The sequence below is a fragment of the Carya illinoinensis genome, chromosome 9 (genome assembly GCF_018687715.1).
Source record: "Carya illinoinensis cultivar Pawnee chromosome 9, C.illinoinensisPawnee_v1, whole genome shotgun sequence".
NCBI lineage: Eukaryota > Viridiplantae > Streptophyta > Magnoliopsida > Fagales > Juglandaceae > Carya > Carya illinoinensis.
In genome coordinates, this window is record NC_056760.1 from 22390895 (window position 1) to 22462983 (window position 72089).

The 72089-nt window shown below is 36.2% G+C and overlaps 2 protein-coding genes and 1 long non-coding RNA gene across 4 annotated transcripts; 1 reads left to right on the forward strand and 2 right to left on the reverse strand.

The window, feature by feature from the left end:
* Positions 1-854: 854 nt before the first annotated feature.
* LOC122275571 lies at positions 855-3470 on the reverse strand. 2 transcript variants are annotated; one of them, XR_006228598.1, is made up of 3 exons: positions 3336-3451; positions 3017-3230; positions 855-2831 (listed from the first exon to the last, which is right to left on the reverse strand). It is a non-coding gene; the product is annotated as an uncharacterized LOC122275571 (long non-coding RNA). The 2 variants fall into 2 exon arrangements; XR_006228597.1 differs by having other exon boundaries at positions 855-3230; positions 3336-3470.
* A 7820-nt stretch (positions 3471-11290) lies between these two features.
* LOC122276924 (probable aspartyl protease At4g16563) lies at positions 11291-12751 on the reverse strand. The gene has a single exon (XM_043086813.1). The coding sequence runs from the start codon at positions 12749-12751 to the stop codon at positions 11291-11293; it is 1461 nt and encodes a 486-aa protein (XP_042942747.1).
* Positions 12752-41437: 28686 nt separating this feature from the next.
* LOC122276925 (65-kDa microtubule-associated protein 6-like) lies at positions 41438-42162 on the forward strand. The gene is made up of 2 exons (XM_043086815.1): positions 41438-41710; positions 41776-42162. The coding sequence occupies exons 1-2, from the start codon at positions 41438-41440 to the stop codon at positions 42160-42162; spliced, it is 660 nt and encodes a 219-aa protein (XP_042942749.1).
* Positions 42163-72089: the final 29927 nt, after the last annotated feature.

Consider the following 72089-nt stretch of genomic DNA (forward strand, 5'->3'; position numbering starts at 1 on the left):
TTCTCGTGCACATTCGTTGCTTACACACACACTTGGTACACGTCGATAGGGTGGTGACCCGTGATGTCATCATCCGGACGTCTCGATTTCCCCGTGTCTGTGCGTGGGGATTTGGGGGCGTCACAAAAAACCTGAACCAAGTCCGTCTAGCCTCGGAGCACTGTTATTCAGAATGGAATAGATGGCATTAAAAAATTCCTCCATGGTTGGGATAGAGCATAAACGAGTAGACTCCTCCTTCGAAACCACAGGAGAAATTAATTGAGAGAGATCCTACAATTCTTTAATCTGGTCCCTTTGTAAAAGATTTGAAAAGAAATCTACAGCCTCTTGGTGAATTTGTTTCGGCAAATCAAGAGTGGACCCATTAACAAGTCTCATTTTCATCACTCTATTGCATCTTTTATTAGCAAGGCATGCATGAAAAAATTTAGAATTACAATCCACCTCAACCTTCCATTTAACTTTTGCCATTTGAGCCAATCTAATGTCTTCTCTACATCTCCAAGAATTCAACCCGTCAATGGACCTAGTAAGATCCCGATCTATTTGATCGTCCCAGGCCAATTGGAGTGTATTTTCAAGAGTCTCAACATCCTTTTATAGCCTATCAATCTTCTCAATAGTAATACCAAAAACCTATTTGTTCCAATCTCTCAACATCAATTCAATTTTTTTGAGCTTCGCAGCCATTTTGTAAAGCCCTTTCTCAAGAACCTGTTCAAACCACACTTTTCTAATGCCCTCCAAAACTTCCAAATAATCAGTCCATATTTGTTGAAAGCGAAATAGAGCCAGGCCATAAATAAAAGGGTCAGAGATAAATTCAATAAATAAAGGAGAGTGATCAAAAGTGGACCTTGAAAGATGTGAACAAATTGCATTAGGAATCCTGGCCATCAAAGTAGAATCCATCAAAGCACGATCAAGTTTTGCCCAAGAATGGGCCAAGCCTGATTGTCCATTACACCAAGTAAAAGCATTTCCTTTAGTACCCATATTAAAATCCCTAAAAAATAAACACGGATTCATACCCATAGAATAAGAATTGAGCTCTGACCACAAACTTTGCTGATCATACATATTACACTTTGCATACACAAAAGTGCAGAAGAACTGGGAACCTCCCTTATTTATTTGAAGCATTATGAATTGAATACATTGACGAACAATATGAATATTAATCGAATCATTCCAAAAAATCTAGATTTTACCACCAACATCCTCGTTAGAAATGGCTTGAGTCATATGCAAGGATCTCATCAACTCATGTGCTCTCGAAAACTCTTGAAATGGTTCAAACAAAGCCATAACCTTTGGTGTAAGTTTAGCACTCAAATTTTTTAATCTAACCCGGGACGTACCAAGACACCTGATATTCCATTCACAAATAGGTCCACTCATTGAGAAGAAGAAGGGACTCGGGCTACAACCCAAGCAGAGCTCCTGATCTTCACAAATTTCTTATTATATTTTTTTCTTTGTCACTGCATCCTCTGAATCCATATGATACTCTTTTTCCTGGGGGAGAGTCTCAGGTAATAAATCATGTTCCAGTTCCAAGGTACAATCCTCTAACAAAAATTCATCATCCTGTAAGCTTCAAGTATCCTCACTAATTCAGTTTTCTTGACCTGCAGTGGACATATTGTGGTGGTCAATTTCCTAGTCAGAAATATTAGAATAAATCTCCAGATTACCATCCGGCATGTCAGATTGTCCTGCAATCTCTAGAAGCAACTTAGATGATTTTTCTGTTGGCATCTCATTAAATTTATATGCAAGTTTCACGATACCAACACGAGTCTTGGTATTAGCCATAAGCAATTCTGTTTCTCAAAAAATATCACTGATTTCCACTTCAGGATTTAATTCATTGGCCACTTTTTCGACTTGCACTCGAGACAACGAGCAAGCAATATCCAAAACTATATTTCCATCGGAGGATACTATTTTTTTTCTCAGCATCATTTCTTTCAGAGTCGCCTTCTGCAACCTCAATATTGATACCACCATCAGATTGCACTTTATTTTCACCCATTGCTTCTGTTTCTTTAGGTCTTTTTGGCCTTGCAAGTTTTAGTATTATGACCTTGCATCCTGCATTTATAGCAATATGCAGGTAAAGTCTTATAAATATTTTCTTGCCTTTGGCTAGTGTCCAAACCTGGGGGACCAATCCAAAAATACGAAAGAGGTTCCTTAGCAGCATCCACTTCCATACATAATCTAGCATAGTCGGTCCGAGTAGCACATTGAGTTGGATTGTCTTGACGAATAAATCGTCCTATAGGGTCTATAAAAATTGTCAAAAAAGCTTCTTGATAATAGTTGAGAGGCAAACCTGGCAAGGAAATCCACACAGGAACATGGGAAGGCTTTGTATCCTCTAGAAAATCAGGTGTCCAATGGAAAGCATGGTAGGGGATGCCGTTATCATCACAATTTTCTCTTTGTAGAGCTTTAACAATATCAAGTTTGGAAGCAAAATGCAAGAACACATTAAGTGGATGCCTCATGGCCGAGACAACTAGAGTCAAGGACAGTCTTCAGCGGCTGTGAATGAAGGCGTGAATGGTGTCTAGGGAGGGGTGCTGCCGTAATAATTTAAGGACTATTGAAAATCAGAAATGGGCTGTTGATTGGTTGATTTTATCATTGGAGAACTGGAAGTATATCTCCCCGTCCAAAACCTTGGGAGCACGAGGCGCTAATTCAGCTTTCGGGATTGACTGAGGCACTACAGCGACAAGGTCTGCGAAGGACTACTGCCCATCTCCTCTTTTAGGGGCTACCATGCAGCCGCACATAGGGTGCAACAACTGGAAAACCTAGCATCACAAAAACCCTAGTAGAACAAAGAGAAAATCACAAAAACCGTATGCTGCATATGAATTGACATTGAATATATAGCAATAAATATTGGACAAACAATAATACCAATAACAATAATAATAATAATAATAAGAAACATAACAGATAAATATTTGGGACACCAACACATTGGAGAACTTACAAGCCTTGGAGAACATACAAGCCAAAATGATGAAGAGATTGAAGCCCCAATGCTAGAACTACATCAGTTCTTCCCAAATCTAGTACCGACACAAGACAATCCGAACCAAGAAATCCGGTCTCGCAGATCATTGCCACTATACAACTATAGTGTACCACCCTCTTTAATTGCTACACCAACCGACTTAAAGGGAAACACTGTGTTGCCTCTCACTCTGCAGAAAATCAGCTAAAATTAGAAGGAAGTAAATCTTTGAATCTAACTACTGAAAGCAAAGCCACAGAGAAAGCAAAGCCACAGAGAAAGCGTCGCCAATTACTTCTCAACATAGCTACACGTCAAGGAAATATGCGGCTACAAAGAAATTCACTCCATGGAAGATACAGTGGCGGAAGATGTATATGGCAATGAAAGAATTTGAAGCACAAAGGAAAAGAATGGGGCTCGCAGCAATTTCAAGTCTCCAATTAGCCCACAAAGGTGAGCCCCTTTCTTTCCCCAACCCAACAAACATGATGGAATCACCTGTTATAGAAGAAAATAAAAATTGGACCCAGTCATTCATAAACAAAGAAACCACTTCAATGGGCCCAGCTAGGCCCTTTGTTTTAAGCCAATAGGCCTCATCACAGATAGCTACAAGCCCGGCTCTCTTCACCAAGCATGCCCACACACTGGAAATTCAAGAATTAAAAGGCCCCCCCTCAAACCCAAAACTCTCCTCTCTGGGCACAATACACCTATTTGTTCTCAACCCACAAATCAATCTCAATAAAAAATCACAAGATTTAGACACAGACACACTCCCTCCAGAACCAAAAGTACCAGTCACTTTAACTGTCAATTTCACCCCACTGTCTTTCACACTTCCCCCTCCCATTTCAATGAAGCCATCACGCCATGAAGGAAGCTCCTCACACAGCACCCATGCATGCATACAAAACCTTGTGAACTCAATGAAATGCAAAATGATCACAAGTGAGCTGTCACCCTTATGCCAATCTGATCTCCAAGATACTATCATATTACTTGAAAGTGATGTAGTTAAAAAGAATCTAACTGAAGGGATGACTTATGATTGATCAGTGAAGATAAAAGGAAGCCAAACTTAGAGGCAACCAGCAGGAACAAGCTCTACCAAGAAAAGACCTCATGAACAAAGCACTGAAGAAAAAACCCAGCCAACAAAATAACGCCAAGAGTCATCAGTGAAGAGAGGAGCATATAAATAGACAAATGATGGATAGTGACCAAATCATGGAAGAAGCATCATTGGCCCACACTTCACTAGATATGCAGGCTGGTAAATACGGAAAGGAGAAAGCAAAGGGAAGGAATCGAAGGACCCCATACACAAGAGAGAACTCATCCAATCCCAGATCATCCAAACAAGCTCAGGAGGCCAGCTGCAAGGGGTCTCCCCTATAGAAATGAGGATCATGGCGTGGAATTGTAGGGGTCTTGTCCAACCCAAAGTAATTCAAAATTTAAGGGCAAATATTAGAAAATATAATCCGGATGTAGTCTTTTTGTCCAAAACCTTGGTGGTGGAAGACCACACCCTCCCTATTATACATAGCTTAGGTTTCCACCCTTTTGTGAAATTTTCAGTTTCTTGTAAAAGAGGGGACTACTACTTTTGTGGAGACCGGGTGTAGATATTGAACCTGTTAATGTGAATATAAATGCTATTTTAGCTTTGGTTTACTCAAATCCACCTGATCAACCTTGGTTAATAACTTTTGTTTATGCCCCTGCACATTGGAATCAAAAAGCAACATTCTGGAACCATTTGGACCAAGTGCACCAAACTTTTCAAGGACCATGGATATGTATAGGTGACTTTAATGATATAATAAATCAAAGTGAGAAGTATGGAGGACGTCCTTTTTCAATTAATTCAGGAAATGGATTGAAAAAATTAATGAATAGACATGGACTAATTGATATAGGCTTCATGGGGCCATAGTTCACTTGGTCCAACAACAGACAAGGGCCCGCTTTAATCAGAGAGAGATTGGATAGAGCGATAGCTAATCAAGAATGGAGACTCTTTTTCCCTGACACCATGCTACAACATCTGTCTTCTTCAGCATCGGACTATCACCCACTCTTGTTAAACACAGTTACTGACATTCATAAAGCTTCCTCTTTCAAATTTGAAGCTTTTTGGACTCGGGTACTGCTCAGTCAGAATATTGTTAGAGAAGCTTGGAGCAGTAGAATACAGGGAAATATGGCTTACATTCTATACAGGAAAATAAGAGCAACAAAGGATGCACTTAATCTTTGAAATCAAACTCACTATGGAAGAATTCAAAATAACATTCAAAGGCTAGAAACTGAATTGATGGAAATACAAAGCAATCCGGTTGATGAATATAATCAAGAGAAAGAGAAACAAGTGTAGCAAGATCTTCAAAAACAAAGAGAAAATGAAGAGATACTATGGAAGCAAAAATCAAGAGTAACTTGGCTCAATTCAACAGATCTCAACACAAGATATTTCCACCTCTCAACAAAAATACGAAGGTGTAAAAATTTCATAGATTCAATCAAGCTGAGTCCAGGTATTTGGTCTGCGGACCCCAACATTATCGAATCATTTTTCATATCTCATTTTAGATCTCTTTATTCCTCATCAAATCCCAATTTCCCTAGCACCCTGGACTACTTGTTTGAGAGGCAAATAATTGCTCAAGAGAATGAAACTTTGCAAGCAATACCAAAGAAGATGAAATATTTGGGGCATTGCGACAAATCCCAAGCCATAAAGAACCAGGGCTAGATGGAATGACAACACTTTTCTTCAAACCCTATTGGAGTATCATCAAAGACGATGTGATCAACGCAGTTCAAAACTTCTTCAGAAATGGAAAGTTGCTAAAACAGATCAACCACACCAATATTGCCCAAATCCCAAAAACCCAAAGCCCAAGCAACCTGAGCCAATATCGTCCCATTAGCCTTACAAATGTAGTATACAAAATCATCACGAAGATAATGGCAAATCGGTTCAAAACCACTTTGGGCAAAATCATCTCTCCTCTGCAAACAGCTTTTGTTCCTGGACGCAACATAAAAGAGAACACAATCATCGCATATGAGCTATTCCATCATCTCAAAAAACAAATGGGAAAGAAAGGTTCAATGGCAATAAAGCTAGACATGGAAAATGCATTTGACCAAGTGGAATGGGAATTTCTTTTTATGATAATGAAGCAGCTGGGATATAGTAAAATATGGATCAACCTGGTTATAGAATGTGTCACGACAGCAACTTTCTCAATTCTCATAAATGGCTCACCTAGAGGATTTTTCAATGCACAGAGAGAACTAAGGCAAAGTGACCCAATCTCACCTTTTTTATTTATCTTAGTGATGGAACCGCTATCAAGGATTCTATTAAAGGCTAAAGCGCAAGGAATAATGGAGGAAGCCAAAATCAGCAAGAACATCCCTATAGTCTCTCACCTACTGTATGCAGATGACACAATCATATTTGCAAAAGTAACAGAGAGGAATGCAAGAACTATAATAGAGAGTTTAAACAAATATCAGCAATGGTCAAGCAAAAAAGTTAACATGCAAAAATCCTCCATCTTTGTTACAAGAAATACCACTCAAGAGGTCAATACAACAATTAAAAAATGGATTCCATACAAATCATCCTCAGCAAAAATGAAATACCTGGGTCTACCCACTTCATTTAGCAGAAAAAAAAAAGGAAGACTACCAAGAACTGCTCACTAAGGTGGAAAAGAAACTAGAAGGATGGAAAACAAAACTCCTCTCTCAAGCAGGCAAACAATGTTGATAAGATCAGTTGCAAGTACCATTCCATCCTATTTCATGTCCTCTTTTAAGTTACAAAAATCTGTATGCAAGCCATTTGATACAAGCTTCAAGAATTTTTGGTGGGGATTCTCAAAAGACAAAAGTCACAATTTAACCCTTAAATCTTGGAAATCAATATGCATACCAAAAGCTTTGAGAGGACTTGGTCTCATGCAAATGGGAAACATGAATCAAGCGCTATTAGCAAAAAGGGGATGGGAAATGAGTAAAGAACAAAATAAGCTCTAGTATGAAACTCTATCAGCAAAATATCTCAAGAATGCAGGTTTTTGGTAAATAAACCCAAAACAGGCGGACTCGGGACTATGAAAAGGAATACTGTAAACAAGAGATACAATTAAAAAATGAAGGTGCTACCATATCCACAATGGAAGATCAATCAACATATGGTCAGAACCATGAATTCAAACTATGTGCAATTTTAAGCCAATACCAATATGTGGAATGGAAGAAGCCCACTCACAACTAAAGGTCTCTGACATCATCACAGAGGTCCCTAGATCATGGAACATTCAAAAAATGCAAAAGTTATTTGATGAAGAAAGCATAATAGAAGTACAAAAAATACCATTACCTTCTCACTCAAAAAGCCATGACAAAGCAATCTGGGCACCAAGTATATCAGGAGAATTTTCAGTCAAAACAGCCTATCATCTAATCATCAACAATCAGGAGAATGATCAGCAAATACCCAATCTGAATATTTTCAAGAATATATGGAAACTGAAAATCTATGACCGACATAAACTACAGATCTGGAAGATTATTTGGAACATCTCTTACCCACAAGATCAAGAATTAAAGAAATCATCTCAGCAATACCATCAGAAGAGTGTCTCCTTTGCAATCAAGAAGAAGAAACACCTCTCCATCGCTTTATAAAATGCCCCATTGTTAGAATTCTGTGGTATCAAAGCTCATGGCCACTCAAGCTAGAAATTCTACCAATTCAAATAATGGTGGACTGGATAAAAATCATCATTTCTCTGAGTAAAGAATTAGGACTGAGAGAAGAAGATGAACATCACTTTTAGTTGTTTGTGGTTATAATGTTGGACTTCATATGAAGACAAAGAAATGATATACTCCACAACCACACTCCATTCTCTCTTGAAACAGCAAAAATTCAACCGAACAGAACTTACCAGGAATACAAGGAAGTGTGGTCAATCAAAAAGCAAACACAAATTACAATTTGGAAGTGCCCCCAATCAACCATAAGAGCTTTTCTTTTGATGCAGTAGTTAGAGATTCTTTCGAGCTTTTCTTTTGATGCAATAGTTAGAGATTCTTTCTTTGTGGCATCTGCAGTTTATAGAGATCATCACGAAAAAAGTTTAGAAATTCAGACGGAAAAGATCCTCTTGTCTAATCCTCTAGTAACAGAAGCAAAATCAGTTCTACTAACATTGAAAATGGCCTTCCAAAGGAAATAAGAAATGACAATTATGGAAGGGGACTCGTAGTTGGTAATAGACTCTCTAGATAGTACAAGAATCAATATTCTCTGGCAAATTGAACCCATCATTGAAGACATAAAACTATTATCAATTCCTTTTAGGAGTTAGATCTTTGCAAAAATTTATCGATCTGCAAATCAATATGCGCATGCGGTGGTATAATGGGCTGTAACTAACTCTGTCTTTGGCTGTATACCTCTGATTTACTGTCTAGATACTTGTTATTTATTGATAGTGAAAAAGATCCTCTTTAAGCTTTGTAACTTAATTATTATATATGCAAGCTTGATTAGAAAAAAGAAAAAAATAAAAATAAGCCCGCATGAATAGGTGCCGGAGAAAATCAGGGTGGTAATAAATAATGATTTTCTCGGTAACAAGATGAACAATTAGAACCATTTATTTGTGAGAATCTTTGTTTGTATTTATAAGTAATAGAGCTGCCGATATAAGTATTATTTGCGACCAACTTCGTGATTTCAGGAGAACAGACTTTTTGGCAAAATATTTTCTGCAATAGTAAGTCTGTATCCCCACTGCACGTACCGATTTGCCAGCAGGATTTTTTTTATTTATTTTTATTCTTATTTTTTTACAAAATGGACAGGCAAACAGACAAAAGTCTTTCGTACCAGCGTTGCCACAATCAGGCAAACTGTGATTTGCGCAGGTTAGCAGATCTGAATGAAATCTTGGTCGTCGTCACAGATAATGGGTAAATTCTTGTAATTATAATTTTTTTAAATTTTTATATAAAATATAATAAATAATTTAATATTTTTAAAATTAAAAATTAAATAATTTTAAAAAAAATAATATTTTAATAATATTTTATTCAATTTTCATATTTTATCTAAAACTATTTCCTCTGAATTTGTTTATATTTTTCTTAATTTTTTTCAGCAACCAAACAAACAAAAGTCTACTTTAAAAGTATGAAGTGAAAGTTTCGACTGAAAACTGGAAAATGGGTCCAAACTGAACCGGATTGGTTGGTTCGATTTTAAATCTGTCTGATTTGAAATTGATTCCTATATTTTAAAAACCGATTAAATCCAATCTTTAATCAGTTCTTATCTTTTCCGCATTCGACTAGTTGAGACCACATCGGTTTATAAAATATATATATATATATAAATTAATTTTTAATATTATATAAAATATTATATATATATAACTTTTATATATAATATATATAATTATATTAACATTTAATTAAAATCGAAAAATTAGATTGAATCGGAACGAAACTGATAAATTGAAAGCACCGATTTAAAACAATAGCTAATCCGAAATCAGTTCTTGAAGCAAACATGACAGCGAACTTTCTAGTTAAGTAAGGGATGCGAATGGTCAATTCAGAGTTTGGTAATTATACTTTCATATATGGCCTTATTTAGAATATTATTGGTATGGATAAAATTGACATTCACTTTTCTAGATGTTAATTTTGATTTTGGTTCTGAGGGATGGTTTGTTAGAATGTTGGGGTTTTTCATTCATGAGGTTTTCAGATTTAGAATTTATGTTTTTTTATATTTCTACACCATAGATCAAGGTTTTTTTTTTTTTTTTAATAAAAGTGAGAATGAATCCCTATTAGACATATGACTTAATCTTAAAAAAAAAAAAAAAAATACAAAACCGATTTTACATCTGATTGATTTCAAAATTTATACAAAACCGTACCAAACCACCCCTATTAAGAATTGTTTCTCAAAATCGTGTACTTTACTGTTTCTCTCCATTTTTCTCAGTAACCAAACAAAAGTCTACAGACATTTTCTCAAATTTTCTTGGTCGCAGGCAAAGATCCGAGTTTGCCGATCATTTAGTTTCAGCGTTGGCATTTGTTTCTGTTTCTTTTAGTATTTCTTAGCAACCAAAGAAACAAAAGCCTCATAGAAGTGTTTCTCAAAACCGTGCTCTCACTTTTTCTTAGCAACCAAACAAAAGTCTAGAAACAATTTTTCAAATTTTCTTATTCGCCGGCTAAGATCCGAGTTTTCCGATAGTTTAGCTTCCGGGAGGATGAGAGAGAGAGAGAGAGAGAGAGAGAGAGAGAGAGAAATCAACTGAGTGGAGGAGGAAATGAGAAATCAGATTTTCGTACGTGAGAAAGGGAGGGTTTTCGTAGCGGAAGCCCAGACCGGGTTTGTCACATCATACGTGCGCAGCTTTATACCCCACAAAAGAGGTCACATTTGTCGTAGTGGCAGTCCGGGTATACGTGCAGTTCAGTTCCTTATTTATGAGAAAGAAAAAGAAAGACACAAAATCGTTTGATTTTCTTGTGAGTTGTGAGAGATCGATCAAGAATGGAACCCTTGCTGGGTGCAAATATGTTTATGGGGGCAACGCTACTATGGTCTATGCTGCCCAGCGGTAAAGCTGGGCGCGCCCCTCGGAAATTTTCTTTTTAATATATTTAAATATTTTTAAAAAATAAAAAAATGTACCCATACCTTTAAAATTATTTTCTTAATTACTAAATAATTTTTTTTTTCCCTTTAACCAGTGGTACAGGTCAACTACGGGCCGCTCACAAGCTTTACTCATATGTTAGTGGGCTTGAACCAGCTCAGAGTCGCGTACAATATTATTGAAAGTTTTGGCCTGTCTTATCGTTTATTATATTATCATGGTGCCTCCCAGGAATAAGCTTGCCGGGCCGGCGCCGCCCCCCCGCCCCCAGGAACCAACTCATTTGACCGAATAGTAGTTTTAAAAAATACAGCTTCTGGCCGAAAGTTCAAAAGATGAGAATGCGTACTGCATCAACCTTAATTATTTTTCTCTTGATCAACACAAAGAGCCATACAACAGCAAAACTATATGCTAAATTCAACCAAGTAAAGAAAGCAAAGTACTACAGAAAACAGGAAATCATTATTAAGTAATCTTGAAAACTGCAAGCATTAATGTCCACTAATATCTCCGTCCCAATACTGGCCGATTATATTTTATGAAGTCCTTGAGCAGCTGCATACGAAGCACAGTCCCTAGGTTGAAAGCCAACTCTCTCTTTCATTAAGTCATAAACAACCTCCACGTTTTGCTGTTGGAAGCTCCCAAATACCCCAGCCGGCCCGTAATCACCATCATCCATACTTCGGAACAATAGGCATTTCACCACCGTCGAGTTACTCGGGGCTCCCATGGCATAGAAGTGATTTCCTTGAGGTAAAACAAGGCTCGTGTTTTTTATGAAATGGAAAGTTATAGTAGGAAGGAGATCGTCCATAATGTTATTATGCGTACATGGAACTCTATAACAAAGATCAAAACCTGTCCTCATCTCCATATCCATGGCTCTAGTATAAGATATTGCTGATTGCAGAACTGAAAGAAGTTGTGAGTACAATGGCTCCGGAAGGTGAGTATAAGTGGTTCCCGAATCTATCAACATGGCCCCATTACCTTGCAAATCAAAATCCCTTAAGTTCAATGGCACTTTGATTGCACTGACATTGCCTACAGATATGGCCTCTAGACCAATATAGTAGTAGTTTGGATACATGGGGTTCTTCAACATTGGGGTGAATTGTAAGTAGTCTTTAGAAGAAATAGCAGCATCTCCCACAACTAATGGGCTTGATATATTAGGGTTATTTGCAAATTTAAAGGCTAAGAAGCAGTGGGAGAAGCCCTTTTGCAGGAACCCTAGTTGTGAAGGAAGGGAAAGTGCACCCCTACCAAACCCTGCAATGCCAATAGGTTCTCTATATGTAGAACCAACGCACCCAAAACAAAACTTTGGGGTTTCTCTAGTGACAGAACTAGGCTTATTAGTTCCATGAACCCTAAGTGTATCCCTAGTAAGTGTCCCAGTGACAACCGCGCCTGCACCATAGGCATAAGCAAATGAAGGGCACGGTCTGGGGCACGTGGCTTTGAGAAGGGTAAGCAACGAGCATCCAGCCATAGTGCAAGTATCAAAATAACTATCTGAGCTATGGACATTGACGCAGAAGGAGCTGCCACAAAGATCCCTAGCTGATGAAGAAGAAAAGGTGGGAGAGAAATTGGCTGTCAACTTATCGTTCCTGTAGTCATCACAATCGATGCAATCGAATGTTAGATTCCCACAAGGAACCCAGGTAAGGTCACTCCCCGTATCCACGTATACTTGAATGATTTGTCCAGGTGTCCCCAAATTAAGAGATATTAAGTACCCATCTCTAACCTCCCTGAGCGGTTCCATCATGTCTGGGACTTCCGATGGTCTCTTTGCTGAGTTCCTATAGGAGGCTTTTGGAGAAGGAAGGGAGGTCCTAGAGCGAGTCATACCAAGGACCAATACTGAATTAGGGTTTCTCTGCTGTTTGGCTTGAGTTTGGCCGATATTCAACATTATTGGTATGAGTAGAAGGAATATGATAAAGCTGGCAGTTGTGAACGGTGATATTGTGGCCATCGTGGCTAGTTTCAATTTCATTTCTTGGTGTATGTTGAGATCAGTAGGCGTTCTTAGTGAGAGGTATTTATAGAACCTAAAAGTATCGAGATCTAACATTGAAGTTAACAAGCCGAAATCAAATTCCTTCTTATATATTTATTCTATTATAATAATTGACTATTTAACCACTATAATAACTTTTATTATTTTTCCGTTAAGTCCGTTAAATCTATTACTATTTAACTGCTATAGTAATGTTTCCTATTTTTCCATTAAGTCCATTAAATCTGTTACTTTATTGTTTTAGGGATACAATTATCTTTTTTTACCCCTCTCTCTCTTACTCTCTCATTCCCAATTCCCTCTCTTCTCTCATCTCGAACCTCTCTTACACTCTCTAATGTCTACCTCTATACCTACTCCCCTCAAATCCACCCTTTCATGCATTTTCCTAAAACTCAAATCTTCATATGAGAATAAATGTTCAGATCTATAGAAGAAAAGGACAATAAAGAACAATAAGTACAAAATGAAAAAAAAAACTCTATAGAGAAAAGCACACATATCTGAACAAAATCTATTCAAATATATTGAGATGAAAAAAAAATTATATCAAAACACATGATTTGAATTTATCGTCCAACATCCCAAAAAATTTCAAATTTTATGCGTTCTTTAAGTGTAGTGGTAGTATTTATTGTGGTGGCAATGATGCTATTCTTATTTGTCTATGCTATTCTAATGTATCTTAATTTTAATTTTGAACTAATCTTTTTGTTTTTTAATGTATCTAAATATGTAATCATTATCCAAAGATATTTGCTAAAGTTTACTTTTTTGTCTCTATGGATTAAATTACTCATTAATCAAGTTTTTATTTAATAAAAAAAACCATATTATTTTTGTAAAAAACCTGTTTAACTCAACTAGGCAAACGTGTTTTGTACGTGCACCTGACCTAGTGATGAATATATATATATATATATATGTATTTATATGTGAGACACCTCTCCAATATTATTAATATGAGCTGCATAAAAAATTAGAGTTTTAATCAAGGTCTTTATAAGTCTTTGTGGTATGCTTCTTTTAGGTTTAAGATCACTCGAATCCTCTTGAGTGCAAGTAATTTATATTGGTCATGATCAAATTGAGAGAATTAATTTTCCTTTAATTACTCGGTAGGAACTCATTACCAAGGGATATAAATATAACCCACGTAGATCAGTGGATAGGTTATGACGGTAGTTATAATTGTCGTTAAATCCCACATTAGCTATTTATTAAGTATAAGTGGGCTTTATATATAGAGAAATACTACAAAGAAATCTTACACCACACATTTCAACCTAATGGCCAATATGTGATTTGTTATTTTTACCCTTCTATTTTGATATTGACTCACGTTAGTCACTTTGTATATATTGATGCTATAAAGGAAGATCACAAACAACGATCTCGTGATTAAAACCTTGATCAGTCTTGAACTTCTTTAATTTCTCAAAAAACAACCTTCAAAGATAAAAATGTAACAACATTGTGTCACAAGTTTGATTAACCAGAAGCAGATTAAAGGGGGCAGATGGAGCCCTAGTGTGGCCGGAGACAAAAATTTGGCTTGGGGACAGATTTATATGTTGATTGGGCGGATTTATATGTTGACTAAATGTGTACATGTATTTGTCTTTATGTATATGTATATATTATGCCTTTCATTATAAGGAAAAATTGACGACATATTTTAGAGTCATCTACTTCTCTGAAGGGTGAGGTTTTTCTTTATTTAGGTAAGAATTTGTCTCTTGGACACAAGTCTAAAGAGGTGTCAGGATGCTAGAGGAGTTAGAAAAACTGTGGGGAGGGTTTAGCCTCACTGACCAAGAGAGACAAGAACTGGTACTACCAACAATGGTACTAAAGGAATCAATATCAAAAGGGAAAAATTGTCCTCTTGCAATGGTGATTGCTAACAATTTAATAAATAGGGAAGCAATCATTGCAACTATGGCAAAAGTGTGGAGAATACATGGCTGGGTTCAAGTCAAAGCAATTGGTGACAACGGATTTTTACTAGAATTTCAACATGAGTATGATAAAACTAAAAAAAAATAAAAATTATATAGGGTAGATCATGGTCTTTCAATAAAAATCTAATCTGCATCCAAGATTTTGAAGGGAACATTCTAGCAAAAGATATCGCCTTCTCCAAAGAGTGCTTTTGGGTGCAATTACACAACATGGTGAGGTCTAGAGTGTGGAAGCTAATGATAAAGCCTTTGGTTGGGGAAATTTCCTTTGAGTTAAAGTTGAGATCGATATCATAACACCATTAATCCGTGGTAGATTCCTAAAAATTGATGTGAAGAAAATGTGGATCCTTTTCCAGTATGAAAGACTCCCTATGTTCTACTTTCATTGTGGATTTATCAAACATTTGAGGAAAAACTGTTTGAGAATGTAGCAAGGCACTCACTTGTCTGATGAGGCATAAAGCCAATATGGATCATAGCTACATGCATCCCTTGCACAAAACAATGGCAGTAAATCAAGGAAGTTAGGAGGAGAGCCAGTAGCACAGTCAAAGGCTAATCAAGAACATAAATTTTCCTATGAGAAACTATGGCAGGACAATGGAAAAGGCAACTCTAATTCTTGGGCACAATCAGGGTTGACAATTGGGAAGATCCCTAAAACCAAGGAGAAGATTGCTCAATCAGAAAAAGCTAGAATAATGGAGATTATCTTAAATAAAAGGAGTGAGGGGAAAATGACTTGCCAGCAACTATGACTTTCACTACTTGCCCTCTTGAAGATGATAATGACTCAATGACTCAAAAAAGGAAAGTCTCACCATATTGAATTCTAGTGCCCAAAATAAGGAGATTATGAAAGGTGTGGATGAAACGAATTAAAATATGTAGAGAAATTTGTTTCCACCAAATTTTTATCTGACTCATTGTCTGATCAAGTAAGTTCCCTAAATCATTTTCCTTCTAATTAGATTAAAGTTCTAGCTCAAACTAAAAAACATGCTAGTTGGAAGAGAAGAACTAGGAACAATTTTTTTTTAATGATCAAGCTGTCCCTCAAGATATTACTAAGTAGATTGGAGAGCAAACTACAAAGAAAAGGAATGATGGTGAAGGGGAGATGATGGAAATTGAAAATTTGTTTACTAAAAGGCTAAGCACATACTCACTAATGAAGGGTCTTTTAACCAAGAATGATTAGCAGCCCCACCAACAGCTATGAGTTGCCTAAGTTGGAACTGCCAGGGACTTGGGAACTCTTGGCCAGTTAGAGACCTCCACCAGATGGTGAAGGCTAAGTTCCCAAGTTATATTTTTCTGATTGAGACTAAGTATGGTAGGAACAAGGTGGAGAAAGTGAGGAAGAGTATTGGCTAAGAGCACAGTTTTATTATTGATAGTAAGGGTCTAAGTGGTGGTATTGCTTTTGTGGAAAGACCATAGAAATGCTACTTTAGAATCATATACCCAAGTCCCATTTCTTTAAGAGTCATAGATCCAGGAAGTGGCAAGCTCTGGTTTCTAACAGGTTTTTATGGGAATCCTTTGACTACTAAATGGATGTGTAGCTAGAATCTACTTAAAGCTTTAAAGCCAAGCATGGGAGTACCAAGGTTATGTGTTGGAGATTTTAATGAGATCTCCATCAGTATGAGAAATATTAGGGTTGTACAAGAACTAGCCATCAACCAATCAGGCCGGCTGCTAGAGCATGAAATCGGCCAGAACCGGCGAGGAACCGATCGGCGGACAAGAGAATAATTGAAAAAATCGATATTGGCGGTTCGGCGCGGGTTCGAACCCCTGGGAAATTGTTAAACCGGCCAATCCTATTTAATATATATTTTTTACAAATATATGTATATAAAATGGTGCCGTTTCACTTAAATGAGTGAGATGACATCATTTGGGGGCCTAGAAGTTTAAAAACAACATATAAAACGGTGCCGTTTGGGTTATACCAAATGACATTGTTCTAAACTAGGTTTAATAACCCCCCCTCTTCTTCTTCTTCATCGTGCCTCATCTGAATCATCTGTAACCCTCCTTCATAGAGAAGCCATTCTTCTTCTTCGCGGCATCCCTCGGTCACAGAGACGCCGACGGCAGACCGAAGATTGCTCTGATGCAGGTCGAGACTGATGGGATCGGTTTCTCTCCCACAGTCGACCGGTTTTGGCCAGTTTTAAATAGCTTTCTTCCACATCAGTGGGGTCTCGATTTTATGCTGAAACCGACACTGATACGTTGGTGTACAGCTCTAAGAAATATGAGGTAGCATTAAGGCCATATCATCAATTGGAGATTTTTAGAGAAGTTGTAGAAGCTGTAGACCTAGGCTATATTGGCAATAAATACACATGGAGCAACAACATAGAAGGCAAGCTGTTTACCAAAGAAAGACTTGACAGAGCTTTTGGAAATTAAAATTGGCATGACATGTACTCAGGAACATCAGCGAGAACTCTTATAGCACAATGCTCAGACCACTACCCCTACTGATTACAATGCAAAATAGCTCGAATGATGATAGGAAAGGGGAAAAAATATTTAGATATGAAAATAACTGGGCCTAGAGAGAGGACTGCCACTCAATTATTAAGGAGATGTGGAACAAACCTGCACTTGCTACCACTAAGCTCATGGTTACTACTGCTAGGCTACAAAGATGCAAAGATAAACTTACAATTTGGAGTATGAAGACTTTTGGTAACCACAAAAGCCAATCTCTTCCAAATTGAACCAGATCCAACAGCTTCAAAAAAATAACAGGGGTGACTTGCCAAGGAATATTAAGCAATTGTAGAGGGAAGTGGATTTATTGTTTGAAGAAGAAAATCTCAAGCAATTGTAGAGGGAAGTGGATTTATTGTTTGAAGAAGAAAATCTCAAATGGAAGCAAAGGGCTAAACAGAGATGGCTAAAGGAAGATGACATAAATACAAAGTTCTTCTGCACGTGTGCAAACCAAAGAAGAAAAATCAACTCCATAAACAAAGTAATAGATGAAGTTGGTAACTTGGTAACAACACTTGTAGAGATCAACAAACAGTTTCAAATCTACTTTCAAGAGCTATTTAAATCTTGCCAACCTAAATGTATTAAAGAAGGCTTGTAGTCCATGAAAGGAAATACTGAGATGAATGCTTCTCTCTTAAAGAAGTACACAACCAATGATGTTGAAGAGGCTATTTTCCAAATGAATGCACTTGGCTTTCCAGGTCCCAATGGCTTTCCAGCAACTTTCTAGCAGCTTTCTTGTAATGTCCCAGTCCTGTAGGGGTTGAAGAGTTACTTCCTATCATTTAAACTAACATTTTAACAATATAATTATACACTCCTAATTCCCACTATCATAAAATTTTTTTGATTCAAACCAATATCCTCAATATAATATATTTCCCAAAATGCTAAGTCATCATAACACAATAAAATTTCTTATTAATAAACTTCGTCAATACACATATAGAAACTCTCTAAGCTTAAACCACCTTTCTTAAATCATCTCATCCACTGCTTCATAATATGATCCTCAGCTGAAATATCCAAATTTATCTAAAAAATATTGTGAAGATAATGAGTGGGTTATCAACAACTCAGTAAACAAAGCACATATATTAGTGTGTACAACATGAGCCTTTTCATAAAGTTTCATATGCAGGAAACAGAAACATTTCATTTTCAAATTCAGATCTCAAAACATATTATCAAGAAAAACAGAGCGACATTTCAATCTTTTCATATTCAGATAAACCAACTGTTCATATTCAAAAACACTTTGGCATAATATAACTGAACATTCTCATCTTATCATATCATATACCATATTTAACCTCCGTGATAGGGTTGTGCTATCCCCGGTGGCCAAATCAAGCAGTATCATATTGTGAAACTTTCCCTTTTTCAATCTTGGAACCCCGAGTATACACACAGGAAAGAACACATAAAAAGACTACTTTGTTTCCAAAGTGGGTGCACTCATATCATATCATATCATGTTGGTACCAACCATATCATGTGAACCAGTATCATCGCATCATAATCATATTCAGAATCAGAATAAAAACATATAAGTATGGCGGAACACATTTATATCATTTTCAATTGATCAATAACAAATCTAAAACATTTCATATCATATGAACAAAAATCAAATATCATATTCGCTCTTTTTTACGTTTCAGAACATGTCAAATATTACTCATGTCTACGCTTTTTGTGTCAAAAAGTATTTTCTCTTTTATATAGATTTCAATAGTGAAAGCAGAACATATAACTGAGGTTGTCTTCACATTTTCTTTTCAAAATATAACATGCATATTTTTACAAACCAACCTCAGTTCATTTCTTTTTTATGCAAATCTAACATAGGAATCCTGCTTACCTATACTTCTTAATTTTTTGAATCTTCCTCATAATAGTGCCAATGGAAATCAGATCATCACCTATAAAATAGTCAAGCGTAACTTCCTTAAATTTCTAGTTGACAAGTATTTCAATACTTAAACCCGAAATGCCAACATTAATCTATTTTAATTCCTTGAACTCTTAAAAATCTCATAAACCTAAAACGTCATCGCTTCCAAATCCATCAATATCCACTTAATTTATCTGACTATTAAACTCTAAATTATTTCTAAAATAATTTCATAACTAACAACTATACCCTTAAAAAAAAAATGAAACATCTTCAGTACACTAACTCTTTTAACATAATTATAACAAAACTATTAAAGTAAAACAGAAAGATTTTCTTTAATTAAAACAACAAAAAGATTTAATTAGTTTCCTTTTAAAAGGCTTAAAATACAGTTTCACACATACTATATACTTCTAAAATTCATATTTTAATATATATATATATATATATATATATAAAACCCTTACAAAACTAATGTGTAGACTTAAATAAAACCCAGGGCATTCTAGGAAAATAAGCATGAAATTGCATGGTAACTTTGCAAAAACATTTTTATGAGATAAAACTATAATACTGTGCAATAGAAACAAGCTCACCATGAGGTAGGGCGTGACGGAGATGAAAGGATGAGATGCATACTCTGACGAACTGGGTGGCTACAAACGAGCGAGGCACGACACCCCTAGGGTGGCACGATCGACATCTTCTACTATTTGTGGTGTCTTTTGTGGATGCAGCAACTGGTGAGAGTAGTGGCTTAAGGGCGGTAGGTGGTTGAGTCAAAATACTCTATTTCGGATGTTTAAAACAGGGGTAAAATAGGGCTTGCAAGGTTGGGGTGGCGGCTGGGGTTGAACCCTAGAGAGGGGATGCAGTGTCTTGTTGGTTTGACGTGGTTGTTCACAAGTTGGTGGTTCCCAACTTCTCAGTGAAGGTTTGCATGTGTTTTGGTGATTGCAGTAGGCTAGGCCTTTGGTGATGGTAAGGCTTGCATGGAGGCATTCGAAGGGAAACGTGCTCTATTTTTGGCTAGTGAAAATAGAGGCTTCTTAGCATGCAATGGTGGCTTGGGTTATGTATGTGGGTTACGGCGATTCTGAATTCCGACCAGGCTATGGTAGCTTACAGTTTATTGGGGAGAGTCAAGGTGGTTGCCGGTTTCATGTGGGCTGAACAGTGAGTGGATGTACTTGTTGGGTGATGCAGGGACAGTGACAGCACTGATTCCTTTTGGCATGATCTTGTCTGGTTCAACGAAGGCTAAAGAAAGCTTGGGACAAGTGCCTGTTGAGAATACAGAGATGCTAGGCCATGGGGGCTGACCCGTGGTGGTTGGATGGTAGCATTTCCAGGTGCCTTGCGACTTGGTGCAGAGAAGATAGATAAATGGAGAGAGAGAGAGAGAGAGAGAGAGAGAGAGAGAGAGAGAGAGAGAGAGAGAGAGAGAGAGAGAGAGAGAGAGAGAGAGAATGAAAAAAGAGGATGGTAGTTATGTGCATGAGAGAAGTGGTTACCATGTAGTTGCCGTGCTCGATGCAGGGAACTTCTTGTACATGGGGAGGAGTGGATGAATGGGAAAGAAAAAATAAAAACTTGGGAGCGAGTGAAGAGAAGGACTAACTGCTGCGTGAAGTGTGATCAAAGTGTATGGTTACCTATGCATACACACTGTTGGAAACCTAATGAAAGAGATGGGAGAGATCAACATTCATGGAGAGGATACACACACACACACACACACACACACACACACACACACACACATATATATGGCAAAGTTTGCAGACTTTCCAATGGGCCTATTGTCTAATTCCAGAATAATCCAAACATCCCAAAACTTTTAACCTAAAAACAAATAATAGTTCATGAGCTTGGGCCTGGGTGTTACATTTCTACTACAATCATTGGCCTATTGTTGGCAAAGAGATATGTAATATTGCCTTACATGTGTTAAATGATCAAGGTGTGGTTGATTTTATTAATGAGACTTTCATTGCTCTTATTCCTAAAATCAAATCCCCCACTCAAGTTTATGATTTTCAGCCCATTAGCTTGTGTAATGTTATTTACAAAATTGTTTCTAAAGCTGTGGCTAACTAGTTGAAACTTGTACTCGATGATATTATCTCTCCCCCTCAATCTGCCTTTGTATTAGTTAGATTAATCTCTAATTACATAATAGTGGCATGTGACACTTTGCATACTATGACTAGCAAGTTGGGTGGGAAATCAGGATATATGGCCTTGAAACTTGACATGAGTAAGAGCTATTATCATATAGAGTGGCCTTTCTTGAGAGCAGTCTTGCAAAAACTTGGCTTTGATTAGAGATGGATTGATCATGTTATGAGATACATTGAATCGATCTCATACTCTATTCTTATTACTGGAGTTCCTTAGGAAAGTTTCAAACCTACTAACGGTATCATACAAGGTGATCTATTATCCCCTTACTTGTTCATATTGTATGCTGAGGCTCTGAGCAATCTTCTGATTCATACTGAAAGTTCTGGAGTTCTCTTAGGCACCCTTATAGCTCGAGGAAAGATTTACATTAACCATCTATTTTTTTTGCAGATAATAGCCTTTTGTTTTGTAAGTTGAACTCATTAGAGTGAAGTATACTTATACAAATCTTGGAAACTTGTGAGAAGGCATATGGACAAGGGCTGAATAAAGAGAAGACTTCCATATATTTTAGTTGGAACACATCCAGAGATACTCAAGATATTATCACTAGCATTGCAGGTATTAGATCTACTCCTATGAAAAATACTCGAGACCTTTAGCTAGCTCTCATTGGAAAATTTTGAGCCAATTCTTTCAGCAACATTCTGGATAGAATGAGGTAAAGAATCAGGAATTACAAAATGAAATTCTTATCATAGGAAGGTAAAGAAGTCGTACTAAAATTAGTGATCCAAGCTCTTCCCATATGTAATATGGGAGATTTTCAAACTTCCAAACTCTCTTCTCAGAAACATCAATTGATTTATGTAACATTATTGGTGGGGACAACAGGCCAAAGATAGAAAATTACATTTGGTTTCCTGAAACAAAATGGGGAAGGTAAAGTCTGCCGGTGGGCTTGGTTTTAGGGATTTGAAAAGTTTTAACCTTGCCATACTTGCAAAGCAAGGTTGAAGGCTCATTGAAAGTCCTTATAATTCTTTAGCATCACAAGTGCTGAAATTGAATTACTTTATTGAGGTTTCTTTCTTTGAGGCTAAAATTGGCAACAAACCATCTTACATTTAGAGAAGTATACTTGCAGCTCGACATTTTTTCAATGAAGGCACCATTTGGAGAATTGGAAATGAAAAATAGGTTCAAATATGGAAAGATAAATGGCTGCCTCACCCAACTTCATTTAGAGTCCAGAGTGTTGTGAAGATTCTCCAGGCAAATGTTAGAGTGAATGCTTTAATTGACTCAAATAGTAATCAATGGAGACACTCTCTGATTGCATAAATTTTCTCAAAATCAGAAGCTGAAACCATCAGTAAGATCCCATTGATTTTTTGCAATAGCCTTGACAAATTGATTTGGAAAGGCACCACCAATGGTCAGTTCTCAATTATAAGTGTCTACCATTTAAAAAATGATATTCAAGAAAGCTATAAAGGGAAGGCTTCCAGCAGTAATAGAAAGAAGAAAGTATGGCCCACTATATGGAAGCTTAAAATTCCAAATGCTAACAAAGTGTTCTTATGGAGAGCATGCTTAGATGCACTTCTGACAAACTCAATCTATTCAAAAAGAAAGCTGTAGAGCATCCAAAATGCCCTTAATTTGTGTTTAGAAGAAGAAGAGTTTGTGGAGCATGCACTGTGGAGTTGTATTGCTGCCCATGATGTTTGCAGTTAGTGTTCAAAGCATATACAGAAAAGAAGCTTTAGAAAGATGAGTTTTTTCAAACTTATGGAAAACTTCCATGAATCTTTTGAGCACGAACAGACTGAGGAAATTGTTGTAGTTGCTAGAAGAATTTGATTGAGAAGAAATGAATTTGTTTTTAATGCAGTATCATCACATCCTCAAAGTGTGGTAGTGCATTCAAAACAAATTTTGTAGGACCTTAAGGTTGTACATACAAAGAGTAAAAATTCATCATATACTAGCACTACTAAATCTTAGGATTAGATGCCTCCTCCTTATAATGCCATCAAGTTAAACTAGGATGCTGTAATTGAAAATGCTAACAACCAGATTGGTATCGAAGTTATAGTTAGAGATTGGGAAGGAAAAGTCATAGTTGTAATGAGAATGAACAGAAGCTTATTTCCTGATCCGCCACTTGCAGAAAATTTTGGTGCTCTCCAAGCAACTATCTTTGGATCTGAGTTAGGACTAACAAAACTCATACTTGAAGGTGATTCTCTCCAAGTTATTCAAGCCATTTTGAAAGTTGAAGAATCATGGACTAGTACAGGGATGCTTGTCAGTGACATTAGAAGCAAACTCTAAAAATTCCAAAAATGGTCAGTACATCATGTTAGAAGAAATGCAAATTGTACATCTATTGGTCAAAGATGCTTTGCACATTTATGATGTAATTGTGGATATGGAGACCTGTCCTCCTTGTCTTCAAGCTCTCTTGTAGAGTTTTCCTTTGGAATTTAATAAAACTATCTTGTTCTAAAAAATATATATATTATGCCTTTTGTTGCTTATAACTATAAAAAAAATCTCAAGTCCAGGGAAGAACTTAATGGAATATTTTGTCCAATGTACACATGCTAAAATAGGTCTCCCAAAAATGGTGCTAGAATTTCACAAATTTATTAGCTTATTAGATTTAATGTTATTGACCGACTAGATGGAAAAATACGCGAGATAACCAAAGATTACATTGATTGAAGTGTTTTATGTCATTTGTATAAATATCTAAAAAGAGATTTCGAAGGATATTCTTATAAGGACCATTTTGAGGGGCGTGTATATTAATTATTAACAAATGATACATGCACGGTAATCTCATGGACAAAATGAAATTGGCAAGCGAAATGGAAGGTTAAAAGGTTCAATATTTAAAACTTTTACTGTTCATATGATATATATGGCGGCACCACGTGTGCAAGAGTCAATATATTCACAAGCCGGTGTCAGAATACACCATCATGTGGTATGATTTGAGTTGTAAAATTTGAATTTATAAATTTTTATTATGAATCAAAGCCTACTCATTATATCCTGTTGGTGTGTAGGACACATTCATACTGCTAATATGTGGTTTCTTATACAAAAAGTCCATGAGATTTCCATAAATGTATCTTATATATAGAATATTTGGACGCATATATGGTTAGATTTGGGAAAGATCTAAAGACTTGAATTTACGTTCTTAAAATCCAAATTATTTATTTATATGATATATTAAGATTCTAAACTTTTCAAAATATTGAATTTCGAATTATATTAAAAACAAAGAAGTTTGAAATCATGGCATTGATTCGAAACCAAAGTTAAATTGAAATCTAAAATAGTTTTTCTCTACAAAAGAAACCTTAAACATATTTACATTACCGAGTATATACCTTTAATACCAGCATAACACCTATAGGTACACATGAAAGAGATAATACAAAATTAGAACTCACAAATTAAATGATTGACTAGATGTTGTTGGATCTACTTTACATAAAAAGAACTTTGGAACTTGATGTACCAAAACAAGACACATAAGTTAGGAAATTTTATTTTTTGAGATCTCTTTGTAAATCAAACATTACTCATTGGAAAATTTAGTAAAATTACTACCCCAACACTGACTGGAATGTGATCAAAGAAATGACATACCATAGACATATCTATTAATATATGTACAGGCCGTAGGTAGCCAAACTTACACATGCACCTTGGAGTTGATGGTGTCCCACATCCCAACCTAGCTGTAGCATAGTGGCTATGTGTTGATCAATTAGTTCTTCGTTGGCTCAATAGTTCACTATCCGATGCACCTTTGTCCCAGGTGATTAATATTAAGTCTTCTCAAGAACCTTGGGAAGTTTTAGTGAGTGAACTTGTATGGGCATCATACGTGTGACCGTGTCCATCAAATGGAGAGTGAATTCGTCCTCATTGGAGTAGTACTTGAACTAAGCCAATTCCTTGGCTCTTTCCCTTCACGGTGCTAATAAACCTATGGAAGAAGATGACTTCATGGTGTGTATCCTCAAAGTTTTGGGGTTTGATTTTGACTCTATTGTTGCTGCTATCAATTTAGTGACAGTTTTCCTCTACTTGAGGGATTCATAAGCAACCTGCATGATTTTGAGACGTGTAACTGTTGCTTTTAATGCTTCTGCTGTTGTTGCTCTCTACACCACTTGTGGTGGATCTCAATGTAACTCGTGTAGCCATTGCGATGGCCTTGGCCGGAACTTTACCAATCACCGCACTCCCTATCAACGCTCTAAGAACTATAGGGGTGGTGGTCGAACTCAAGGATGATCCTTAGGTGTTCATTTCAAACAATTTTCAACCTGTGATGGTTACACCTCTAGATGAACCCATTATGATGCCAACACATTATGTGTTTTCGATGTGGAGATCCTAACCATAAAGTCGACAACTCTCTTTCCATTGGGCATGCCAAATGGGACATCCTAACTCTTAGATCCTTACATCTTTCTTGAGATGTTTACAACATTGACTAAACAGTTAGTTTTTGTCAAAACTCTGTTTTGGGCAAAGTTACAAAGTTACCATTCTCTACTCATTGTACTTATGCTTCTACTTTGCTTCACAAAATTTACATTGATGTGTGAGGTCCCACCCTAGTGCCCACATATGATAGTTTTAGATTTTATCTTGTGCTCATCGATGAACATTCACAGTTTATTTGTATTTTTCAATGGTGAGAAAATCTGATGTGGTTCTCATTTTTTTTTGAGTTCATTACAATGGTTGAAACTCGGTTTAACACAAATGTTAAAATAGTACAAAGTGATAGTGGTTCAGAATATGTAAATCATATTCTCAAACATTATTTCGCATCAAAAGGGATCATTCACAAATTATCATTCATAGGTAGTAATGAACAAAATGGTTTGGTTGAGCCCCGCCAACATCAAACAGTCCAAATTGGTTTATCTCTAATGGTTCATTCTTCTACACCTTGAAAATTCTAAACTATAGCATTCAACATGACATTGTTTCTAATAAATCAACTGTTTACTCTCAGTTTAGGTAAAAAGTAACCCTATCATGAGCTGATTTTTGGGAGACCTCCATCTTATAGTTTTTGGAAGGTTTTTGGCTGCACATGGTACCCACTTCTATGCCCATTTCGTTAGTCTAAACTTGATTATTAATCAAGTCCTTGTGTTTTCATTGGTTACTCTTTACATCATAAGCGATACAAATGCTTGATTCTTCACACCAACCACATAAATGTTTCTAGACATGTAAATTTCTATTAGCTAACTTTTCATTTTAGTCATCCACGGTCCACTTGATTGTGCCACTCTTCACAGTTCAAGCTCTCCCAAAGCTTCTCTGAACTACTATTGGACCATCCTCTCTTGCTAAACAACTTTCACATGAGACTTTTCTCTCAAGTTCAACCTCTATAGCACTACCTCCAGTTCCTGGTCTACTATTATGATCCCTTTCTCAATTTGCAACAACCCTAGTTGCATCGGCCACTTCAACAATTAGCCTAGCTCCAATTAGAACCCATCCCATGGTCACTCGAACTCAAGATGGTGCACGGAGACCCAAAATGTTTTACTCCACTTGCCACTTTGTTTTGAGATGTCTCTTAGCAGATTTTATACCTCACTCCTATGAGCCCAAAAGTTACAAACAAGCTCTCAAAGACCTTCAATGGTAGTAGGCCATGCAAGCCAAAATTACTACTTTATATGAAAATCATACTTGGATACCGGTTCCTTAAACAACAAACATGAATGTCGTCACTAGCAAATGGGTCTTCAAAATCAAGACCTATGCCAGTGGCTCTATTGAACAATACAAATCTCATCTTGTTGCTCAAGGTTTCACTCAACTACGAGGACTTGACTATGATGAACGTATAGTCATGTTGTCAAGCATAGTACTATATGATTGATTCTCAGCTTGGCACTCTGTAAGGATGGTCATTGAAACAACTAGATGTAAGCAATGCGTTTCTACATATATGGTGACCTCCAATAACGAGTATATTTAACTCAACCTCCTATTTGATTTTGAGTCTCCAGACTATCCCACTCACGTTTTTTTATCTCCACAAATAATTATATGGACTAAAACAAGCCCCTTGGGCTTGGTACATGAAGCTCAACCGCTATATTCAACAAATGAGTTTTCAATGATGCCCCTACAATACGTCACTCTTGTACTGACTCCATGAAATTGATATTCTTCTTATTCTTATTTCTATCGATGACATAATTCTCACAAGTTCATCTCCCATTTATCTTTTGTTTTTCACAAGAAGAATCTTGTTGACTTTCATTATTTTTTGGGTATATAGGTTGCCCGTGATGATCATAGCCTCGCTCTTACTCAGACCTGATATCTACTTTCTTCTTCAAAATTTTGATCTTGATGATAGCAAGCCTCTTTCCACGCCTTTAGTTTCAGGTGTTCAGCTCTCTAAAGGTGAACTCCTAACTGATCTTACATTATATAGGCAAATGGTTGGGTCCCTTTAATACTTAACCTTGACCTGACTTGACATCGCCTATGTTGTTCACTTTGTGTGAAAATTCATGCAACAACCACTCATGTAACACGTCACTACTATCAAGCAGATATTAATTTCCCTATCTAAAATGTACTCTTAATTTTGGATTTCATTTCACCAAGCAGCCTCTGTCTACATTAATTGGGTTTTGTCATGCTGATTGGGCGGGTTTCGTTATAGATAGAGGATCGACAACTGGATTTTTCATTTATATGGGTTCCAACCTTCTCTAATTAGATGCTAAGAAACAAGCCACCGTCTTCGGCTCCATGACCGAAGCTGAATATTGAGCTTTGGCATCCACATTCGCTAAGCTTATGTGGTTTATGCATCTTAAAGTCTTGGATATCAACTACCTACACCCATGTTACATTGTGACAATATTAGTGCAATAAACATTGTTAAAAATCTTGTTTTTCACCATCACACTAAAGACATCGAAATCGATATCCATTTGTTCAAGAACAAGTTGCTCATGGTGACATCTCACTTGTCCATGACCTGGTCAGGATCAAGTCGTTGATATTTTCACCAAGTCTTTGGGTGGTCTGAAATTCATACCAAATTGAAAGAAGCTTTGTGTTGATCCAATCCTAGCATGAGCTTGAGGGGGGAATGAAGAGACAATTCTCCCATTGATATTGCCTCAATCTTCTCCCTCTCTGATTCCTTTGCATAATTTCAGCTCTCAAGTGTATAAACACTGTAATAATTAATTTCCATGAATAGTTTATATCTTTGTCCATGTATAGAATATATACGTACAGCTGCTAGCTAAGCTTAGTCGATACTTACTTATCTAATTTTTAAGTTATATATATATATATATATATAAGTCAATACAAAGGCTTTGTATAGGCAGGCTATTTTCCTTACAAAAACTTCTTCATTAACAAGCTATCGACCTACTCGTTTTACAATACTCATAATCTTGTGTATTCTTGTGTGTATGTTAGGCTAAAAAGGTGGTATTGACCTATATATAACTTACAAAGATCAGTAAGTATAGACTACAGCTAAGCTAGCAGCGGTATATATATTTTCTATACATGGACAAAGATATAACTACTCAAGGAAAGTAATGATTAAGTGCTTGTGGGGAAGATCCCATGTATCGACTTGCAAGTAGCAGAATTTATACATATATGGTTTGGATAGTACATGAGATTGGGATGCATGCGGCATTTCCTGTTTGGATAGACAATATTACCTACCATCAGTAATGGATTGATAAAGTATATGAAAATTGGAGTGAGTGTCTTTTATTATATGGTTTGTGTATGGTACTAAAATTTTCTTAGTATTAAGCAGAGTGGGGAAGATCCCATGTTTCAGACCCGAACACAAAGTACGATTAATGTGGTAGCGACTAGTGGAACGCACCTGTGACGCACCATGAGTTCTTATATATGGATTTGGATATTTTATATATATATATATAGACACGCACAAGCGCACACACATGTATATATATGTATATGTGTGTGTATATATATATATATTGCTTGTACAACTACTTATATAAGCAAAGGGGAACTCTTTCCACTTATATATATATATATATATATATGACCTAGCCAGCTAGCTAGCTAGCTGTGTACTCGAGCGCGCAGCATCTGAGCCCATGAATCTATGATCTAGTACGTATTGGTTTTAAAGGATTAATAAAGTTGAAACTCGATAATACAACGTACTAAGCTCCATCACACTCTTATTCTGTGCTCACAAAACCTCGTACTCAATTCAAAATGATGGATATTTCAACAAGATTTATACCACTTTTGAGAAGATATCTATCATGCAAAATGCATGTATGTTTCAGCTCGCTAGCTAGCTTGCCCTTACCAAATTCCGATTACTAATTTAAGGTTCCAAATATACATGCATAATAACTTGTAGAAGAACATGAACGGAAATAAATTAATTAAGATGACTATAAATTATGAACTCTCGAGATCATCTTGATCAACATCCATAAAATGAGATGATGGAAATTAAGATACAGAAGATATATGGTGAAAAAGAAAAGGGAAGAAATTACAGGTCAGTAGAATTCATAAATGAACAGAAAAACAAACATTCAGCTTTGATATTATATATGAAGATAGTACTGTAATCAAACCATGCATCCACCTTTCTTTTTCTTTTTTCTTTTTTCTTTTTATTTTTTATTTTTTGAGCTCCATCCAAAATAGACAGATATATATACCATATCTTGCTGGCTATGACTTCAGTGATGGATCATGAGTTCGAATATTATTATTCTATCAAATATTAATATAACTGGCAGAATCTCAGTATCATGTTTTTAAAGAGTTAATTTCGCATCTTTTGATGAATCTCTACCTGGAAAAGCATATAAAGGATTTTACGTACTAAAAAGAAATAAAAAAGGACATTAATTATTCATGCAGGTAGCTAACATGAGGAGCTAGCTGAGATAGTGGCAATCATTTTCCTCTCGTAAAGGCAAGCCCGATCTTCTGCATGCGCGCCTTCAAATCCTGCCGAAGGGGAAAACAGAATAATATATCCAAACAGAATAATCTAACATTGTAATCGAAAAATAAATATATATAAATATATATTAAGAATACAAATTCCGAGCAGAGCATTATTAATGGAAGCTACCGATCATGATCATGATGTAGATGACATGACGCAACATCCGCAGAATCGGACATAGTTATCAACCTTTGCATGACAATAACACATGGTAGGTTTACTATTTGTACGTGGATGATAATGAATGAATGCATACATACGTACATACACACACACACACACATATATATATATACTTGCACTGCATCATGTGTGTCGTTAACGATTAGAAATACATTTCAAACCACTTCTTAAGTATATATTTATAATATAACCCACGACTTGTACTTGGCTCACTTTTTTATTGTCTTCTTTTTCTTTTTCGACCTGAACGCTGCGTGTGTGTGTGTATATATATATATATTTGATTTTTAAAATAAGATATGGGAAAATGGGTGCATTATCTGGCATTAAAATTTTCTCCATTGATGGCTGCATGATGGTCTGCAAATGAAGAATCCTGCCTGCCTGCACTTGTACCTGCATCACTATATATCACATGGGTTTACTATTTGTGGATGAATAATGTATGTAATATAATTGTACTTGCACTGCATGTAAGAATATTAGAATATATATATATATCCATCCACTTTGTAATTATTTTTTTGTTTTCTTTACTTAATTGGTGACTATATATATATAGAGAGAGATTTGTTTTATACCATCCTTCTATCTAAACAACACGTGGTGATTAGTCATTTTTATCTCTATATTTAAACGCATCATGTGTTCTTTTTTTTCCCCCTCAGCAACGAGATCGTGTACTTGACTGATAACTCTAGGTAGCTTTTTTGTTTTCTTTTTTCCTTAATTTCTAACATAAAGGCTGCATGTATGTGATTGTTAAGAATATAAGCTGATATTCGAAAATGGTTGCCGCTGCAGCATTACCTATTTTTTTATAAACTTGTGAGGACCCGCTTTTACGTATTTTTTTTTTTTTATTGAAGGCTTGTTTTTAATTTAATTAATATAGTAGTTTATTTATTTTAAATAATTGTGTTTTAAATTGGTTTTTAATTTATTTGATGTTGTGTTTTATTTATTTAGTCGTTTTACAGTTTTTAATATCGTTTTCGGCGGACCTGTTTTGGTTTCCAGAGTGAGGATTGGACCTCATTTTTTTTCCATTATCTTTTTTTTTCTTCTTTCTCTTTTTTCTTCTTCTTTTTCTTTCTTGTTTTTCTTTCTTTTCTCTCCTCCCCGGTTCTCTCTCCCGCGCGATACTCTCTCTCCTCTCCCTCACGCCGTTTCGTCCAACTGCCCAGACCCATTGCCGCCGGCCACCGTGCATCACACCAACACCACCAATCTCTTCCCCTCCCTCCGGTGAACCACCCCACAAATTTCCACCGCCGACGGAGCCGCCGTTTAGCCGGAAAACTACCATCAAGCCACACGGTTTTTGCTCCGATCTGTTGCTGTCGCTCCACCTCCGGCCACCACCTCTTCACCACTTCATCACTGACTCCTTGCCGTCCTAACCCACCCATTTTTGGCCTCTAACCATTGCCGGAACAGCTCCCACGAGCTAGTTTCCAATTTGGGTATTTCAGCCCTTCAACCACCATTTTCGCCGCCACCCACGGCCAAACTCCACTTCCCTTAGTTTCATAAACATCCTTAGACCATTCCCTATCAATCCTGAGCTTTGGTTTGTCCCCGTTCAAAAGTGGGTATTTTACAACCCACGGCCACAGTGAAATTTCACTGTTACGTTATTTTTCTTCCGCCGTTTGCAACGCCGCGAGCTTTCTAAAAATACCATATAGCGCTGTAAGTATTTTCTAAACCCTAATTTTAGATTTAAATATATTTTGCTCATACAATAAATTATTTGTTGTTGGTTGGCTGATTCCGGACTGAGTCCGAGGAGTTCGGAGGTCGGATGGATGGAGGACTGAGTTGCTTGATTTATTGATTTATGATTGGTTGATTGTTTTGTGCATTGAAATCGTATTTACATGGTGCATGCACGTGCGTTTTATTTAATTTGAGAAAATCCTGTTTTATTGGCGTGAGTGGATTTTCGGGTGCGTGTGTATTACGACCCCAAGCCGGGATGGGGTATTATCTCGGTGGAGCTCCTTTGGTCACTCGGGAGCGTAATAAACTGAGTGACGTCCCCTGAGTTGTTGCTGGGCGACGACGGGAGTTGGGGCTAGAGGATGCTTGGCTACAAACGCGCCGAGCGCGGAACCGGGCATTGCTCTACGCACCGACTCCGTGGCTCTTCGCTGGCGAGGGCTAAAGAATGCTTGGCTACGAATGCGTGGGGCGCGGAACTGGGCATTGCTCGTTTAGGTGTCACACGCGTAGTCGTTACCTGCGGTGTGGCACAGGAGGCAGGGTGTGCGGATGACCCCTAGGGGAGGTCATGGTGCATACGGTTTAATCGGTTAATGGATTGAGTTGGATATGGGCCAAATGTGACTTTTGGTGTGATATTTGGAAAGGTTATGTTTTTGGGCCAAATGTGATTTTTGGCGTGCGTGGAAAAATATGATTTTATGGGTTCTGAGCTTTGGCATCATTTCATGCATTTTGTTTGAGTTTTATATATTTTTATCTAGTGGTGTTTGGATTTTACTTACCTGCGGCACCATTTTTGATACCGGAGATTTTGGTGCAGGGTCCGAGGAACAGGAGGAGGCCGAGCCCGAGGATGCAGGTCCGCCGGGGTGCTGAAGTTAAAGTTTAAAGTTTTGTTGTTTGGTTTAAAACTATATTTGTGTTTTGTAATATTTTATTATGTATGTTTTGAACAACTTTGTATTAAACAAGAAACATTCTGGTACTTAGTTATGACTTTCGTCATCCGCTGCGCTACAAAAAAAGACAGATTTGCCGACATTGGTTATACGCCGGCAATTGTTCAAAAAAAACGCCGCTACTTAATTAGTGGCGTTTTTCTAACGGCGTAACCGTCCGCCGGTAATGGAGGGTCGCTATTTTCGTTGTTTCGGCATTTGCGCAAACGCCGGTATTTGTAAATCTCATTAGTGGCGTTTGTATCAATTTAGCGGCATTTCGTGAAATGCCACCACAATAATTAATATTAACAGCATTTCTTGAAATGCCGCCACTTTATCATTGCCATCCCCTGGCATATACTAGCGGCGTTACCATAAACGTCACTGCTACTACATTACCGACACATCAGTTAAATTGGCGGTATTTATTTAAATGCCACTAATAATACGTTGGCGGCGGCACATTGAATTTGTTAATGGCGTTTATTCTACCACCGCCACTTTTTTAAATAGCGGCGTTACGATAAATGCCGCTACTAGTAATTTGCTGACTAATCATATAAATTGGCAGCATTTATTTAAATGCCACTAATAGTATCTTGGCAGCGTCACATTGAATAATTTAATGGCGTTTAACTAAACACCACCAATGACCTAATTTCCAGCGATTATCTAAACGCCGCCACAAGTAAACTACCCGCTCGTCATATAATGTGGCGACATTTCTTTAAATGCCACTAATAGTACTTTGAAAAATTTATTAATGGCGTTTGTCTAAATAACGCTAATTGTTAAAATAATGGCGTTAACATAAACGCCATCGCATTACGTTGCCAGCACATCATATAAATTAACCGTGTTTATTTAAATGCCACTAATAGTACGTTGACGGCACATTGAATTTATTAACGGCGTTTATCTAAATGCCACCATGAGTTTGTTGCCACCACATTGCATAAATTAACAACGTAATGTAAACGCCCCCACTAGTTCATTGCTGGCGCATTTTTTAAATTAACGGTGTTATTATAAACGCTGCTACAAAAATGTTGCCAGCACATTGCATTAATTAACGACCTTTAGAACATACCAACAATATAATATACCATAATAAAAATATATAATAAATAAATTAATAATAAATATGATATAATGGATCATTATTCATATAATAAAAAAAAAAACACAAATCACATTACATGAAAGCTCTTCTTTGTGAATAATTATTTTACTTTACATTGTGTTTGTCATTAGCTTTCCAACCATTTCTTTCATGGGTAGTTCTTCTTCTTCTACCAGACCAACCCAAAACAAGCAAAGGACCACCAAGATTGATCCAATAACTCCACCAGCTGGAAGGTGAGAAGGCATGACATAAGAATTTCTCAAAGTGCGCCCATCATGAATTTGGAATTTTGAATGCTGTAATATAAAAAATTGCAATGCAACCATTAATATCTACCACATGAAAAGTGTAGTTGAGGTTAAAATATTTTAGGACGGAGAAGAATTTATACTTCTCAATATTTTAATATTCCATAAATTATGTTACAACCAAGCATAATGAACCGTTTGCCGTTATATCATGTATACTATTGACTTCAAACAACTTTTTGAGATATAATTAGTCTCACCATTGTATACGTCCACCAATCCTTTGAGGAATCCTATTTTGACAGCCAAAACAAACCAATATATATAAGCATATTTATGGTTCAAACTCCTGTAACTAATAAGCAAAAGTCGACAATCTCCTTAGAATAGCATGCATATAGGATAATCATGAAGAGAAACCATGAAGGATAATCATGAACAACAACCACGATCTCCCATGGTAAAAGATTCATATAATTGTGTTCTGCATAGCTGTTCAGAGACGAAATGCTTGTTTAATGTAGAAAGAAGTCCTGGACTAGAAATTAAGCATGCATGTACCATGAGCGCTTCAGTTTCTGGAATCAAATAAGCCAAGAATGCAGATGAAGTACAAGTGAAACGAGAAAAGGTTGATTCATACTTGAAATGCAATTGGCATGTATTTGGCTTACCTGTTATCTAGTAAGGAAAAATTGATAAAAACCTCACTAAGCATCAGGTCAAGTATCATATGATATGATACAACATGCACATGGGTTCCTAGCCCATTTCAGAGTTTTGGAAAATACATTTCTATTTAGTTTACATGTATACTTTCCACTAATAGCAATTACTATCTGAGTAATTTTTACCTTGTTCTTGACTTTAGGAGTAATTTTTGCTGCATCTTCCCATCTCATTTAAGGTCAATTTCTGTATTGCAGTTTGCTTTTTGGTCACTTTCTCAATTATATACATGTATATATATTTTTAGCAGAGATATTTTGAATTCTTTGTAGATTGGAGATTTGAGAATTCCATGGCTGTAGCAAATCCAAATGAAGAGGACCCAAAACTTGAAGATTCCAGCTCTCCACCTGATGAAACCAAAGTCTACTGCCAAACCCGAGAGGACCATGATCAAAACAATGTCTCCAAAATCAAAATGATTCATATATTGTAATTTTTTATTTTATAAAGCAACGTATAAATACAAAATAATGTAGTGAATTATATTGTGTGTTGAATATTGTATATATTTTCTTTTGCATGCATTTAGTTCAAATGGTAATTAGTTTCTAACTTTAGTTATTTTTTACATAAAGTTTTCTGTTTTGATATATTTTTATTATTGTGCAAAAATTTAATAATATATAGGCTTTTCTATTTATTAAGAAAAGAAAAAGAAAAAAGAGAAAACCCGGGTTCAATGCGAAACCCGGATTCCCAGTTTTAAAGAATTCGGATTCATCCGAGTTTCAACTCGGGTCATAACTCGGATTAGCTGGGCCGAACCCGGTCTAGGTTTGAAATTCAGTTTTTGGGTTGGGCATATCTGGGTAGCTGGTCCGAAACTCGGATGAATAGTCTTACTATTCTATAGTTCTATTTAACCTCCCTCCCTCCCTTCAGAATTGGAATGCAATATATGGCATTTACCGGTAGGGCATTTCAGATATTCAACTAATTAAGATTTTGTGGATTTTCATGTCATTTAAATAAATTTTTATTATTATTTATTTTACTACCAATAAATTTATAATAGCTTTCATTACTAACGTTATATATTCTTATCGGCGTAACAATATAGACGCTGGTGCATTTATCAATTACCGGTGTTTCATTGATCAATTTTTGGCATTTTGTAAATGTTGCCAATGCTATATAATTATTACCAGCGTAACACTATAAACGCTGGAAAACTACTTATGTACCAGTGTAAAATTAATTAATAGCCGGCATTTGTTCAAACGATATAAATGCCGAAAAATTTAACATTTTACCAACGCAAACTTAATTAATTGTCGGCATTTTATGAAACGCCGCTGACCCTATATATTATCATCGGCTTAATATTATAAACGTTGGTAATCGCGGTTAATATAACGGCGTATAATCAATAAATTAGTGGCGTTTATTTAAACGCTACAAACAATCTATATTATTACCGGCATAGCAATATAAATGCCGGGAAACTATTACTTTCCCGGCACATAATTACTATATTGGCGGCGTTGTTATAAATGCCGCCAAAGCTATATATTAGTACCGGCGTAACAATTTAAATGCCGGGAATCTCAATAATTTACTAGCGGAAACATGAAGCGCCGGTAATTTTATATATCTACCAGCGCATAAACAAACGCCGCGCATATAAACGTCGCCAATTTGCTTTTTTTTGAAGTATATTTCTTTTTGCACATTTGTTGCTTTTACACACACTTGACACTCGTCGATAGGGTGGTGACCTGTGTTGTCATCATCCGGACGTCTTGATTTTCCCGTTATGTATGTATAGATAACCTACCGCTGGCATATTTCTACTGTAAATGTTTTTAAAAATTATTTTAAAATATTTTTAATTATTAAAATATAAAAAAAATAAACATTCGGGTGATAACATTGAGAGGTTGTTGTAAGAAGCCTCTCAATTCATTTCATTTTATCTCATTCAATTATTACAACCTTTTCAAACTCTCACATAAAACAAAAATTCTATTTATTATCCTCACACTACACACCAACATGTGATTTGTTATTTTTGCACTTTTATTTAAACATACATATTGATGTATATATAAACATGTTTATTTAAATAGGACAAAAATGCTAAATCACATGTTGGTATATCTCTTAAAAAAGACAGATTTGCCGGCGTTGGCTATATGCCAGCAACTATCCAAAAAAATGCCGCTAATTAATTCGTGGCATTTTTCTAACGGTGTAACCGTCTGTCGGTAATGGAGGGTCGCTATTTTTATTATTCCGGCGTTCGCACAAATGCTAGTATTTGTAAATCTCATTAGTGACGTTTGTATACGAATTTAGCGACCTTTCTTGAAACGCTGCCACAATACCTAATATTAACAGCATTTCTAGAAATGCCATCACTTTATCGTTGCCATCCCCTGGCATATATACAAGCGGCGTTACCATAAACCCCACTGCTACTACATTACCGACGCATCAATTAAATTAGCGGTATTTATTTAAATGCCACCAATAGTACGTTAGTGACACATTGAATAAATTAATAGCATTTATCTAAATGCCACCACTAATTAAAATAGTGACGTTACCATAAATGCCGCTACTAGTACATTGGCGGCACATCATATAAATTAGTGGCATTTAAATAAATGCCACCTACAGTATATTGATGGCACATTGAATAAATTAACAGCTTTTATCTAAATGCCGCCACTAGTTCGTTGCTATTGCATTTTTTAAATTAACGATATTAATATAAACGCCGCTACAAATACATCACCCTCGCATTGGATTAATTAACAACATTTAGAATGCACCAATAATATGATATATCACAATTAAAAAATATAAAATATAAATTAATAATAAATATGATATAATGGATCATTATTCATATAATAAAAAAAAATTACAAATCAAATCACATGAAAGTTTTTTTTCATGGAATATTCTTCTTCTTCACATCGTGTTTGTCATTAGTTTTGATACCATTTCTTTCATGGGTAGTCCTTCTTCACATTTATCCAATAGTTCTTTGAAATTGTTATGCAATCGTTGAGCCTGAAAAAGATCATAAAAGTCATACTATATTAATCGAGAGTAATATATATTAAAGGAATAATAGATGAAGTGGCAAATGTGATTGGAAATGAAGCAGATATATATATATATATATATATATATATATATATGTTAAAGATTCTAAAGAGTAATATATGTTAAAAGAAATAAAGAGTAATATTTGCCAAAGGAAATGAAGCAGATATTGTGCTGCAAAAGGAAAATAAAAAATCAGTACAACGTGCACATTGCTTAAAACACCAGATTCACTAATATGTTCTTAGTTGAATAAGCTAGCTAGGATGTAAGGAAAACTCTCACCTCCACCTGAAGAGTACGTAGGTCACATCTTACATGATACAAATATAGGGGAACTTCTTCAAATTGAGTAGAAACACCAATATGCTTTGCTCAGTTACTCGGTTGGACTCATTTCAAATTCAGTAGCAAATCTTAGTTATTCAGAACTTCACCTCTAAATGCTACATGATAAATATACAAGGGAACTACTCAAGATGATAAATCACAAGTTCACCATGCAAGGCTAAAAGTTCTAAAAATATATTTTTAAATTCTAAAAATATATGTATTCAAGTTGTTGCATAAACTAAAAGTTTAGATTTAAATCTAAAAAAATAGGATTAATCTTAAACAAAGTAGTTTGACCCCAAAAATTAATAGTATTAGTATTACTATATCAGTATAGTTAATAGTATCATAAGTGATATAGTATTATAATTAATAGTACAGTGATTTATATAGTAATTTATATATAGACTTAAAGTGTATTACTAACAGTAATAGTGTTAGTATAAGACCATAAAGTATAAATTGTAATTAATATAAATTATATACCAATGTATATTAGTATTACTAATTTACTAATATAATTATCAAAATGAATTTATTGAGAATCCATTAAGCCATATATAAAATGTTATTAATATATATATATATATATATTATATTTAAACCATATGATCAAATAATTATTCATATTTAAGATTATAATAACATTATTATATTTTTTTTACATTAACATAAAATTATAATAACATTATCTTATATATAATATATATAATAAAATATTATTATATATAATATAAAAAATATTATATTAAGATTTCAATTATAGAGAGAATTGAAATATTTGGATCAAAAGTACTAAACAAGCATAATATGAGTTAACAAATTAGAAAGAAAGAGGCGGCTAAAAAGAAAATAACGAAAGAGAAAGACTAGAAAACTAATGAAAACTATAGTTGGCGCTTTTACTTTGCACTAAAATTTTGAGGAAATTTAAATTTCCCTCTCACGACTTCTATTTATTCTCTCATTCCAACTAAGCGCCTCTTATACGCTGAAACACGTCCTTATACATCAGTCCATCTTCTATTTATTCCCCATGTGAGTGAAGCTCGCGAGGAAGCATGAGATGGCGAGGATAACTCCAAGGAAGCTTATCATCATGGGGCGAGGGGCAAAGTCGCAAGCACTTTTTTGGGAGTGAGGATGTATTTTTTTATTTTTTTTGCTTTGCATTCAGGTAAAATAATCTCCTAATTGGAATGAGGATTTTTTTTTTTTTTTTGGTAGATATTCTGTAATTTCTTCCCTTTGCGACAATTATTTGATTTACTAGTAAGAGCCAAAAAGGTGCAACCCAATTACAGATTATCAAAAAGGCCGGCAGTAGTCTTGGAAAAAATGGAAGAGAGAAGGAGAAGTAAGGGGTTAAATCCTAAAATTAAATGTCAAAAGAAGCAAAACACTAGTGGTAGGTCCTTGTTTGGTCTTACGTATGGATGTTTTCTTTGCCTTAAAAATTTCATTATTCTTCACCAACCAAATGCTCAACATCAAGCCAGATGTCCCTGGTTTTCAAGCAACTAAATCTCTTGATAACAGTATTTCCTTTTCAAGCAATGTGTTTTCCATTTATGTGGATGTGAAACCTTGTATTTCATTGACTTAGAAATTAACTGAAGAGCAGGAGATGCTCTTGACCTTTCATCTGCTGTTTGTATACATAAACCAATCATCTAAGGTATCAGAGTTTTAGGGTTTTTCGTGATTTTGTTATATAATTAATTATAGCCCACCTGAACTTGAGGTTGAGGCATAGAATTAATGCGTCAGTCGAGTAAGATAGTAGGTACTCATTTACAGTCATCTCTAGTACTGATCATCTGCTTGTTTCGAAATCGACTCGATTTTTTCTTTGGCCCTTTTCTTTTTCTTTTCTGAATTCTAAATTTAGTTGATGCAATCTATGTGTTCATGATTATGTACTCTTCGAGTGTACCAAGTTGACTTTGAAGACCATCAAAACCACTTTAGTCAGAACAAGTTTTTAATAATAAAGAGATCAGATGATCCACTACAGACACCAATGGATTATGGATACCACTTCCTATCTCAATATTTAGGTCTTATGTGAAAAAGTAATATCTCACCAAAAAGAATCTCCTTCAAGAAGGCAAGTATCAACATTATTACAGTAGAATTTACACAGTTTTGGTGTTGTTGATTGTTTTGGCTTGGAGTTTATGATCTGGTAATTTGGTTTTTGTAGGTTCCTTTGCACCATAAGGGTGTTTCTGTTGGAGGTTGAGGGATTTCTATTAGAGCCCAACTGAGTTTTAGAAAGACAATGTGAGTTTTAGAAAATGATGTTTTTGGATTTCCCCCCAAGTGTTTTTTCCCTCATGTTTGTGATTGAGCTAAAATATTGCATATTTTAGCTATTTAAAACCAATGTATTTTAAATTCTTTGTGATATTATTATTGGTTTTAGATGAAAAAATGGTTAATAAGAATAAATACAAGTTGTGATTTTTAAATGATTGATATCATGTTTATGCTTAATTTTACAACTATGACGTAATTATGCAATAATTCTTGACATGCACATTCATCACCATACCTCTCTTCTTTTTACATTTTATCAAACATATCCAATATTATCAATAAAAACAAAAACCATGTGCGAATGATAGTTGTTTTCTTCCACTGAATCTTTTACTCGTTAGCTTTACTCTCTTCTTTCAGTTATGTTCCCTTTAGTTTCAACTAATGCTGTTGGAGTTGGAGAGGGAATGCTTAGAAGTGTATAGGAGAAAGGTTGAGGAGGCTGCCAATGCTAAGGCATGCCTCCATCATTCTGTTGCAGCCAAAGAAGCTGAGCTTGCAACTCTTATGGCTGCTCTTGGGGAGCTAAATCTTCATTCACCAATTCAGGCAGAGAGGTCGGCATCATTGAAAGAAAAACTTGCATCTGTCACACCGTTGGTAGAGGAACTGAAAATGAAGAAAGAAGAACGAATGAAGCAATTTGCAGATACAAAGGCACAAATTGAAAAGATCAGTGGTGAGATTTCTGGATACAATCATTTCAACAATGGCATGATCAGGACAAAGAGCTGGATGAACAGGACTTGTCACAAAGAAAGCTCGCTGAATATCAAACACAACTTCACACTCTTCAAAAGGAGAAGTCGGACCACCTCCATAAAGTTTTGGAAAATGAGAATGAAGTGCATTCTCTCTACGGTGTGCTTGGCTTGGATTTTGGGCAGACTGTGAGTGACGTGCATCCAAGCTTGCATGGTACAAGTGTTGAACAGTCCATTAATGTCAGCAATAGCACATTGGAAGGGCTAGAACAGGCCATTGCCAAGTTGAAAATAGAAAGGAAAGCTAGATTACTGAAGCTGAAAGATATTGTTGCATCACTGCTTGAACTTTGGAACTTGATGGACTCACCAAAGGAAGAGATGCCAACACTTGGGTTGCACTAAAAGTGCTGAGGGGAAGACAGATTATTGCATTACACATGGTGGTGGCAGAAGATGTGGGTTCCCAGGTGGGTGCAACAAAGCCACACGAGGCAAGTCAGGCCTTTGCATTAGACAAGGAGGTGGTAAGAGGTGTAAGATGGAAAATTGCAGTAGGAGTGCTGAAGGACAGGCTGGTTTGTGCATCTCTCATGGGAGTGGACGACGTTGTAAGTACCATGAATGTAAAAGGGTGCGCAAGGGAGCACCATGTTCTGCAATGCACGCTGGAAAGAAAGCTGTTCATTTTAGCTTTCTTGCTTCTACACATGGAAGCACACTACGGAAGCATGGGCTGCACATTTGCTTTGAATTTTAAAATAATATAGCAGCACATGGAGAGACTTACAAGACACGAAGAGCTGTTGTAGAAGGAAGAGAGCTGGAATGCAAGCTGTTCATTTCAGTTTTCTTGCTTCTACACATGGAAGCACACTACGGAAGCATGGGCTGCACATTTGCTTCGAATTTTAAAATAATATAGCAGCACATGGAGAGCTCACAAGTCAGCTAGATTGCTGAGACACACGACTATAAAAGGGACCTTTGAGAATGGAGAAAGGAGAAGAGGAAGGGGGCTGAAATGCTTTGGTGCATGTTTGGCAGTTTTTTTAAAGGCTAAAATGCTTTGTTGTTTTAGAGTTTTTATTAAGTGTGCTAAGAATTGCTCTACAATTTTATTTCATTAAGTGTACTACCTTAAATTCTTGCAAGTGTGCTAGTTGGTTTCATGAAACAAAATAATTATTTTAGAGTTTTCATTAAGTGTGCTACTTTAATTTCTTGCAAGGAGGGTTCGGTTGAGAGTTTTTGTTTTTTCTGAAACATGATACATGGGGAGTAGAGGGAGTTGAGCTTTTCATTCGTAAAGTGAAGTGAGTCGGTTTAGATTTATTTTTCTAGAGGAGATTTAGTTGGTTTGAATTATATTTTTCAGAAAGTGAAGGAGAGAGCTTTTGTTTTTGTTTTAGTTGGCTAATTTATTTGTTGTTTACTTATTTCGTGTTATTTATTTTTCTTACTTCTTTAAGCTTTTATTTAATAGTGATTACAATTGTTATGGATTAATCTTGAGAATTTGTGATTTGAATACAAGGATGAATTCTAGAATCTTGGTTTTGGGACTTTTCAATTTTCAGTTTGTATTTTATCAATTACTTTCTAATCTAGTTTAATCTTAGCTTAGTTTTATTAATTTCTTAGTTCAATTGCATATTAGATTGATTAACATTTAAATAGGACTCAAATAATTTCAGTTTCATTGTTTAATTTTTTCCAGTTTAGTTGACTCTTTGATTAATAATTTTAATTTGTTAGTCTTTTACATTTCATTTCGACACTCAAAAAAATCTAAAAATATGAATTTAGTCCATGATTAGTGCCCTTTTTTATTCTTGTTGTACTCTTCCATCCATTGCACATACCATCATTTTTATTTCTCTATTTGTGAATATTTTCACCATTTTTAAACGAGTTTGATTTTAAGAAACTTTCCCTGAGGAGACGATCTAGGAATTTATTCCTAATTATTATACGACATCCTCCTGCACTTGGGATAGCTTTTGTGCTACTCATCATTTTTGAGTGAGTTAGTTTGCTCACTCCGACCGATTTGCAACAGTTCTGCTTCACTTCGACCCGTTCCCATCAAGCTTCGTCGTAGCTCAATTCACCCCAAAGAAAACCTAGTTCCCTTGCGTTCTTGAGTGGCTTGAGCTCCTCCACCTTTAGCCACTTTCCAACAATTTCTCCCATTAATATTTCGTTCCATTTTCAGCACTGTTTTCGTTTAGATTTTTCGAAGAAGATTTTGAACTCCCAATCGTAAACCCTAGTGTGCACACGTCCTTCCATTTTATTTGGTTGTGGTCTTCGTTTGGGAAGCTGAATGACTACGTTTCCACCTTCGCTGGAATAGACGATTCCATACCTCCATTTCTAGTCCGAAGTGCCTAGTCCTCTATTTTCCAGAATGATCAAACGAGGCTCCAGGTATCTCCTATTTCTTGTGAATTTATGAAACCCCTTTACGAGTAGGTTGCATTACAAACATTGTCGTTTTTCAGATGTACACTTGTATTTTTTGCAACATGATGTGAAACTGATGTGCATGTGCATGTGTTTGAGGTATACTGGTTGTGTAGTTGCCTCTTGTGTTTGGAGGAATGGTTGTGTGTATTAGATAATTAATAGCATTAAGCAAATAGAACTTCTTGGTTCTTGGTTTTGAACCAGAAGCAACGATTTTAACAACAATACCCAGAAAAGGTGTTTGGAACAATTTTTATTTGTGGCTGGGTTTCCAGCGTCCTTTTTTCCCAGTATTGTATGATAGAAAATTATCCATAATATAGATACATTATATTTTTAACATCAAAATATTGAACTGAAATGCTAAAAAGAAAAATAATCACATTTGCAAGTTGTGCCATTTATGTTGCAGAATGTTCCTTTTTCCCAACTTATTTATGTAATTAACTTATTTAAAATATACAAGGGCCAAGCAAATAAATTCTAAAATTAATAAATCATAGAAAGCCCCAACTTCATGCCAAGAAGATCAAACTGCCATACTCTATAAATAAGATAGGAGCATCTTGATTGTGGTTTGGGTGTTAGGCTACTCTAAATACTTACAAATATTTATTAGTTGAAGAGTTTAAGTGATGTTTTAAACTAGAATAACATGTATCCTTCTGCCCCCACTATGGGCATCTCTTTCAATCAATATAGGAAGATGAAGTGCATGATATTATATGCACTTTTACCATACAGGCCTGATTATGGCTTTCCTAATTAATTGCACCAAAAACTGTTCAGGTTAGAGTGTAACAGTCAAAATTATTGCGAAGCCTCATAAAGCCTAGAACCTTTGATTATTACACCTCAATTATGGCCAAACTTAACCCACTTATTGTTGCAAAGACAGCACACATAGTTTAAGTATATCAATGCATGTTTTTGCTATGGCCTAACCTCTTTTCATATTGACATTCAATGTGCTATAGATTTAGTCTGAATAAATTAACATTACAACTTCTCTGGTGCATAAACTAATTCTTGTATAAACTCATTATCTGTTTAATCATTTTAATTATAGGGTAGCTGGGATGAACAACAATCATCTCTAATCTCTTCAAAAAACAAGCAAACTTTTATGATTTGAATTTGTGAGGGGGTAACTTTTGCAAATTCTGGTTTATTAACAGCTTTTAAGTTGTCCAAATTATGCTTTTTGATCTAAATTGAAGACCTCCTCAATTTAGAGCAAAAAGCATGCACTTGATCTGGACTTAAATTCTTGAGTAAGAATATATTTTGGTTTGTTTCTAAGTACCTAATCAGTAAATGTAATTATTAGTACTCCATTAAAGTTACAGGAGTTGGCATGCATCTTGTGCATACTTAAAACTGAACTAGCTGACTTTCTGGTTATTTGTTTCCCTATCTCTTGGTGAAGTTTGGTTGTATGCTCTGTGTTGTAATTCAAAGTTTGATTTGTAAGAGATTTTTTCTAATGGTTTCTTGTTTGTTTTCTGTTAAGTAAACTCTGTGTGTATATCAACATTACCAATTTTCTGTGTGTTTGCAGACATCATATAAATATGGCTTTACTCACATTGTCCCCTCTCCCATATCTCCCAAAACAAACTTTCCATCAATTAACTCTTCCATGAGCCTGTGTCTTCCGATCAACTACCTAAAGGCAAAAGTATTAATTGCTGCTATTTATTGATGCTATATTCTAGTTGTTCTGCTTTTGTGGTAAACACAACTTAAAAGCGGGATAAAGGGGGATTTTAGATGATGGTTTTGCTGCAGGAAGAGAGACTGTTTTAGTTACAAATATATGGTTGTGTTATTATTTGTTGTTATTTATTGATGATATGTTCTAGTTGCAAGTTGTAAACTGCATGCTAGGATTTTCTGGGTCACTTAAATTTGCAAGCCACTCTAGTTGAATCCAAGCTTTGTGGGGTTCTTATGTTACAAACATTAGAGATTTTAAGCCTAATCATCATCTATGCACTCTAAAGAGAGCAACAACTCCTGGTTTTTGTGTTTCAAACTTTTCTTTCTAGAGTAATTCTTGAGTAACACTTATGGTGAAAGAGAAGCTTAAACTATTTTCTTACAGTGATTTGTGTGTGGCCATTTGGATGTCAGCTAACATTTGTTATGTCTACTTTAGCTGAATCCAATATGCTATTTGGGGTTCAAAGCATCGGAGATGTAATATGCTACCATGGTACCATGGCTTTGTATGTTGGAACTAACGTGAATGTCAGCCCATTTTGTGAATTGCTCTATCACCCACTTTTTACAGCAATCATGTTCTTCTTTAATTACTACACATGTTCTTCTTCTTTTTTTCCTTTTTTAATTGTATTTGCAAGGGTGGAACTTTGGCTTAAATTTGATCTGTAACTTGACTAAGTTCAGTTTATATTTAAAACTCCATCCTTTTTCCCTCTCTTACCTCACGTTTAGCACCTAAAAAGATAGCAGCAAACACACTTCCAAGTTTTGAAATTTTCTACAATAGATTCTGTCATGGTTTCTTTCAACTTCATCTATCCTTACATTTTCCCCCTAATACTTGTTTAGTTGGGTGTGTAACTATGTGGAGGGAAGGTAGAAACATGCAAAATTCGTGCTAGGGTCTGCTTGAGATTATGAGATGATTTTCTGCCCTGTTTTGTTCCATGCCAACAGTTTGTAAAAAATAATTATGCTATAGTTTTAACAATATTAGTATACTCTATTTGAATCACTTTTCAAATATGTTTAGGCCTCCATTTATGTGTTAAACTGTAAGATATCAGTATGAATTTCTACTCAAGCTAATAACTAAGTAAACAACTAAGGATTTCAATAGAAATCCTTGGTTTATCAAGAACTATCTCTTCCTCTGTTTATGCTACGTCTACCCACAAATCATTCTTATTCCTAATTTTTCTAAACACTAGTTCATTGCTTGTGTAGTTGGGATTATAGTTGAAGGAGGGGGGGTTTTGAAATAGGTGAAAAACTAACTTATTGGCTTGTCAAGCTAGTGCAGAAAGTTTGACATGGCTTTAGCTTTGATTCCTCTTAAGTTCTAGCCCCTTAGTTTGCATTTATCTTATCTCTTTAACTCAACCTCAATATGTGACATTAGGAATACCAAATGACCTTAAAATCTCAGACCAAAACAAGCTCTAAGTAGCTAGATCTGAGAGGAACATTAATTACAGCTCCTCTCTTTCCTTTCTACTGATTCCTCTTAATTTTTACCTCAAAAGGGGTTGTATTGCTCCTTTCAGGCTAGTGGCCAACTTGATGGGTCCATGAATTTAAGAAGGGGTCATGTGTTGTCTTGTGAATATGATTATATGGGGTCATGTGTTGGTTATGCAATAGTTAAGCTACATAATTTCGTAGTTAGTCTATGTTTCATTTCTATAAAGTTGTCTTCTCTAGTAATTTAGTACTTTATTTTTTTATTTTTGAAAAACAAGGATATCATACCAAATAGTAAGTTTAGAATGACTTGGGAACACATCGTATGGTTACTTTGCTTTTACATGACGATCAATTTTTAGAAGGGGGACCTACTATAAGACATTAACTTTGTTACAAAAGATTCCACCATTTAATCCCCTCATATGCTCATGATTAAACATGTTCAATATATAGCTAATTGATCCCAAATAGACTGCAATGATAGAAAATAATTTTATTTTGCAGCAGAGGAAATTATTCAGCAATATATCAGTAGATTGTATATTTGGTAGTCTTAACATTTCAGCCTCTTATTTTTTATTTTCTCTTCCTTTATCTCATCCCTCTAGCTCAACCTTAAAAGGTGACATCAGAAGCACCAACTGAACTCAAATACTGAGGCTGCTCCTCAGGAAAATTAGTATTTATTAACACCTCCATGGCATGATTTCATCAAGTGCAATTATTATGCACTTGGTTTCAGCCTTGATCTTTAGTTTAGATTCATCTTTAGTTTTTAATTTCGTTTATATTACACATGACTGTTTCTGTGCTAAGCTCATTAATTTAAGTAATTGTATTGGATGTGTACATGCCAACCTATACCAAGTGTATGCGTGCTATTGATAGATGAGGCTATCATTAGTAGTAACTCTCATTGTTTTATGCTATATGCACTACAAGAAAACGAGCAAAACATGCCATGGAGATTTAGACCATTGAAAGCTTGAAAAAATTTTCATCTAACATTTTCTCATCTCCCACAAGTTTTGCTAGTATTCCAACTCTAGCACAAGGTAACTTATGTACTGCTGAAATGCACCAATATGCTACATGACTACTTAACACTGCATCCATCCAATATCATGCATTATATTTGTCAGTTTAGACAACCTATATCACTAGGGCCTTATGCTAAGGGAACATCAGACTTAATATCAAGCAGTAATTTGCAAAAGAATTTTCCCTGGACCATCCTTTCTAAATTATTTTAGAGCTTTGTTGCCTTGTCTCCTCAATTCCCCTAGCATAGCACTTTTTCTCTCAATTAGCAATATATAATCTCTCTTCTTTATGCACCTACATATATTAACTGACCGTATGTTATAATCTCTCTTCTTTATGCACTTTGTTGGAATATAAGCAATATGGTGTTTAATTTAATTCATGTGTAGCTAGTAAAATTCGTTGGGTATAAAATCGATCATAATTAAGTACATATTGATCTGAAATTATTCCTTATGTTTTAAAATTCCTTGAATCCAAACATTTCATATAAAACCCAAGCAACACTTTACATGAATTATTGATATGGTCCATGGCCACATGATAAATCACAAAACTAAGACTGGAGCCTCAATTTCTAAGATCAAAGTGCACATCTAGTACAAGTACATACAACAACATATCCACCATATATATGGTCATCCACCACATGAACAAGTACTACATATTGACACCCACCCACAACAAGACCAGCTTTTACTGGCTGCATCAGATTTTTTAATTGCAGCAATTTACCTGAAAAATGAATATCATATCAATATTGTTAATTAGCCTTGACTGCCTTTTCCTTTTTCTTCTTTTTACCAAGGGTAATATTTGATTGAACATATTATAAAAAAATTCCTTACAGATTTTATATTTATTAAAATCATGCTTGGTGTAATTGGTGTGCCAGACCATTTCATGGCAAAATGATGTCTTTTTTGGGCTTATTTTTAATTGGAGAGATGACAATGTGAATCTACCTAGTGACATTTTCACCAACATTTATGTCTGTGTGAAAATGTTGCATAGTCCACTTTCGCAGCTTTTGGTAATTAATGTTGGGTTAGTCGGTTAAACAATTAGGGTCACAACTGATGCCTAACCTTTTTTTCAATAATTTCAACTTAACCCATCTCATTATATCCAAACCATCTCATGTCCAGCAAGCTGTTTTCCTGAATAATAGTGGTCCTTAAATGTGGGATAAAAATTAGAAGGCTAGAAGGTTGGATAAAGCCTTTACTGGGGCCCTCAGAAATAGATTCATGTGTTGGAAATGTGTTTGATTTGGTTCAGCCATCTTAGCTCCGGTACCTATCACCCATCCTATCCCCATCAAATAATCATGTTTCTTGGCCCTATAGGAAAATTTAAAAATACATGAGAGACATAGAGAGAGTAAGCTTATACAATGTTATGGCGCTTTTTTTGTTGTCATAAAATCCCATACATGCATGATGGTCAAAGTTGGCATGTGGTAAATCTCCCTAAACTTTTGAGTAACTTTTGAGTTCATGGTTGACTTGGGGATGTCAAAGAATAAATCGCATGTTACTGCAATGAATACCCAGAAACAACCAAAATAAAGGAATATTTTTATTCTATTAAGAACCACGTTGTCCATGAGGAGTTTCCTTTTATTTTGATATTTTGGTTTTAGATTAATAATTTATTGTTTGGATGTAGATTAAGAGTGGAATTTATGAATAGATATATTTTTTGATTTCTTGGGGTCAATGTTGTTTTATATCTTCTTGTGATATACTCTCTATTTGGCATGTATCATAAGGTATTTGCCTATTACCAAGATTCTGTCTCTCTCTCTTTTTTTTTTCCCCCTGATCTAATCTCTTTTCATGCCTATTAATTTGAATTGATATCACATGCTTATGAGGACTCAAACTCAAAAACAAAGTTATTATCAAAATGAATGGGTTAGTATTGCCAGGAAAACCAAACAGTAAATATTAAATTAATGAGTCAGATCACTTAAAACTCCCATGCAGTAAGAAGCTGCCACATTCAGGGCTGAATAATGAATTTTAATTTGACTACATTAGTTATTTCATCCCATTAGAATATTAGAAGAGCTTCCACCCATTCATTTTTACTACAATTTTTAGTCTGATGGTCTCTGTGGTGTTTTCAGAAAAAGGTTCATGCCTTCCAAGTTCTCTACATGTTTTTAACATTGGTCTTTAAAATTCAATTTACTAAAACTTATAAAGAAAATATACTCAGGATGAGAAGTGGCCTTTAGCTTGTGTTTTCCTCTATCATACTAGCCTTTGGTTCTGCTTGCACTTCAAACTTGTACTATTGTGTGGTTCTTTTTTAGTGCAGTGGCATTTTAGTGCACTACATAGTTGTGGCTCTATTTTGTGCATCTGAGTTTACTTGCTTTTCTGGGCATCTGTGTTGTGGTTTTATTTTGTGCATATGAGTTGTGTGGCTGGGTTGGTTTGTCAATTAATTAAGCTGCAATTTAACTAATCCATCCACATTGTATTCTTAGCTATTCTTAGCATAAAGTCACCCACATATCACTATAGGGAATGGAATAGAGCTAGGGGTTGAATTGAAGAAATGCAACCTTAATTACAACAGAGTTTAGTGTTTGGCTATACTTTATACGTTTAGGACTTTCTTTGACCCTTTGTCCCTTTGATTAGTGTCTGTGGAACCGTTCATGATTTTCCACCAAATAGATCAAAATCCTAGAAAAATAGATAAGGCTCCTTCACATCTAATAAAGTCTATCTCTTCCCTTCCATGAGTACTTTGCTTTTCTTTTTTTTTTCTTTTCTTTTCTTTTTTTATTTTTTTTTAATTTTTTTTTACAACAACTCACAAAAACCCAGCTTTATAGTAAATCGCATGTTGATCACTACAATTTCATCTTTCTCTCATCACAACTCCCATCATTTGGTTGGTCGATAATGCTAGTGCACTTGCCTTGGCTGCCAACCTTGTACCAAGCATGGAATATGTAGACTATGACTTTGTGTTAAAAAAATTGGTCAATAAGGACATTTGAGTTAATATCCATTTCTACCTCTAATCAGGTAGCAGATAACCTTACCAAAACTTACTGCTGCAGCTTGATTTAAAAAACAACAAAGGTTCAAGCTTAAGTTTGTACCACCCGTTAACTTGAGGTTGATGATATCAAGAACTGCCTCTTCTTCAGATTCCTTAGACATAGGACTCCATCTCATATTTGTATCATCAACAACTGCCTCTTCTTCAGACAACTCAGACATAGGACTGCATCTCATATTTTACAACTAGCTATATACTTATTAAGATAAGTTGTACTCCACCAAATGAAGTTTTTGATTTATTTGGAAGTAACTTTATCCTACTAGAAACGGCAACAACCAAATTACTTTGTTAATATTTCTTTTCGGATAACTATAGTTTATATTTGTAACTTAGTTCTTATCTGCAGTTTAGTGCCTATCCATTTATCATATCCAAACACGTGTATGGCTATAAAATGATAAATATAGCACAATCCCTGTATCTGGCTGAAACTATTTTCCTGCATTTTATATCTTCATTTAACTAACATGCGAGTGAAGTTACAAGCATGTTACTAATGTCCTTGTGGAAAGTCATAGAAGTTTAGAAGTTTGGAAGATGGTCCCTTTGTGCCTAAGGTGGTACATTTGGTAAGAACTTAATGAACAAACTTCTGTTATACCGTGAATGGACAACAACAAAATTTTTTGATCCTCAGTATTAAGCACTCTCTATCTTTGGATGGCTGCTTGTATTGGTTCCCAACTCTTAGCTTTGTAGATTTTAAAAGCTTATTCTCTTTTTCACTCCATTTTGCTTATTGGATGTTTCATTTTGTGTACTTCTTGTGCGCCGTGATTGTGCGCCCCTCTAATCTTTCTTTAAAGTTTTATTGTTTATTAAAAAAATAATAAAATGGTTCTGGGTATGCTAACTTAGTAATGTATGATATATTCACTTAATAGATTAGTTATTTTGTGCACTATGCATGTTTCTGAATAGCATGTTTAAAAGTGTTAAGCTTAAAGAAATTGGTTGTTATTTTATACTTCAATTCTTATTTTTTGTGGTTCTTGTGGTGCCGTCTTAGTAGGTATATTACAAAAAGTAATGATTAGAAGAAAATACCATGACATTTAAACCAAAATGTCTAATACCAACCAATATGGTGAGTTTAAATAACAATAACCACAAACTGATTGCAGTGGTCACGCTTCATACTTCCAAAGAGGGTAGAGTAGTTGAATACTTCATGGAAGGAAGAAACACTATTGTTGTAGGAAGATTTTGGTTATTCTAATCATTCAAATATTTTCTTTTTCTTTTCATAAGAGGTTATAGTGTTTTTCTCATGTTAACAGAACTTTATTGTGAAGAATATATATTCTCAACTTGGTAAGAAAATTAAAGGGAATGTTGAAAAAATATACTTTGATATTCATTCCAATTCAACCCATGTCAGCTTGTGTGCATGAGCCCCATGTCACAGTTTAGTTCCCCCTGCGAGCCTCCAGTGATTTAATTGGGAGGCCATGGCGGTGGGTTGTTGTGCTAATACTACGAGGGGTTTAGGTTTTGTGGGTAAGTCATAAGGGCTTTGTCGTGGGGTGGTTCCCTGTCATTAAAGAAAAAGAAACAAAATTATAATTGCTGAAATTTACTTTTAGAGTTGTTGGCCTAACATTTTGTCGTATTATTTTTCTGGTTTCCTTAATTTTCCCTGTTTACCAATACTTGTTTTATTGGAACTGAGGATAAGTTAAATTAGGTTGAACTGATTAAGAAAAAAAAAAGTGAATACAGGTTGAATAAATTGGAGGATAATGGTTTTGGTTTCTGGGTTTTGTAATTATTTTAGGTCATTGTTCAATAAATTGCATATACCCATAGACGGAGAGAGTTTTCCATGTTTTAAAAATAATTGAGTAAATTCTTGAACGCTTGTCTTTTCTAAACTTTCTAAATCTTGAACAATTGTTAAAAGATAAGCATTTAACCGCATATGATTTCCAACACAAGATGACCTAAAAGAATATTAACTGAAATCGCACCATAGAAAATTTAACTACCATTTTAATTCCTCTATGTTACATATGAAAGTGTTTTGTAGAGATTTTTCAGAAAAGTTAGCTTCCCAAACTGAATTTAAGGGTCAATTTTAGACTACAACTTGAGGGACTGCATATAACGTTAATAACTCTCTTTTCATTGCTTCTGGTATGATGCTTTGGAGGAATAAACATTGCTCAACATGTCGTTTATACACTTTTCAATGAGTTAGTGATTTCCTTTTGAATAAACCTTTCACTGGCTGAAAGAGGTTTCCTTTTTTTAACAGAGTGTTGGACTATTATTAGCCATCATTGAAGGTCAGCTGGAAGTTGTGAATGTTCTCCTTCCACCTTTGCTGAAGCTGAATTTACTGAGCATATTGATTAATCTCTTGACAAATGAGATGGGCAAATTAACAAGTGAAGGAATTCCTGAAAGGTACTTATTCACTATGTTTCCAAATGGATGACACGAGGGCTACATTAAACCTCTAGTTGGTGATGTCCTTGGAGTTGATCAATCATGTGCATGCAGCCTAGCCAACAAAAATGTATCTAAAGAGACCAACTAGAGGTTACAACTATTATTGCTAGTTAGCTAAGTTGACTGCCCCCGAAAGCCCTATCTTATAACTGGGCTTTATTTTTGAATATTTACCTTTTGTGTATGTGGTGCTCTAAGTTGTGTTCTTTTAAAGGAATAGATCTTGTGGACATGGTGGTCTTTGTATATGTTGTGGTGCTTGGTTTCATTTTTTGTATATGTTGTGTACATGGTGGTTTATTTTTCTGGGTATTAGCATGCTTAACTACATTCTTGTAGCTATGAAGTTTTTTCTGAACAATTGCTTTTTCAAAAATGTTTATGGCCCTTTTTGGTACCTTTTAAATTTTGAGTTAATCATCATGGGCCTGTAGAATGTTGCTTTGTTTGATTGTGCATATAAAGCAAAAAGTATTTTGTATTGGTACATGTAGTTGTATGATACTGTGATGCGTAAACTGCTATATGATCAGTGATTAAGATATTTGGGCAAGAAAAAGTTTCTATAGATTGATTGGTACTATTGAGAAGAACTATTTTATATAGAATGCCATGCATGTTCCCAGAAGGAAGCCTTGAGGTTAAACTCACTAATGTACCAGCTGTTTTGCTAAAATAGTCTTAAATAATATACATTTTTCCTTTTATTTTGTTATATGCATTTTCCACATCCCTTACTTCATAGCATGTGGGTGAATTTATGAGTTTTAGCTATAATGGGGCTGCATGTTGGTTGGTTTTCATCTACATGGGTTCACATAAATCACAAATTTATTATTTTTAAGCTGGATTTTGTTTGTTGTTAACTTATTTTGTTATTTCATTGATAGATTCACAGCCCACCTCTTGGTTTTTCTCACAAAACCGTGCCACCCAAGTGCACTTGTATGCATCCAAGAGAGACACCTATTTTGAAGTTGAAAAAGAAATTCCTCATTCTACTTGTACCACTTTCAAACTCATTATCCTTGCTTTCCTATGCACTTATGTTAGTTTTCTGGGTACACATCTGCAGAGTTTGTGATCCATACATTTCCATTATCACTATAATAAATCGGGCCTTTTCTATAGATTTTATTTTTGTTGGAAATAGAATTGCATTTGCAATAGCTTATTAAAATCATCAAAATGTGGGTATGCTATAGACTTTTAAAAGATTAACTTAATTGATATTACTATTTCCAGCGATTTCTAACATAGGAACATGTAGGGAAATTAATACATAGGAACACAAGACAGATCATCAAAAGATGCATAAAAATTGCTAGAAAAGAAATATAATGCAAGAAATATAAAAATTTCTTGCATTAAAAATTTCTTGCATTATATTTCTTTTGCCAATTAATTAAAGAATGTTCCTTTCTCCATCTCATGACTGGTGATTTATGGTCCTGTTTTTCAAACTTAATGTATGTAAGTTCCTTAGTTATATGTTTGCATGGGCAAAGCAAATAAGTGTCTCTTTACTTGCATGTGGAAAGCCTCAACTTTGTGCCAAAAAAGCTTAAATTGCCATACTCTATAAATAAGATAGGAGCATCTTTTTGGATTTCTGGGTATTATGGTGCTCTAAATAATTAGAAATAAACATTAGCTGAAGAGTTTGAGGGTTCGAAATATATCATGGCATTTTCTTTCCTTTTTGATCATTTCTTACATTTAGCAATGTAATAAACAAATGATAATGTATGCATAATTAGGCAAATTTAAAGGATGAGGTGGCCAAGATTTCAACCTTTATGTGCAAGTGTCTTCTTATTTTCTTGGTAACGTGGGCCCTTTTGAGGTAATTACTATATACATAAAGCCATTATAGCAATTTTATTACGTTTCATATGTTGTTTATCTTTGAGTAACAAATCGCATTTGTGTGATTCAATTGTGCTTTGCTCGTCTTGGCCAAATGTAGTTGTCGTAGCATGGCTTCCTTTACATGTATACGCTACTTTTAAGTAAAGACTTAGTTTTAAAACATATGTTTGGCCAAGATTCCTAGAAAAAAAAAACCTACCGATGTTGTTTTGGCCATACTTTGTATTACTAAGTTTTATATACACAAGGGGAACACATAATGCTACGATGACTTAATGGTATTGCTTGAATATTGATAATGTTTGCTGATAATTGTGGTAAGATTCAAGTTAATACATTGCCAGAAAGTATTATGGTGTGTACATTTGTATCGTGTGTATATGTTTCATAGTTTGCATCATGTCAATTTCAGTTTGGTTGGTTTTCAAGCATAGGTTTATGCATAAATATGCCCTTATTGCGAAATGGTTAGAATGAGTATTTCATTCTCATTCTAGGTTTTTTGAAATTTGTTTTGTGATGCTCATTTCATTAAGTGAAGCTCCATTTAGAGTATATACATGTAAACTTAGGAGTCAAGGTAATTTTGACAAGTCATAATGCAAATTCTCGTGTTGGTTTATAGGTCCAATAGCAACTTCTGGGAATTGAAGTATATCACCATATTGTTGTTTTTTGAAGTTTTGTAGTGAGTACATATGAATACAGAGAACAACCCTCCCCCCACTATTACATCACGCTTTGGTAACCCCTCCAAAACCCTCGTCTAATGTCCATGAAAATAGATTCATTTAAAATTTTGATGAATCAAAAGTCCTAAATCTTCATGCCATTAAACAAGCATCCACATCGAGAGACACGTCCTTCCTTCCCACGACCATATGTTACTGCCCAAACATCGTCGTTTATAACTGTGGTTCATATGAGTATGACACAATTCATGATAATATTTAATTATACCAACTACATGATTACATAACCTTCAAAATCGTTCCAACTATTGTGTAGGTGGACCATCTAGTAGCATTTTTATATGCACTAGTCTGCCATATACTAGCAAATATCACATATGGTACTATGTTTAACATGATAACATATTCTGTAGCACTTCAATACTCCTGACTTAAACACAATAATCTGTTCAACACTACCTTCATCATTCCACAATGATATGCATAGACGACAACCCCGGTTAGTATCGTTTTCTCCATCTTCTCTTGAGCTCCACTATCTGTTGCTTCGACTCGGCTAAACCATTTTGGTCACCAATACACTTTCTCAAATTCTTCACCCGTCCTCCCTATAGCTAAATTGATGCATATTATTCTCATAACTAATATATTGCTTTTTTTCTCAAATTTTAGATGGACAAAAGCTGGATGAACTTAACCGATAGATTTCGATCGCCTGCATATGCATAGGGGGTTAACACTTTCCTCACCTTTGCACGAAACCATTCTCGGGGAAGTGATCGCATTCGGTGTCCTTGTCGTTCATGCTGTAATAGGATATTCTTACCTATATTTGATGTGGAGACTCACTTGTTCATTAAAGGGATCAAACCAAATTATACCCAATGGATCTTTCATGGAGAGGAGGAAACAAGAAGTTTCAATGATGACGATGATGATGGTGTTGCTGATTATGCTGACGAGTACATTGATGACATGGACCATATGTTAGATGACGTTCAGGCAGGCACATTCGTTGATGTTCCCCAAGATCATCACAATCCATTGCCAACTGGTGGATCAATACTAGATCCCTCTCCAAGTTCATCTTTTGATCAGTTCCTAGAGGATGCTGCCGTCCACTTTTTGCTAGTTGTACAAAGTTCTCAAAACTGTCATTCATTGTGAAGTTATTACACATTAAAACAGTCGGTGGGTGGTCAATAAAGTCCTTTGATATGCTACTTAACCTATTGCAGTCTGCATTTCCTGATGCTGAATTACCAAATTCATATGAGGAGTCAAGGTCATTGGTTAGGGGTTTGGGTTTCAATTACCACAAAATTCATGCATGCCCTAATGATTGTATCTTATTTTGGAAGGAAAATGTTGATCTTGATGAATGTCCTATTTGTAAGGCTTCAAGGTGGATACCTAATACACATAGGCCACGTCTTATACCTAGGAAAGTGTTGCGGTATTTTCCTTTGAAGCCAAGATTGCAATGTCTCTTCATGTCTGCGCAAATAGCATGTGATATGAGATGGCATAAAGAGCATCGACCAACCGATGAGGCTAGTATGAGACATCTTGCAGACTTAGAGTCCTGGAAGAGATTTGATGACGAACATAGTTGGTCCGTACAGGATGCTCGCAATGTTAGGCTTGGGATGGCAAGTGACGATTTCAATCCCTTCAATAATATGGCTAAACCATATAGCATTTGGCCAGTAATCTTGGTTCCTTATAACTTGCCGTTGTGGTTGTGCATGAAGGACCAATTCTTCATGAAATCCTTCATTATTCTAGGGCCAAAATCTCCAGGTAATGACATTGATGTTTACTTGCAACCGTTAGTCGATGAATTGCTTGAATTTTGGGAACATGGGGTACCTACGTATAATGCCTCCACAAAGGAAACGTTTGTGTTGCACGCTACTTTAATGTGGACAATCATGACTTTCTAGCGTATGGGAATCTTTCTGGTTGGTCAACAGAGGGAAAATTGGCATGTCCATCTTGTAACGAAGGCACCGATTTCAATTGGTTGACGTATGGACAAAAATTTTGTTATATGGGACACCATATTTTTTTGCCACCAGATCACATGTGGAGACTGAGAAAATATTTGTTCAATGGTAAAGAAGATCATCGCCTACCACCAAGGGTTTTAGATGGTGCTGATATTCTAACTCAACTATAGATGCTTGGGGAAGTGCAATTTGGTAAATCTCATCGAAAGAGGAAGCGCACTACTGAAGACTTGAACTGGACAAAGTATAACATTTTCTTCAAGTTACCGTATTGGGTAACCCTGCGGCTTCGCCATAATCTAGATGTCATGCATATTGAAAAGAATATATTCGATAACATGTTCTGTACTTTAATGAACATCCCTGGTAAAACTAAGGATAATATCAATTCTCGACGTGACCTGGAGATCTTGGGCTTCAGAAAAGAATTACATTTGAAGCATGAAGGTGAACGTGTTACAATGCCACATGCATTGTACACATTTCATGGTGATGAGAAGAGGAAATTTTGTGAATGGTTGGCCAATGTGAAATTCCCAGATGGATTTGCTTCGAACATCTTGCATTGTGTTTCAGTACGTGATTGCAAAATCTCAGGGTTGAAAAGCCATGACTGTCATGTTTTCATGCAAAGACTACTTCCTATTACTGGGGGGGAGGGGTTCTTATGAATTAATATCGCCTTGACTTTAACTGAACTGAGCACGTTGTTTAAGGAGTTGTGTGCCTGAACCTTGGATGTTAATCGACTATCCCAGCTCCAAACTGATATCGTCACAATTCTATGCAAATTGGAGATGAAATTTCCTCCATCTTTTTTCGATGTCATGGTCCACCTAGCTGTCCACTTACCCCATGGGGCCATACTTGGGGGTCCAGTACAATACAGGTGGATGTATCCATTTGAGAGGTATCTTGGCAAGTTCAAGAGGTATGTTAAGAACAAAGCCTGCCCAGAAGGCTCAATAGCTGAAACCTAAACTCACATCGAATGCTTGACTTTTTGCTCAATGTATTTCCAAGATATTGAGACAAAGTTTACTCAAACAGACCGCAACATTGATGGTGGAGATCCCGAGAATATAGATGGATTCAAAATTTTCAACCAAAAATTTCGTCCCATGAATTCAAAGAATAAATGAGTTTCAAACTCAAGTTGTCTACACAATGGAGTCAAGCACATCAAGGAAACAAGCATGAGCAAGAAAGGAACAAGTTCACATTAAAGTCATAAAGTAATGTTGTAAATCTCTTAAAAATTCGAAATTAGGATTAAGGCTCATAATTAATATTTTATCATAAAGCATTAAAATACATTTTCAACATGCGCATGAATATTTTGAAAATTAAATTTGAAAATTATGAAAGATGATTGATTGTCATCTTTCACATGTGCATTACATGATTAAAGGTTTGAACTTTGAAAATATTAAAGATGATTGATTGTCATCTTTCACATGTGTATGTTTTATTTGAATATTTTCAAAAGTGATTGATGCTTTTTTTGGCTTATGCAAAAAGTATATGTTTTTGTTTGAAATATTTGAAAAGTAAAGTGTGTTCCTTTTGTCATATGCAAAAACTAGAAAGATTAGGTTTGAAAAATTTGAAAAGTAAAGTGTGCTTCTTTTGTCATATGCAAAAGTAAAAGATTAGGTTTGAAATATTTGAAAAGTAAAGTGTGCTCCTTTTGTCACATGCCAAAAGTAAAAAATTAGGTTTGAAGTTTTTGAAAAATGAATAATGTTGTCTTTGACAATTGAAAAAGAAGAACCTTTTATTTGAATTTTTTGAAAAAGTGAATGATGTTGTTTTTGACATGTGAATCTTTTTAAATTTGAATATGAAGTCTCATATGCCTATAAATAGATCATTTGAGAGCTTCACATTTACAACATCCAGAGTATACAACATTCATTCAAATCTTTCATTCTCTCTTCTCTAAGCATTGAGCCTTAATCCTTGTTCATTTTGAGAGAGATATAGTTTGCGCTGTATTGTTCTTATTTCACTCATTGAGGAGTGTTTTCTGATAACCTACCCACTATCAGCTCTTGTATCAGTAAAAGGGTGTGTATAACCCTTGTGCGTGTAAAAAGTGTTCTACACAGGGAATAGTTGAATCACTATATGTAAGGTGATTGCAAGTGTAGAGGGTGTTTTATACAGATCCTTTGTAGCGGTGTTGTTCAAAGGTGTAATAGGTTTCTATCTCCACCTGAATCTCCAGCTGAAGGAGGTTGAATAGTGAATTTGGGAATCCTCAAGGGGTAGTTTGAGGCGAGGACGTAGGCAGTGGGGCCGAACCTCGTTAAGATACTGAGTTTGCTTCTCTCTTACCCTTACTCTTTATATTTATTACTATTTCGTATTTTGTTTATATTTTATATTGTATATTTGATTTATAATTGTTATTTTTTTAATACAACTCAATTCACCCCCTCTTGTGTTAGTTATCTGGGCAACAACTATAAAAAATGTAAAGTGCATAGCCCAAATTGTATCGATCGAACACATCAAACTGAGTTTCCAACTTGGTTGAAGAAACGAGTAAGTTAGATTGTTGCCTCCCTAGTTAGATAAACTCGAGCCTTTTTTACTTTGTTCAAGAAACTATAAGTAATGACTTTTCTACAATATTGTTGTAGGTTTAGGAGCAGCGTATAACCAACCCACTTAATGTGAACGTTGATTTGTATGCGTTAGCTTGCAGGCCTGAACTGTGGGTTGCATCCTATGCTGCGTGCATTATAAATGGCAAAAGGTTCCATACGAAACAACGTGAATTTCGGTAGTGGACACAAAATTCAGGGATGTTGGTAATTGGGGATGAAAGTACTAATAATGTTGACTTCTATGGTGTTATTAATAATATCGTGGAGTTACACTACATGGGAAGGCGTCAGGTGTACTTCATATGTGATTGGTTTGACGTTGGTGATAAAAGACGAGGGGTGCGAGTTGATAACCATATGACCAGTATCAATATGGACAGGACTTGGTATAAGGATGAACCATTTGTGTTGGCATGCCAAGCTTCACAGTGTTTCTACATTAGAGATATAAGGGCGATAGGGAGATGGTTTGTGGTGCAGAAGTACATGAATATGAATGTATATGACATTCCACCAATGCCGAGAGTGTTAGGAGAACTTGATGGATCATCAAGTGATGATGATGTCTATCAAGAAAATGAGGCATCATATGATTATGCACTATTGTAGTGTGATGCATGTCCAATGTCTACTCCATTGAATAGGAATGTCGTAGAACCTATGGTCATTGATGCACAAGAAGTGACCAGTTCGGTTGGGCAAAACATGCGTGTATCAGACTTTATTGACGATGGCATGATTGCTTCTAGTTCAAGCTATGCATCTGATGATGGGGAATATTCAGATGAGGAGGACTTATCCACAGACGACGAGTCTAGGTCATCTTAGACAAGCAGCCCATTTGTTGATGCCCTTCCACTCCATCGTTTATCTTTTTTGTAACGAGTATGTGGACAATATATATAACAAAGAAATACATGTATGTTCGTTTCAACAAAGTGCTACAGTTAGTTTTTATAGACTAAGTTGGATCAAGTAATGAATTATTTCTTAATCATTAATTTTTTAAAAAAGTTATAGATCCTGAATGGCCCCATTATGAATATAGTTGTAATGATAGCTAATTCCAGCTCCAAATTGGTCAATCTATTTATCCGTATAAACTCACACATTGGTTGGAAACATTTGAGAAGTTAACTAGAAAAATTGTTGTTAAAACTCATCAAATGCTTGTGGACAGAAGTGCAACATATTAGGAGTTACCATTAACAAGTTTTTGATATATGGTTTTGACGATTAATTAGATTAATATATCACGTATTTGTGATATCCCGTTTTTACGTGTATTTTCACTGAAGGAGTATTTTAATTTAATTAATATATTAGTTCTTTTATTTTAACTTATTGTATTTTAATTGGTTTTATTTTAGTTTGATGTGGTGTTTAATTTATTTTAGTCGTTTTATGGTTTTTAAAATCGTTTTCATTGGATCAGTTTTTGGACTCCAGAAGTGAGGACTGGACCTTATTTTCTTTCTTCATCTTTTCTTTTCTCTTTTTCTTTTTCCCTTTTTCCTTTTTTCTTTTTCCTTTTCTTCTTTTCTTCTTTCTTTCTTTTCTTCTTCTTCTTTTTCCTTCTCCTCCCGCGCGCAGCACACCTTCTCTCTTTCTCTCTATTGCCGGTTGCTTGTGCCACCCAGACCCGCCGCTCGCCGGCGATGTGGCCGGCACCGCCCACCCAGAAAAATCCCCCACCGGCCGGTGAACCACCCCACCAAAAACCAGCCCCTCTTGTGCTGCCGTTAACCCCCTATAGCCCATCTAAGCCGCACGGCTTTTGGCCGTTTTCGGTGCCGTCGCTCTACCTCCAGCCACCACCTTTTCACCACTTCATCCCCTACCTCTTGCCGTCCTAACCCATCCAATTCCGGTCCCGATCCGTTGCTGGAGCAGCTCCCACGAGCTCAACTCCGATCTGCCCCTTTTTTCACTTCCACCGCCATTTCCACCACCACCCACGGATAAAACTCACTTCCATTGGCTTCATAAACATCTCTAAGCCATTCCCTATCAATTTTTTGTCTTGGTTTGTCCCCGTTTGAAAGTGGGTAATTTACAACCCACGGCCACAGTGTAAAATACACTGTTACGTTGCTTTTTCTCCGCCGTTTGCAACGTCGTGATCTTTCGAAAAATACCTTATAGCACTGTAAGTATTTTCCAAACTCTATTTTAGATTTAAATATATTTTTGCTCTTACAATAAATTATTTGACTAGTTGGTTGATTCCGGACTGAGTCCGAGGAGTTCGGGGTCGGATGGATTAAGGACGGAGTTGCTTGGTTTTGTTGTTTTTGTGATTAGTTGGATGTTTGGTATCTTGAGGTGTGCATTGCACGATGCATTCATGTGCATTTTATTTAAATTGAGAAAATCCAGTTTTATTTGTGTAAATAGATTTTCGGGTGCGTGTGTATCATGACCCCAAGCAGAGATGGGGTATTATCTCGGTAGAGCTCCTCTGGTCACTCGGGAGCGTAATATACTGAGTGACGTCCCCTGAGTTGTCGTTGGGCGACAATGGGAGCGGGCAGGATGGTAACGCTCTCGTACCGACTCTGTGGCCCTTCGCTGGCGAGGGCTAGAAGATGCTTGGCTACGTACGCGCAGGGCGCGAAACTGGGCATCACTCGTTACGAAGTCACACGCATGGTCGTTACTCGTGATGTGACGATGGGAGCCAAGGTATGCGGATGACCCCTAGGGGAGGTCATGGTGCATTCGGATTAATTGGTTATTGAATTGAGTTGGATTTGGGCCAAATGAGACTTTTGGCGTAAGTTGGAAGGTAATAAGTTTTTGGGGCTAAATGGGATTTTTGGTGTGTGTGAAAAAATGTGTTATATGGGTTATGTGCATTGCATTCTTTAATGCATATTGTTTGAGTTTAATATGTTTTTATCTAGTGGCGTTTGGATCTTACTTACCTGCAGCACCATTTTTGGTACCGTAGATTTTGATGCAGAGGTCAAGGAGGAGGAGGAGGCTGAGCTCGAGGAGGCGGCTTTGCCGGAGTATTGATTTGGAGTTTATGCTTTGTATTTTGGTTTGAAACGATATTCGTGGCTTGTAATATTTTATTATGTATATTTTGAACGGATTTGTATTAAACAAAGAAAAATTCTGGTACTTAGTTATATGACTTTGTTTATCCGCTGCGTGTTTTCTTTTGCACACTTGTTGCATGTATACACACTTGGCACTTGGCAATAGGGTAATGACCCGTGTTGTCATCATCCCGACGTCTCGATTTTCCCGTGTCCGTACGTGGGATTTGGGGGTGTCACAGGTGGTATCAGAACGGTTTGGCTCTGCGTAAAACCACATTCCCGTAGGTGTAGTACCAGAAAGTTTTTAAAGTTGTGATTTTAAATTTATTTTAAGTAAAGTTGCTATTTGATATGTTTTATTTGATTTGAATTTATTTGAGCTAGTTTACTTGTATTTATCTAATTAGTTATGTTATTGCATGTTGGTTTCTTTTTGTTTTCTTGTTATGTGGTTTCGATTTTGGATTTATGTTGTTGGTTTTATTCGTTTTTCTTAAAGGGGGTCAAAGGTTGTATTGTGGCAGGAAGATGGTTAGGCCAAGAAAGTCTACTCAAGAGCCTCGGGACGATACGCCAAGAGATGATGCTATAGCCCAAGCGCTAAGGCAAATGACTGAGTTCATGCAGCAAAATTTTAAGCCACAACAAGGAGGCCTTGGCTACAACAAGGAGGGCCTAGTGGCGTGGTGCAAGCTGGATGCACCTATGAGCTCTTTCTAGCGCATAGAACTCAACCCTTCATGGGAGAAGAGGATACACTTCGGGCTGGAAAGTGGGTCAGAGATTATAAAGAATATTTGAAGTATGTGGTTGCACGGAGGTACAACAAGTACTTTATGCCAGCTATCTGTTGCAAGGCACTGCTTCTGAGTGGTGGGATATGAAAAGAGTAATGCTAGAGTCAGAATTGGGGTCTTTCGCCGCTGTGTCATGGCAGCGATTTAAGAAAGAATTTCATGATCGATTCTTTCCTGCTTCTGTGAGGCGGCAAAAAGCAAGAGAGTTCACAAGCTTGGTCCAAGAGAGTATGACCGTGGAACAGTACACCCGAAGATTTGTAGAGCTTGGGCAATTTGCTCCCCACCTCATCGCCACGGAGGAGATGCAGGCCGAGCATTTCCAGGAGGGTCTGCATCCTGACATACACAGAATGGTAGTCTGCTACCAGATTGGCACTTTTCAGGAATTGGTTGACTTAGCCACTCTTGCAGAGCGAGAGATTAATTTGAGTATAGGCTCCCCTCCAGGACAAAAGAGGCAGAGTTTTACTGGTGAAGGAAGTAGTTCGGGTTCACCTCATAAATTTGTTCAGTGGACCGGGACTCAACCACAAGCAGCCTCGGGAGTGCGTATGGGAGGACAGGTGCCAGTTTGTGGAAGATGTAATAGAGCTCATGAGGGTGAGTGCCGCCTAGGTGGTGGAACCCATTGTTACCATTGTGGCCAAGAGGGACATTTCGCTCGTGAGTGCCCTGTTAGAGTTCAAGGAAGCCGTGAAGGTAGACGTGGTGGAATAACAAATCAAAGGCAAACAGTGCAAGCCCGGGTTTATGCTGTTACACCCGGAGATGTTGATGATGAGGCACCAGCGACCCATGATGCTGGAGTGATTACAGGTATGGATTTAATTTAATGTTGGATTTGATTTTTGGTGTGTTTTGGTTTCTTCTTTGTATTTGGATTTCATTGGTTGATGTAATTGGTTCAGGGAGAGTTCGTTTATATGAATTTTATGCTTGCACTTTGTTTGATTCGGGTGCATCTCAGTCGTTTGTATCTTTCACTTTCGCTCAGATATGTAATTTGGTTACGGAACCTTTGCCAAAGTCATTGGTAGTGGCTTTACCAAAAAGTGGTGTGGTGTTCCAAAGTTGCTTTGGGTTGTCCTTTGAATTTTGGTGGAAGGTTTCTGGATGCAGATTTGGTTGTATTTAAACTGCTGGGATTTGATATTATCCTTGGGATGGATTGGCTATATTGATATTCTGCAAGTATTAATTTCAGAAGTCGAGTAATTAGCTTTCAGCTCCCAGATGGTGATTATTTGGAATTTGCGGGGAGTAAGCTAAAAGAAAAGCCGGTAGTTATATCGGCAATTCAAGCGAGAAGAGAGATTGCTTGTGGAGTGGATGCCTTCTTATTCTAAATGGTGTCTACGTCACCTGAGAAGAAGTCATTAGTAGATATCCCAGTTGTGGAAGAATTTCCTGACGTGTTCGTGGATGATTTGCCTGGGCTACCCCCTGTTCGTAAAATGGAGTTTGTTATTGACTTGGAACCTGGAGCGGCCCCTATACATAAAGCCCCTTACCGTATGGCACCAGCTGAATTAAAAGAGTTGAATGTTCAGTTGCAAGAACTGGTAGATAAGGGGTTCATTCAACCAAGTACTTCGCCGTGGGGTGCGCCAGTGCTGTTTGTTAAAAAGAGAGATGGTACCCTTAGAATGTGCATTGATTATCGAAAATTAAATAAGGTGACCATCAAGAATAAATATCCTCTTCCACGGATCGACGATTTGTTTGATCAGCTTCAAGGAGCAGCTGTATTCTCAAAGATCGATTTGAGATCAGGATACTACCAGTTGAGGATAAGAGACAAGAATGTACCCAACACTGCTTTCAGATCGAGATATGGGCATTATGAATTTAAGGTGATGCATTTTGGGTTAGCCAATGCCCCTGCTGCTTTTATGGATTTAATGAATCAGGTATTTCGACTTTATTTGGATTCCTTTGTGGTAATGTTCATTGATGATATTTTAATTTATTCTCGAGATTTTGAAGAGCATGTTTATCATCTTCGTCTAGTTCTTGGGAAATTGAGAGAACACTAGTTATATGCTAAGCTCAACAAATGTGAATTCTAGTTGGAGGAAGTCAAGTTTATTGGGCATGTGATTTCCCGAAACGGGGTGGCTGTTAATCCTAGTAAGGTGGAAGCCATTTTGTCATGGCAGCGTCCGACGACCGTGCGTGAGATCCAGAGTTTCTTGGGACTTGCCGGATATTACCGAAGATTTATGGAGGGATTTTCTCACTTATCTGAGCCTCTCACTGCTTTGACTAGAAAGAATGCAGAATTTATTTGGTCAGATAAGTGTGAGAGAAGCTTCCAAGAATTGAAGAACAGGTTGACAACTGCACAAGTGTTGGCACTTCCAGAACTGCACAAGCCATTTGTAGTCTTCAGCGATGCGTCAAAAATTTGGATTGGGTTGTGTCCTTATGCAGGAGAGACGGGTTGTTGCTTACGCATCTTGTCAGCTAAAGGATCATGAGAAGAATTATCCGACGCATGATTTAGAATTGGCTGCGATTGTGTTTGCTCTTAAGATCTGGTGGCACTTTTTGTATGGGGAAGTTTGCGAAGTATACACCGATCATAAGAGTTTGAAACACTTGTTTTCTCAAAAGAATCTGAACATGAGGCAGAGGCGATGGCTAGAGTTAATCAGTGACTACCAGTGCGAGATCAAGTATCATCCGGGGAAGGCAAATATAGTTGCGGATGCTTTGAGTCGAAAGTCGCACTTGGAAGATGAAGCCGAATCGTCAGAATTGGATTCTTTACTTTGTGGGATGAGAAGACTCCTTATTGAAAGTTCACAGCAAGAGGAGATATTATCTTCAATTCTTGATATTAGAGTAGCTAATTTTGAGGAATTGAAGACTCTTCAAAGGAAGGATCCGAAGCTATTGGATATCAGAAAAAGAGTCAGAAAATCTCGAGGGCCGTTGCATTATAGTATGGATAAAGATGAAATTCTTCGGTTCCGAGATCGTAGAGTAGTCCCCAAAGATTCAAAATTCAAGGAGCGGATCATGGCAGAAGCTTATGCGGCTCCTTATTTAGTTCATCCTGGTAGTACGGAGATGTATCGGGACTTGAAGAAAAAATATTGGTGGGAAGGAATGAAGAAGGATATTGCCTTGTATATTGAGGGATGCCACACATGCCGTCAACTCAAGGCAGAATATCAAAGACCCGCTGGAATGCTCCAATCCCTCCCTATTCCTGAGTGGAAGTGGGACGACATCACGATGGATTTTGTAGTGGGCTTACCGAGGACTCCTAGTGGGAAGAACTCAGTTTGGGAGAACCATCACCCTTAAGAGAACCCCCACCTAATGGAGACAATACTGATACAATCATTATTCTTGTTCTTTTCTCAATACATTACTCATTTATGTGTAAATAGCAAAAGTTTTTATTTGAAGACTTATAGTAAGTTTTTGTTTGCTGAAGAAAAGATTTGACTACCCCCACGATGCCCACAGCAAACCAAGAACAGCCCGAACAGAGATGTGGGCCAGCTAAGTGTATTGAGTTCGAGAAGTTGAGGAAGTATAGCCCCGTGATTTTGAAGATTAATGACGGTGAAACAATACCGTGTTGTTCAAACGCAGCAATGTTCACGACACGGGTAATGCAAATCATAAAACAGCATTACGACATGAGCTATGCGAGATGGACTAATGTGCTGCAGGCACAAAAGGATGAGTTGATCAACCGTGTGAGAGTAAGATATATCGAGATTTATTTTGAGATAATGTTAGTGGGTGTACACAATTATTGGTTTGTGTTAACCTTGGATGTTCATCCATGCAGGGTGACTTTGCATTAGATTGGGATCAAGAGAATCATAGACTGACCATCAGGAAGCAGTTGCATAAGCGGTTCAATGCATTCCACCATGAATTACACAAAAAGTATGAATCGTACGGTAGTCACGAGGAAGCATTGGCTGCTGGCAGTACCATGGTTGACTTGCAAGTCTGGGTTAAGCTGTGTGAGAGGTGGGGAAGTGAGGAATTCAAGGTATATATTAGTTAAATTAATAACAATCTGGTAGAATTTAATGAGTCTATCCTTACTGTGTTTATTATGCAATTTTCAAATGCTGATTTTGGGTGCCACTTAATTAAGAAAATTGCAAAACAAAATTGGGAGAATAGGAAAGCGCTAACCATTAACCACAAAGCAAGCCGCAAATCGTTTGTTAGGCTAATGGAGGAGAAGGTATAGTCTTTCAATTGATTTCAACCTAGTCATGTATTTGCATAATACATGTAGTTCTATAACATTGTGCACAACCCATTTGCTGCATGGCCACTAATTTATGATGACATTTGTAAAGGTGTGGAATATATGAAGAATCATGTTGGTGAAGGTTATCTCAAGTTTGATAACACATTAAATGGTTGTTTCCTGAAAAAATAAAAATAGTTGGTACCATTAATCCCTCTAACAGTATATACATTTGTGTTAATTGAAATAATTAGAATGTTGTAAAATAGAGCTAGGGGCAGCTTAGTTAGCATACGAAATAATAATTGGTTAAAATGACATCTTATATAAAATGAGAGAAGATTCAGACGAGGAGGATGATGCATTACAATTACTATATAAATGAACACCTTTTAATGGTAGAGGTGGTATTGTTCTACTCAAATAGCATACGAATTATGCCATTATTGTTAAGAAATGTACATGTCTACTCATTTGCATCGTAAGGTATGAAGGTCTTTAGAGGTTTTGGATCTCGTGTTTATGTGGTTTGACCGTAGGGTTTTTCTATAAAACTGGTCATTCCTTTTGAATAAATATGTTAATTATTCAATGTTTCTGATTGAATAATTACCTGTACAATTACACACATTTGTAGCGGGCTACTACTGCGAATTTGGTGGAGTTCTATAAGGAGACTCACTGGTCAAAGAAGAATGGTAAATTTGTCACGTCAGTAACTGAAAAACACTTATGTGAGTATGATATTTCTTGAAGTTGTGTGTTTCATGCAAGGATGGTTTCCAAATTTATATTTGAGTGTGTCCTATTCACCTTTCATACCACGACTTAACACCGCTCATTTTAAATATTACATATGCACAATGAGATGGTCAGCAAGATGGATGGTCTAGAGCCTGAGCAACGCAACGATGAGGCAGCAGCAAGGGGGTTAGGAGAGATAGTCATCCCGGAGTCGACAAGACAACGGAACACCCAAAAAGAAAGAGAGTATCTTGCTTTAATTGAAAAACATAAGACAGATGATGAGAAGTACAAGAAAGATGCCGACCATTACAAGACGAAGCTTGATCAAGTGATATGTGAAATGCAAACTCTTCGTGAGAGGCAAAATGCTACTGATCATATGTTGCAAACATTTTTTTAGAACTTTCATGGCAACACCGAGTCTCTCTAGTCTTGTGGAGAGACTTAGTGAGCATGGCCAAGAAATCAACTTGATGGATTTTTTGAGTATTTTGGGGATATTTTTGGTAGTGGGAGATGGTGGGTGGCCAAACTATAAATGAAAACCAATATATATATATATAAAGAATGTAAGGCTTTTCAGTGGGAGGCATTTGGGCAGTGGGGGGATTACTTGTGTAAGTTGTTTTCTACAAAATGTGGGCTCAAAATGCTTTGAAGCACCATAAACAGCCATTAAGAGAAGGTTCTTATTGTCCATGCAGGAGATTTTACTAGATAGAAGTTATGTAATTGCAAGATCCCTTCTCATACTCTCATTTTACACATTACGTTGTGCCTTCTACAAAATTATATTTTTTGTTCTCTATATTAACATTAAATTTTCTGATATACTAATAGGCCTTAAATGACTGTTCATTTATTTCAGGAACAACCATTTTGATGGAGCAGTTGGACTGCCAAACTGGATGCACACCAGCTTAATGTGGGTGACCATTTTCTTTCATCTAGAATTTTCCAGTTTTGATGCTAATTAAAGGTTGGTGTGCTGTTATGTTGAATGATATGCTGAACAATGATGCATGCGTTACTTTAATTTATAGTTTGGACAGTTTATGTTTCTTACTCATTTGTTAAGGCTCCTAGACACACAGAATTTGTATATATATGCGAAGAAGTAAAGAAAGAAAAACAATACATCTGATCACCCATAGTGCATAATGGGGTAGCTCTCTGTGTCTTTTTTGTATTATATCTTATGAATGTAATTTCATGATAAAACCACTCATGCATGTAATTAGAAGGGAAATGGGATATTTTTTAAAATTCTGTGTATTTTTACTGGGGATAAGAGGTTTCTTTGGTAGTGATTGTAAGGATAATAATTTTACTTGATTTTATTTCCAATAGTACTTCTTATGTCACATAGCATCTGTGTAAGAATGCTCTCCAATAGTAATTGGGCTTGGATCACATAGCATTTGTGTGTAAGCAGAGGGTTTCTGACCTTGAGTATTATTATGTCATTCCTTTCAAACCTTTTTGCATACGAAAAGATTGAGCCATCATGTACATATGATTATGTACGAGATAGTTGGAGATTCAGATATGAAAACACATATCATGTGTGTTTATTTGACATGGTCAGAAGTGGATTTAGGCATAATTTCCTGATATGTTAGATGTTCTCTACATGGCTGTTACCCTCTCCATTAAGCCCATTTCCTCTTACTTTCTTGTGTTTTTATTTATATTCTCATCATCGTTTAAAACTATGATTGTGATATTAATGGGCTATCCGTTCAATATAGATTGAACGGGCATGTAAGGATCATGTGAGGATTGCTGTTGAGCATGGTTATTTTTTGAGGTACACACTTCCCACTTTATTCTCTCTAAAAAATTGGATATCTGTATAAGTTTTTGCTACTCTTCACAATGGTTGATATGATTTAGATAATTCATAATGGCTGTTTTGGTTCTGAATGTCACATGGGCGTGGTGCTCTAAATTGATGTAGAGCATATGCTTGAAAGTTCATTTGTTCAATAAGGGAATTTGCTAGTTTTCTTTGGAGGAAAAAACGAGCCACAATAGATCCCTTTAAACTTATTTGTG

What these genes read in the sequence shown, in the direction of transcription:
- LOC122276924 (XM_043086813.1), bottom strand. Translation starts at nt 12,751, where the DNA reads ATGGCCACAATATCACCGTTCACAACTGCCAGCTTTATCATATTCCTT.
- LOC122276925 (XM_043086815.1), top strand. Translation starts at nt 41,438, where the DNA reads ATGCTGTTGGAGTTGGAGAGGGAATGCTTAGAAGTGTATAGGAGAAAG. An exon ending in AGCAATTTGCAGATACAAAG is followed by an intron (nt 41,711 to 41,775) that starts GCACAAATTGAA and finishes TGGCATGATCAG; the next exon opens with GACAAAGAGCTGGATGAACA.